Source organism: Podarcis filfolensis (genome assembly GCF_964270895.1).
Source record: "Podarcis filfolensis genome assembly, chromosome: 4".
Classification (NCBI taxonomy): domain Eukaryota; kingdom Metazoa; phylum Chordata; class Lepidosauria; order Squamata; family Lacertidae; genus Podarcis; species Podarcis filfolensis.
Window position 1 is genome coordinate 66854677 of NC_139607.1, and position 71123 is coordinate 66925799.

A 71123-nucleotide genomic window follows, 5' to 3' on the forward strand; every position below is an offset into this window, starting at 1 on the left:
GGTATATTCATTTTAAAAATTTCTTTTTAAAATGGTTTGATACAACAGGCAAAGTAAACATTTAAGAGAAGGGTAATTTTTCTTTTTTACAAAATGTTTCCTACAGCCTATTTTGACTGATTTTCTACACTTTAGAAAATAATACATCAACTTCAAAAAGGAAATCATTCCTGAGGAAGCCAAATTTTGAATACCCAATATATGGTGATATACAGAAAATAAACAATTTCAAACTAAAGAGGTGTCCAAGATTGTTGTCCATATCCAAAAAAACAAAACAAAACAGCAGAGCAGATAAAGTATCACAGCTACAATATCCACATAAACTGGAGAGGGAAAGCACTGCAAAACCCAGTTGTCTTTTAAAGCAACTTGATTATATAGTGCATAATAATTTTATTTTTTTTAAGATACTCAGTGTGATGCCACTGAAGCAGGTTTTTGAACAGCGCTAATACTCTTCCATTCAAATTTAGCAATGTAACTAGAAATAAATAAAAAAGCCAATACACACAAGTCTAGGACTACCTGAATATGAATACTATTGAAAACTGAAAGTGTCATGGCCACTAGTCATGATGGCTATATACCACGTCCAGAATCAAAGGCAACATGCTTCTGAATTACCAGCTGTTGAAAAACAACTTCTTGTGGACTCTTGCTATGTTTCTTGGTCATTATCTTCATTTTGACAGAAATCCACTGAATTAAATGCCATTTATGAGAACTTCCACTTTTAATATTCCAATGATAGGAAAAAAATATTTACTAATCTAGTAATGGTATCAAGCAGATTCCAGCTAAATCACAGTTAAATTCCAAAATTTGTTAATGACTCCCATTTAATGTAAACTACTAAACACTTACGGGTGTCAGGGTACAGTGGTGCCCCGCAAGACGAATGCCTCGCAAGACGGAAAACCCGCTAGACAAAAGGGTTTTCCGTTTTGGAGGTGCTTCGCAAAACGAATTTCCTATGGGCTTGCTTCGCAAGACGAAAATGTCTTGCGAGTTCCTGCGGGGTTTTTTTCCTTTTTCCCAAGCCGCTAAGCCGCTTATCAGCTGATCCGCTAAGCCGCTTATCAGCTGATCCGCTAAGCCGCTAACAGCGCTAATCCGCTAATGGGCTTGCTTTGCAAGACGAAAAAACCGCAAGACGAAGAGACTCGCGGAACGGATTCTTTTCGTCTTGCGAGGCACCACTGTACACAGAAACAAAACAAAAAATGTTATATTGGATCTCAAGTGGTAAAAAGCAGAGAACCCAGATATGGCATTTGTGTAATGTGCTATGAGAGTTATTTCCATGCAAAGTAATATTTTATAATTTATACATAACAGAAATCTGCTATTATAATCTGGATTATATTGGGATTGAATTTTGCTGTTTTAGTATATTCTAGAGCAGCTTTGACAGTGGTTAGAATACAAACTAAGCCTTCTGCAAAACGGTTCCTTCAAAGACCTCTGATCCAGAGTTCCCACTGGCAGAAGGAAAAGTGGGCAATTGCTGCCAAGTTCAAGGTGTTGGTATTGACATACAAGTCCCTATACAGCTCAGGACCAGGTTACTTGAGAAACTGCCTTATCTTACATACAGCCAGTAGATCAGAGTTCCTCCTACAAGTTCCAAGGATTTCAGAAGCCTGCTCCACATTAACTCAGAGCAGAGCTCTTATTGTGGCTGCCTCTTCTGTGAAATAGCATTCCTGTTGAGATATGACAGGTGGCCGCTATCTGCACTTACCAGAAATTGCTGAAGCCATTTTTGTTCCAGCAGGCTCTCCCAGCTGGTGCTTTGCTATGAGGGTCCACTTGTTAGGGTTTTAGTATTGTCTTAACTGTAATTTCTGTTTTTGTGTTTAAATTATTCTGTGTAAACCACTGAGATGGTGGTTTAGAAGGCAATTAATAAGTGTAGATTAAGTAATACCTATGGCTCAACAAAAATCTGGATCCAAGTCAATAACCTCAAATGCATGCAAAGGTTAAACACATACTTTGGTGTCCAATACACTAAATGATAGTTTTAGTGTACAAGCATGTTTGTGTGAGATCATAATTCCATCCTTTCCCCCCCGTTTGGCTAGATTTGATTATGGAACTTTTGTTTTTAACACTGAAATACGCTTGTTTTATGGATGAGAAGAGGTAACAACGTGAACCTGATCAACAAGTTGAAATGCCTAAAATTGTGATGATAACTCACACACCATCATTCAATGCTTTGAAACATACACTCCACCCAAATAAATGTCTCCAAAATATCTGTGGTTAGCAAAGTCTCTTGACATGTGACCTTTCATGAAATGAAAATTTGCATATTGATTTATTCAAGAAAATATTTGTTTGGATCTTATTTTGAATCTGAATGCTCTGTCTTTACATATACTATGTTATGAATGAGGTTGGTTAAAGCTTCACCTCTCAAGGCACAGTGCGAATTGTCCTTACAGGCATTCAGTTAGCTAAAGAAACAGTGAGTCCTAAAATTTTTACCACAAATTTTGTAATGAAATACATTTCAATAATCTTTCAGAAAAAAGCAACTGTTTCATAAAGATAATTATATATTCCTATACTGATTACAATATGGGTATGTTCGTTTAATTCCCTGCTCTTTCACCAAGAATGAAGTTATTTTGCCAAGTGCTTTTATTCCTAGGATTGACAATCTACTTTGAATCTTGTGGGACTCTAGAAAAGTTGGAAATGTATCTTTTTAAAAAACAACCACCAAGTAGCTCACTTTATAGAGGAAATTGGTCTTTCAAGATATCAACTGTACCAACATAATAACTATACTTTGAATAAAAAAATCATTTTATATTCCAGGTCAAGTTCAGCTGCCTTCAATAGCATATGCATTTACTTTTAAGCCTCAAACTGCATGTATCCAACACTGTACTTAAAAATTTTTCACTTCGCCTGCATTTTTTATAGAGGTCATCTATGGGTCAGGTATTGAAAAAAAAAGGAAAGTTGGTGCATTTGAAAGAAGTTTAATTGCTTGTGTTTTGAAATATTAGATTGAGACATGCTTCCATGTTTTGTATGCCTTAACATTTTTACCAGGATATGGCCATGTTCTGATCTTCTGTTACATTCACAAGTTCTCTTTCCAAAGTACAGTACAATATAAGCCAAATGCCAATGCTAAGAATAATCAACCTCTACAAACAGATGAACTTTTAATTGACTGGGTTTTATGCATACGGACATTTAATAGAATGACTCAAAATAGTTGTTATAATATAGACAGGCTTCCTTTGACTGTGCACATCTGAAAGAGGCATGTACCACTTGTGTTTCTCCCTAGTTCCCACTCAGTATGTTACTGCACTTTGAACTTACTTACACTGGAACTTCATGTAGGACCTTGTGGCTTCTAGATTACTGGTACTTTGGGGGCTTTAACACAGTTTTTCTGGACTCAAATTCTGCAGTTCCTACAGTCACTTAGATCTGACCCAAGTGAGCAAGATCATGATTTTCTTTAGTAACTTCAGACTTCTTATAATTAAGGCCAACAAGGGAAAGACAACTGATGCAGAATATTGTAGTGCTCCACCACATCACTCTTCACTGAGAAATCTTCTCACAACATTTGATCAGGCACCTGTGAACAAATATTACATTATTATGTTTACAGTATACACAATGAGGTATTCTCTATTCTTGTTTTATACTGGAATTCAGCTACTTAACAAGTACGGAATACTGTCTTTAAAAAAGCACTCAAACTAACTTGCTTGCCTATATTCTAAATCTGACAGCTTATATTCAATTGTTTCTTGCATCTATCTACCCTAACATTTTGGATTCATTTCTCCTTAAATGTACCACACTCATTTTCAATATTTGTCTGGCACATGCTTGTTTCCACTGTATCTTGTCTAATGCGTTTACAACTATACATGGACCTGGTATTTCAAAACTTACTTTCATCATCTGAATCGAATCCAAAGAGTGTCCGACATTTCTTTTGTGCAAGGTGAAGCTCAAGTGCTTCTGAGTTACAGTAGGTGGTCAGGCATTTGCTGCATCTTAACCTTTCCGATTTGCTACTAGTTTTATCTTGTTCTGAATGGGTATCTACTTTCTCAGTCAAAGTTTTTCTACGTTTTGGCATGCTAATGTATCGCTCATCCAGGTAACTTGGTGGCAATGGTCTAACAAAAGGCTTTGTTAAAATTAAGCCATATGAAGTATTTTCTGTTATCAGATTTGGTTTGGAAGGCAACTGAGCAACACTGTTTGGTGGTGTATCAGGAGAGTTCTGTAAAACAGGCAGAACGGATCCATTTTCTGTCCTTGTTTTGTCAATCACACTTTCTGAATCAGTATCTAGGGATGCTGAAGAAGTCTGTTCCAGTTCACCATACCCATTGACTAGTTGGTCAGTAACATTACAGTTCTCTGAATTTGGCTCTACCGCAGGTATCTTTTGGTCTATCAAGTTCACCACTGTAGCAGTACCTTCACATGCATTTTCATTCCCATTCGGAATTACACTATTAATTTTCTTCTCACTCTGAATGTAAGTCTTTGGTTCTGTAGAATCTTTCCTCGCTTTCCATGTTGGAACTGGCAAGTCTATTACAGTCTCCTTTTTACTATTACTACTTTCTTTTTCCTGGATGCTACACTGGGATTCCAAAGTAGTATCTGAAAAAATGTTCTCATCAGCTTCTTCCAAAGGACCAGTTTTGTTGGAATAATGCTGAGCTTCATGCTCATACAGCAACGAAAGATCTTCAAAAAGTTTACCGCACTGTGCAAAGTTACACTGAGCTTTAAACTCACTGTGGCTTTTTATATGCTCCGCAAGTTCTGTGGATAGCTTAAATCTCTGATTGCAGTTAAAGTGTAAACAAAAATAAACATTTGGATAAACATGCTGCTTTAGATGATCAATAAAATGTTGAGAATCAAAAAACTTTCTCTGACAGAAGCGACATTTTCCTTTATTAGACTTCATTATGTGTTCTTGCACCTTCAAATCAGAGGGGTGAGCTTTCCGGGCATGTTTATTCAGAAATCTTATCTTTTTAAAGACTCTAATACAGCCATTAGCAGGACACTTGAAGTTACCTGCTTGGTCCATAATGTCAAAGTCATTCTGAGGGCATAACACCCCATTTACTTTATGAAGTACAGGCAACTCTTTATTTAGGTTGCTATCACTTTCTGGAAATCCTCCCATGGTTTCTGGTTCAGGAGTATTATTTGAACAGCTATCACAACTACCATTTTCAATAATGGTACCCTGGCAACTATCATGATTTTCAGTTATATCAAATAGGAGTTCAGAATTCTGCATCTCTTGATTTGTATCCGGTATGATGACAACCTCTACTTTGCTGTCTTTGCAGCTTTCCGACTTCCCATTTTCAGTTGTGACACCTGTATCGGCACAATTTATTTCATTTACATTAGGGGTTTCCTGATCATGACATGTAACAGCAAGGTGACGCCTTGTCATTTTCTTGATGTGATTCTTTAAGTGATTGAGCATTATTCCTTTTTGCCTGAATTTCCTGCGACACATTACACAGGAAAAACTGCCTTTTTTCTGATGAGCTTGTGCATGCCTCACAATGTGACCACCAAGAAATTCCCTGTTACATAACACACAACGGTGCCTTGGTACATTGTGATCGACTTTAGATGAACTGAGAGTTATATGGTTTTTCTTGGAATTATCATGTGCTCCAGAAGGGCTATCATGCTCTAGTTCTGTATTGTTTACATCCGCTATACAGGCTTGATCACCACGCAATCCTCGACGTGTCTTTGAAACATGTGCGGAAGAATGCCCTGGCGTAGTTTTATTCAAATCAACTGATGCTTTCTCCTTTAGCAGTGCTAAACAGTTCTGCTTGATCATCAAGAAATTCCAGAACTCAGGATCAAAGAACAAGCCCTTTTTCAAAATTGGAAGCAGCTCAAATCGCACACGATTCTGAACAGAACTGGTTTGATCGTTGTACTCTTCATCCGCACATTTATACAGATGTTCAACTGTGCTATATGATTCCAAGGTGCGCTCAAGGAAAAAGACAGAAAGAGCACATATTCTGACAATCTCCAAGTCATTTGGCAAAAAGTGAGCAATGGTTTTATATATCAGACACTTCATTTTTGGATCATCACGGAGATCCAACTGGAGAGCACTTCCACATATCTCAACACAAATCTGCAGGCCTTCTTTGCCAACCTATGGAGAAGAAATGAGACAATATAACTTACCAATGTTTTCAAAACCCAGAACACAAAGACAATCCAATTTACTGGGATCCTTCTACATCTCATAATATTCTACAGCTATTTACAGATTATAATATACTGAATGGAGCAGGCATGAACATCCCTGCCAAATATGTTGTTTTTAAAAAAGCTTCTGTTTAGCCCCAAAATATTATTTTTGCCATGTTACGTTCTTAACCAACAGTTATTGTTTTCTATTACACCATGACTATTATACCAAGCCTTCAATTGGAGTAGTCTTACATCAGGGGAAGGGCCAATGAAGTTGTCTTCCTTGATATGAGCTAGACTGATGGCCTTAGGCTACAGCAGCCTCCCATATACTCACACAACTGTTACAGATTTATAAAGGAGACCTCTGAAAGCACCAAGTTGCACCTCTGTATGTTAGAAGGAAGTAATACTTCTGGTTGTACTTTCATGGTGATGTAAAAGTGAGGAAAAGACATATTTCCCTTATGGTGCAACACACAATCTTCAGATGCACATATAATGTATGCATCTTATTGAAGTATGCCTACATTATAGTGCAATGAAATGAGTAATAAAGTTATTGAATTAATACTTGATGGCATAAGTAACAATGGCAATATAGACAAGTAACACTGGAAGATTATTATTTTTTAAATGCATTTTTCTCAAATAATTTTACAGAATGCAAAAAACTAACAAGCTAGATGCAATAAAAACAATCTTCAAAGTTTCTGTTTAAACACCACTTGATCTTATGTCCCTATACAGACAAAGAACTACAAGTTTAAATAGTGGCACTGTGTACATTTCTGCTGCAAACTAAACCATGATTTCACTGTATGTTTTGGATCTTAACCAGGATTAAAATAGCGGTTAGCATTAATTATGATTAAGAGTTATGTCTGCAATGCTCCTATCTCAGATGCAGCATCTATAAACAATTTCCTGACATTTAAACTAAAAGTTCTATTATGCAACTGTACTCTGTGTACAATAATTATTCATAGCCGTGGTGGAATCTAGTATTTTTTTAAAAAAAGAAGTTTGCAAGAAACAATAACTTACTTCATCCCTAATAACTTTCATGAAAGGGAATATAACTCTTATATTTGTAGCTATCCTTAGGAGGTGGTAGCATTGCTCTACAAATACTTGTTTTGATGGATTAGATTTAAGCTGCAGTTTACTCCAAATAAAGATCAGCTCCCTATAAAACAGAAAGTGGTTTGTTAGCAAGAAGCTCAAACAGCAATTCTGTAAGTGAAATATTTATAAAAGAGTAATTATGCTACTAAGAACACAGTAATTTACATATAACTCAGGATTATAAACACAGACGCGTGCAGAGAGAGAGAGAGAGAGAGAGAGAGAGAGAGAGAGAGAATATGCAGTATATCCCATGCTGTACGGGTATCTTCAACAGCAATTCAGAAAAGTGAAATCTTGACTTTGTATTAGTTACAACTATAAGTTATACTTCTACTAGTCTTTAGTAGCAATATGAATCTACAACCTGCAGATATTATGTTACCATAACAGAATATTACGAGAGATAAAGTATTTACCATATGCAATACATCTCTCCCTTTTTGAGCTGTGGAATAAGGAATGATTCACAAAGGTACAAGGCTAAGGCAGTCTTCCCTTCCTTTGCAATGTTGCAGATGATTTCAGTGCCATTCTTGCAATCAGTCCTCAGCAAGTGCTATACAATCAAAATGAGATCCATTTGAGTAAGTCTAGTAACATTAATGCTCACCATTTAACAGTAATTGGAATCCTCAAACTGCTGCTACTAGAGCGATTGCTGTCAAATATGAATGCCAATTTTATTTTGGGTTAGGATTGGGAATGTTGCCTAGATTTTTATTTTAGAATGGAAGTATATTAAGGCAGTTTCTATGCAACATATATTTGACCCTTGTAAGCAGCTAGTTTGGCAATTTGATTTCAGTAAAATGCATCCCAAAAACGCTCAGTAACAACGTTAAAAGGGATAAAAAAAATAACTTCATAATATTAACACATACAGAAACTTGTGATGGAAGTTTAGCAGTAAACTATAACTTGCTGTAAATTGATATATTTTTATTCAACCCTATGTAAAACTATAGATTGTAACAGAGTAAAAATTGCTACCTTATTAGTTTTGTAGCAGAGTGACTGAGAAAGATAGTATCAAGTATTATTTTAATTCCAGAAAAAATGACTAATGTATGCATGCCATCTGTGTATAAGATGACTATTTAGAGAATTGGAGACCATGTTTTAGATTCATCACTGCCTGAGGCATACATTTTTTCTGCATCAACACTGTTTCTGAACAAGGTCTAAACCACTGAGTCTCTTGGGATTGCCAATCGGAAGGTTGGCGGTTTGAATCCGCGCGAGGGGTGAACTCCTGTTGTTCTGTTCCAGCTTCTGCCAACCTAGCAGTTCAAAAACATAGCAGTACGTGTAGATAAATAGGTACTACTGTGATGGGAAGGTAAATGGCATTTCCATGCACTCTGGCACTCGTCATGGTGTCCCATTGCACCAGAAGCAGTTTAGTCATGCTGGCCACATAGCACGGAAAGATGTCTGCAGACAAACGCCGGCTTCCTCAGCCCGAAGTGAGATGAGGGCTGTACCCCATAGTTGCATTTGACTGGACTTAACCATCCAGAGGTCCTTTCCCTTTTACCTTACATACAGCATTTCAATAACTCGCAAGCAAAAGAAGGCACTAGCTTTCAGCAGCATGGTTGTCAGTGTTGCAGGAAATTTAGTGCCACTGCTATGGGATTCCATTGAGAAGACTAACAATTAATACTGTTCCAGCCTAACATGTTTTAAAACCGTTTTATGTTTTAAATAACATTAATTAACACTATAAACCGTTTTCTCTCACTCCCCCCCGCCCCCGCCATGAGAAAACATGGATCTCATCAGGAACTGCTTGCAATTTGGTCCCATCAATTTTGCCTCTCAATTTACTTCTATATGGCCCCCATCACACTAACTATGAACATCCAGTTCTGGAGTAGGGGTAGTGCAATGCTAGCATTAGGATGGAAACAGCTTCTATTGCTCTTCAGAAATTATATTCTGTACAAAGTTTGGTATTTAGTGCAGGAATTTGATTTTAAAACATCCTTGTTTTACCATTTGTCTACTTTGCTGTAATATCAATTATCAAATATGAATTATCATCAAAACATTAAGCTATATTGTTAAGCACAAAAATGTGTTGAACAGTACCTCTTGAAAAAGCTGGTCTTCCAGTGGTGACATATAAAGACACATGAAAAATGCTTGATGGAAGTAAAGGTCTTTACTAATATCTGGATGATTCATGCAAGATTTGATTAGAGCCATTGCCTCCGGGATGCGTTCACAGGCAATAAGGTATCTGGCACGCAATTCAAAGAACAGTGGGTTTTCAGAGCTTAAATATTTGTTAACTGGTAAAAACAAATGAAAAAAACAGTTAGATTACAAAAATCTTAAATTGCAACATAGGTTAAACAAAAAGTTCTATTTTATAAAGATGTAAGGTAAGAGCTTCTGTTAAAGTTAACAAATTATGCTAGGTCAACCTCCCAACAAATTGCTTTGGATATTTATGAATTGCATATGTTGTTGTGTAAATCTGGTTATATTATACTGTATTTTTACCTGTACTAAGTATGTTGGAGGCCTTTTTTTCTGTAAAAAACTAACAAATTTAATTTAAAAAAATTTGGTAAAATATCTAGATTAATAATAGAATGAGGTCAGTTAGGTGTCAGCTACTTTAGAAATCAGTATAAAAATTCTTACATTAACAGGAAATAGCATATCACCTCCACTGCCACATGCCTCTTTCATATTAACTCAGCCCCAGTGACTGCTTAATGACAACTGTAAGCCTTTTACTGCAATATTCTTCATTACAATTGCATTTCAAACTCCTATACAAGCAAATGTTTCACAATTGAGTGAGGGGAAGATTTGTATAGACAACTGGGGGAAATGCATGGAGTTGTTCTTTGAACTCTTTGCTCATCAGGAGCAATACACAGAAATTGAAAGCTCCACATGTATAAGCGGCCAATAGGGCAAGACTAGTGTGCTCATATTAAGAATAACACAGGCCATTTATTCCACCCGTGTCTTTTAATTTCCATGGCAATTCATTTTATTCTGTTAATGTGATTTTATGGGGTGTTCTTTTTTCTTTCTTTTCCATAACTGTCAGCTGCCCTGGGAATAATGATACAGCAGGAAGGAAGAGAAATTCTGTTTTGGGGGAAAAATTAATGAAATTATAAATGTAAATTCTACCCCGCTATCCCTAGTATAAATTGAGTGACAGACAACCTGCAAATGAAGTTACATAAAATTATAAGCAGATATCATGATTTAGGACATTTCTTTGTGGTACTACTTTGGTCTATTTATGGAAAAAAGTTTAGTACCCAACTCCTGAGAAACTGGCTTTGCTTTAAGGACAGCTTGTAATATAGGATCTTCCCAAGGCCCTCCATCTCTGATAATTCGAGTCACCAACTCCAAGTTAACGCTTCCGTATCTGCTCAAGAGGTTCTGACATTCCTAAAATGGATACAAATATTTCTTTAATACGTCAAGTGGACTGAGCTTTGTTTGTCTTTTCATAAATAAATTGCATAATTTAATATAATTCCATATACACACAGGGTAAAATACATTCAAAGCATTAATTCTCGTTTAGCTTATGTCACGAGTTAAGGGCAACCTTTTCCGTTGTTTACATTTGTATTTTCAAAATTTAAAATATTTTTTTTAAAAATGAAGATAACTGAGAGATATCTTGACTAGGTGGGAGGGAAGTCAGAGTGCTGGCCAGTAATGCGTTCCGGTTACCCTTCTCAATGCACCTTGACTAGCTCTCTCAAGCTTTCCTTCCCCAACACCTCCAGCAGCACACAAATATATCACAGAGACTTCTGCAACATTCTCTCATTGCGTCACAGGGTGAAGGCTGAGATGGCAGTGGCAATGCTGGGAGGCAAGCCCAAAGTGCTCAGTGTTCTTGGTGAGTGAAAAGGCTACAAGAAAGACATCAGAGAATGGTATTGGCCTGGCAAAAAGCTGTGTGACTCTCAGGCTTATTTCCAATTGACAGCTCCCAGTAAGCACCTTGTCATTTAGCACTAAAAAGTTGTTTTCTACTTTCCCAGTGTGCCTGTGAGGACAAGACACTGTAAATGTGGGATCCAAAGTCACACGCTGAAAAAAGTTGGCCATCCTTGTCCTAGGAAAGTTTAGCATAAAAAGCTAATCTTACTGATCTTATCATAAAATATTTACCAGTGATCTCATTTCTCAATTTTAAGGTTTTTTAAAGCAGGAGGCTACTTTTTTGCTTACTGAGTCTCTGTCACATACTCTGAAAACTGTAATAATAGCCTGTCCTCAAAGGTATGAACAATAAATTACCTGGATTGAGCCCAGCATATCTTTTAAAGGATCTTCATAGAATTCATCCTTTCCAAAGAACAACAGCAATTCAAAAAAACTCCTAAAAATCAAAGCAATTAGGAATCAAAAACGAGGCAAAAAATGAAGACATATTTATTTCACAAGTTTTAAGCGCAGAATTTTAAACTAAGCACCAATGTGACACTAGCCCCTGTGGGCTTTATATCAAAGAAGCACCCTGAATTGCATCAGAACACATGAGGAAGCCACTGAAGATACTAGAGCACTAGCATATGTTCTCACTTATGTATCACAAAGATGAAACTTGTGTGACTGAGATAGGAAGGGACTGGGAACCTGTGGCTGTCCAGAAGCTCCTGAATTCCAACTCCTGCCAGCAAGCATGTTCAATGGTTGCAGATAACAATAATTTTAGTTCAGCAGCATCTGGACAGCCACAGAATCCCCATTTCTGCTATGAAGTCAGCATTAATTCTGACTATCCCTTCCCTCGTATTGCATATGGCTTGCCAGTCCGTATTAATTCAGTCCTATCAGTAATCAACTTCATAATGGCTACGAAGTGGGCAATCCTCAAGACTGCAGAACCTAAGAGGAGAGAGAGCCAGTCAACTCCAGCTTCCTTGATAATCTAACCTAATGATCCCAAATGCATGTGGTATTATGAGAAGCAACCCTTATAGGAATCTGCAAGGGAAGTTCCAAACATGTTTCACTATCCATTCTGGCCTTCCTGCCAAAAATACAAGTAACTTCTTTTACAAGCCTCTGCTAAGGCATTCGTGACACCAACAATACCTCAAACAAAAGTGCAGATTATTTTAGTCCACAGGCAAAGTTTAAAGGCATAAATGAACACATCTGGAAGCCAAAATTCTTCCTCAAAACCAGTTACAGGCAAACTCGGCCCTCCAGATGTTCTGGGACTATAACTCCCACCATCCCTAGCTAACAGGACCAGTGGTCAAGGATGATGGGAATTCTAATCCCAAAACATCTGGAGGGCCGAGTTTGCCTATGCCTGCTCAAAACCTTCAAGCTGGAGATTTCTGTGTAAATGCCAGGGTTATCTCTATCCCTATGCCACTTCAAAGTTGGGAGGAAGGCTGGCAGCTTGCTACATTCTTCAGAGAGCGGTGTCATACTTGCCGTGGTGAACAAAAGTACTGAAGCATCATTGTAAAAATACGGAAATCTAGTTAAGGTATAGAACACTTAAAGAAACTACATCAATATTGACCAACTACAGATTTGAGCTTTTTAATGTGCAGTGCCTAAGGAAGAGACTGGTAATTCCAGCCAGCAACTAGCCAGGTGTCTCCTAGTCTTCATCAGCCAAGGAAAACCTCTCCCACACCCAGTACATACTCTGCACTGGCAGCTGATACTGGCTGATATGTATAAAAAAGAGACAAGATTGAGCTTTCAGTATTTCAAAACAGAGACTGTACGGGAACTTGTGACTCACAAGTCAAACTGAACACAACTATTATTTACAGAGGTGGCAGACGTGAGGCAGACAGGGGATTAAAAATAAAAGGTATTTCAATCTGATCACATTATTTTGATTATCATTTTAAAAAAATGCTCAAAGCAGGTTTATCAAGTGCTTGAGCTGGTTTCCAATTTAAAATAAGCAAACATCCTAATATGGCATATCAACAATTAAGTTTCTTTTAAAAATAGTAATAATACCATCCCATCTAAAACTAGCTTTTCTATGAAATGTTCAGCTCTGTTTCATGTCTTAAATTCACAAGGGAAAAGCCACACACACACCCCAATCTATCATAGAGCTAGATTAATTAACATGTGGAAAATGAGAACTATCACGCAATAATATATATAGGCCAATCCCAGCCTTACATGTGAACACACAGGAGGATATTGTTAGTTACAAACTGAAACTTGTGAAATGGTTATGACAGCAACCAATGATTTTCGCATGGGGGGGGGGATGAGATATTAATCTTCTTCACAACACTTCTCAGAAAATACACAGAGTTGTCATTGACTATGCGTTTCTCAAGTGATGAATTATCCAGAAAATTAAGACAGAAAAAGGAGAAACTAATATTTTGCTTTGACATGTTCTGCTGAAGTTGTTCTGTTTCTATTTTCCCAGGCATTTTTATTAACCAGTTGTACAGGTTTGCTGAGGCCTCAAACTACTCTTTATGGTTTCATTATATATTTTAGTTTATGATATAGTTTAGCACTTTTACTTGTTTACAACATTGGAATCTTACAGGATGAAGAGTGAAATAATAATACTTACAAGGCTAAGCTACTCAGCACATACTGCACGTGCTCACAATCAGTTGGGAATGATACACAAGCAGATGTGAAACAACAGAGCGCTGTCTGAAGCACCTGAAGCTGTGGCAGAGGAACCTGCCATCTTCCAGCATAGTCTTCCACTACCTATTGGCAGGGGGAAAGGGAAAAAAGAGTACAAATTAAATATAGTCAAAATTAGAACAAAGAGGAATCCTAACAAGTTGCAAAGCCATGGGGATCTCTTTTGTAATATAGTGGTACCTCGGGTTACATACGCTTCAGGTTACAGACTCCACTAACCCCAAAATAGTACCTCGGGTTAAGAACTTTGCTTCAGGATGAGAACAGAAATTGCGCGGCGCAGCAGCAGCAGCGGCAGCAGCGGGAGGCCCCATTAGCTAAAGTGGTGCTTCAGGTTAAGAACAGTTTCAGGTTAAGAGCAGACCTCCAGAACGAATTAATTAAGTAACCAGAGGTACCACTGTATTTGGCAAATGGGCAGTCCACTGTCAGGGTCAATAAAATTTATACCAAAAATTACAAGAATTTGAGACAGGACAGGAATTCTGATAAACAAGAACTAGATCTGGATGAAACTGAGGACTGCTAACACAGGCACAATATAAACAAGTGTGCCTACATACACAGAAAAACTACTGGGGCTAGGGGCCCAACAACTATTTGTCCTGACTTTTTTTACTTTTGGAATGTTTCATTACCCATCTCAGTGATGGGTGGGAATTCTTTCACCAAATAGCATTACTGTATTTATTTTTTAAATATGTATTTGATATAAACACACCACCTCATTACATCCATCCGCTCCATAACATTCCGAAAGAGCTAACAAGCAAGATATAGCAAAGAAATAGAAAATAAAGGGTAGTCTGAAGAGAAAACAAAGCAAAAGAAGGAACGAAGAGTGAGAGGTAGACCACCACCAATCTAATGGATTTGCGTGGGCTTCAATGCTGATCAAATATAATATTAACAAATTATCTTTTGAAAAACTGCACTTAGAAATCTCATTTTACCTGTCGGCACCAATAAGGCCAAGTCTTAGGAAGGAATTTGGGGCTCTTTGTTTTGAGCAAGCTGGTGTGTGCTCTTGCCAGGGAGAGGGAACAAAGGTGCTTGCAGGCATTTAGTAACAAGCAGTTCTTCCACACATCCTCCAACAAGACTGATGGACTAATAAAGACAGGAGGGATGGTTGGAGGGGGGATGAGAATGAATACTTGAAGGGAGGGCAGTGGGGTGGCCTGCTAGAGATCATCAACATGAAGTGACCATCATTGCATAAGGCAACTCCTCCCATTCAGTTTTTACTGCTTTGAATATTTTGCTACCAAGTCTTGTGATGAGGAGGGTATTCAGCATCAAGTATGTATTGCAGAAGCTGCACAACTTGTTCAAATAATATTTAAAGCAGTATTTAAATGACTATGTTGAGTGTGCCTTGCATTTGTAAAAACAATGGAATATGCAACATATTAACTACAGAGGGGACAGAATTGCATGTAGATTATGAGGTTGAATCAGCTGTGTTCATTCATTTATTTTAATAAAAACATTAAATATGCTTGGCAGCATAGAAAAGTTCAGCAGACATTTAAAGATTAAAGTCTGCTGAAACTTTACTGGCATTGCTTTCCATAGGACAGAGCCAATAACATTAAAGGCTTGTTTTCTTGTCACTGTCAAATGAGCCTTGCCAATCCCGGGGACAACCAATGAAGCTTCACACAGTGAAGAGGTTGATTTATATCCCATTTCCATTTCTTCCCATAGGCTTTTTTGCTGGATAGGATTAAATTGATCCAAATCCGTTAGTAAAAATTAAGCATATATGTTTTTAACATAAATAGATGTCAGGCATGAGATGCATTTTCTCCAGAAACAACAATACTGCAGTAATTTATAATTCTTTTTAACATAGCCATACTAGCTGCAGCAGCTGTAATCCTAGTACGTTTCCGAGCACAATTCAAAGTGGTGGTGCTGACCTTTAAAGCCCTAAATGGCATCGGGCCCAGTATACCTGAAGGAGCGTCTCCACCCCCATCATTCAGCCCAGACACTGAGGTCCAACACCGAGGGCCTTCTGGCGGTTCCCTCACTGCAAGAATCGAAGTTACAGGGAACCAGGCAGAGGGCCTTCTCAGTAGTGGCGCCCATCCTGTGGAACGCCCTCCCATCAGATGTCAAAGAAATTAACAACTAGTCATACCTCATGTTGCGTCCGCTTCAGGTTACATGTTTTTGTGTTGCGTCCTGCGGCAACCAGGAAGTACCAGAATGGGTTACTTCCAGGTTTTGCCGCTCGCACATGCAAAGAAGCACTAAATAGCGCTGTGCGCGGGTGCAGACGTGGCACTTTGGCTTGCGTCAGTTCCGTGTTATGGATGGGACTCTGGAACGGATCCCATCCGTAACACGAGGTTCCACTGTATCTGAGGTTTAGAAGACATCTGAAGGCAGCCCTGTTTAGGGAAGTTTTGAATGACTGATGTTTTAATGTACTTTTAATCTTTTGTTGGAAGCCGCCCGGAGTGGCTGAGGAAACCCAGCCAGATGGGTGGGGTATAAATAATAGATCATCATCATCATCAATGGGAATGGTTGAAATGACACTTGTTACCCCCACCAATATCACTTAGGAATTAGGATAGAAGAGAGATGATTTCATGATAACAGGTAGCAAACTACCAGGTACAGTGGTACGTCTGGTTACAAACTTAATCCATTCCGGAGGTCCGTTTGAAACCCGAAACCATTCTTAACATGAGGCACACTTTCACTAATGGCACCTCCTGCTGCTGCTGCGCCGCCAGCGTGCAACTTCCGCTTGCATCCTAGGGCAAAGTTCACAACCAGGGGCATCTACTTCCAGGTTAGCGGAGCTCGTAACCCGAAGCATTCGTAAGGAGGGTGGTACGTAACACGAGGTTCCACTGTATAAGTCAGCTGGCATCAGATACATATATACATAATTTTATTTGTATGCTGCCTTTCCATAGTTAAAACCATGCTCACAACGGCTTACAACATAAAAAAACATAAAAAGTACACAATCAGATTAAACCATTTCCATATAAATCATAATATGATCTAAAATAAGGTACAAAAAATATATTAAAAACTGCAACAACCCCACCCCCAACAAAACCCCTAAACCAGGCATGGCCAAACTTGGCCCTCCAGATGTTTTGGGACAAGAACTCCCATCATCCCTAGCTAACAGGACCAGTGGTCAGGGATGATAGGGACTGTAATCCCAAAACATCTGGAGGGCCAAGTTTGGCCATGCTGCCCTAAACAACACCCCAACCCAAGAGTCTGCTTAGTAGCCTCAACCTTTGCAGCTGGAGTCAGTCAGGGCCCTGCCCTCCCAGGCTAGGTGGGGAAAGGCCTGCAAGGCAGAGAGAAGGTCTTCTAGGACTCGCAGCCAAGAAGGTCTAGATGTTAAAGAACTAGCTGTTTTACTTGTAGCACATTATCTAAAGATCAGCACCCCAAACCACCTTACACTTCAACTGCACATCTTGAAGTAGTCATTTGGTCACAGTGGTTTACCTGCCTGTAAAGAGCTGAAGGCTACCCTGTGACATTTCTAGCATAGTATACTACTTTTAAAAAGCTTAATGTTTTCTCTTTTATATTTCCTCACTCAGTCTAGAATAGGCTAGATTTACTCTGAGATAAATTTGCAATTCAAAGTTACTCTATTCCATATACACATAATTATATGCTATGGAGAAAATGTAAAAATACAAGGTACTATAAGCAAGAGCAAAGATATTAAAGTTATGCTCTTACAGATTATCAGCCAGTTAAACAATGTATGAAGAAGTAGGAGAAATGTTTACAGCCAAGATGGGGAACGTGCAGGCTTCCAGATGTGGCTGGAATCCAAATCCTACAACCCCGAGCTGGAATGGCCAATAGGGATGGTAGGATCTGTAGTCCAGCAACATCTGCAGAACTACTTGTTTTATGATTTACAAGTTTAACAATCATGAATGCACCTTTCACTGTGAAAGCAAAGAACACATTGTAGCACTATTTAAAAGTCAAGGAACACAGGAAGAAGCCAGTAGCCTGGTCCCATGATAGCTGCAGAGCAGGGGAAGCCCCTTTCTCTAAGATCAGCATGGGAACACAAGATACTAACTAGCTTTTTATCAGTTATGCTAGTGAAAGACTTCTTTTTCTCCTCAGACAGCATGGAAACCAAATAAGACTGGCTGAGGCGGAACAAAATTACATGCACACCTTCCTGGTGAGTTATTAAACACAAAGCTGTTTAAAATGCCCTTTTAACTCTTGGTCTTCAGAAGTTATGTAAAAGACTCAGCATCCACTGAGAAATGAGACAAACAGTGCAATTCTACCAAATCCCACTGTGTTCAGTAGGACTTGCTTGTTGATAAGTATGCAAAGGATTGCAGCCAGAATCCTGTATATGAAAACAGGATAGTATTGCTAAGATGCTGCAAAAATATAGTCAGCTCTAGCCAAAGGGAGTAGTTGATGAAAATAAGAAATCTTGTAAGTAGCTGCTAAGTTCACTATTCTTATAAAGGCCTACCTCAAATTCCAGAACTCAGAGCTTGCAAGGTAAATGAGCACCTGCCATAAAGTACTTACCATCAAGGAAATAATTTAGTAGAATAATATTAATCAGATTATGTTCATGTAAACTGAAATGCCCAAAGACTAAAAACCAGCTCCAAACTTGAATCCCGACATGTGTTATGCATATCCTCTACCTACAAACGTTACTAACTGAACAGGTGTGTTACTCAACATCAAATTGCAAAATCAATGTCAAAGTTAGGAACACCAGTTGCTTACGCATAAGCTAGTCATGACAACTAAATCCTCCAGTCCCATATGATAAGGAATAGGAATTGTAGCCATGAAAAGGCACAGCTTCCTTTAGCTCTGTTTCACTATTGCTTTCTTGTAATAACACTGTCTCCTGCTTCCAGTTTAAGGCATCAATCTTCTTAAGGTGCTTTTTTTCCAAAAAATAACAAAAAAAAAACCTTGACTGCAAGGTACTGCTTGTCAATACACATATATGACAGTCAGACTCACACAAGTTAATAGCCACACACTTTTCCATATCAAGCACACAGCAATGTATGTGTTATCGGAATTTATTAAAATTGTCATTTTATACCAACTGCTTTACCCTGAGCATCCAATTGTGGAAATTTATAGTAATAATTCAGTAACTTTGTATATCATTTTAAAACAACTCTACACCAGTCAGGAACATATTCACAGGGTTGTACACAATGAGTGCACAAATGAGTTTGCAACACTGCCTGGCCGAAGCAGGTAGCAAGGCCTTCCATACCTAAGCCTCTTCACACCAGAGGCAGAGAAAAACACAGCTTACAAGACAAGACAGATCCTGTATGAGAAAAGAGCCAAGGAAACAGTGACAGTGGAAAGGCACAACACTGCCTAGTTTAAACAGAAAATGGAGGATATGAAGCCAATAAAAAATAGAAAGGCAGGTTAAGTAGATTTCCATTCCAGCCCTAAACACACTGATTTGGAAGTCTAAATGTTTATCAATGAAGACTGTTTAAAACTGCAAGTTTTACCATGCCAACCAGATTTTTCACCAACTAACACAGCACTGTAAGTGTGGAATAGATGAACTCTCAGTGCATAGAATCTACGTGTTTGAGAGAATGGGGAATGAGAGAGAAACAAAGACTGGGCCATTCACAGGCCTATTAAATCTAGTTTTTAAAAATCAAAAGCTATGAAGAAAGGATTACAGAAAGGATTCTTTAAAGGGTATCAGCACACAAGATGTAGCTAGCTAGATATTTGCAAGTTAGTTTCTATCAGCAGTCTTCCTCCAAAGCATAGCATTTTATACACTGGCATTTTTTTCTGTCTGCATGCTATTAGGGAAAGGGAGAGAGAAGCACCTAGCATATAGTAACAGTTGTGAGCTTCTGCCTGTTCTTGTCACTACACCACAATCAAAAGTGCCTAACACAGGTTACAAAGCTATGGTGTTTACAATAATCTACTAGTCAAGCATTTGATATACTATTTATATAAAATGCATGGCCAGCGTGAAATAAAAGCTATCTTCTGATTACCTTTGCATTAACAACCCAATATGAACATGTCTAGTCAGAATTAAAACTCAATGAGTTCACTTACTTCCAGGTAAGCGGGTAACAGGAGTCCATCCCAAATAATTTAAATACAAAATAAGAATAGCAAAAATTGTTTTTTATTTGGCCACCAAGTCAATACATTGCCATCCAGTCAATTTTGAATCGCTGTTGCCTTATATACAAGCAACCTACAAAAATGCAAACAATGTAGCAATGACATTTAGCTGTCATTTATCATCTTTAGGCTCTTGAAACTGCTTTAAAAATGTTCCAAACCTGGTAAATAGTTGAACAGCAAGTGTTTCAAATTAAGCAAATAATTCATTAGAACGATTGACTCCAGGAGGAAAAAAACCCCTGATTGATTCCAAAGAACATACACACCTGCAAGTAAGTTTCGCTAAATAGAGTGAACTTCACCTCAAGCACACATTGCACAGGACTGTTAGTGTCATAAGATACCTTGTAGAAATAGCAGCCGAGCGATGTTTCAAATAATACGAACCAAGCAGTTGATTAATAAAACAAGACCACTCAACCAACCATGGTCCTCCTCTTCCTCAGGGAACAAAAGCCTTCAGGGACAGCTACCCCTCCTAACAAACAGCACCAGCAACGCAAACTAGTTTGCCACCAGCCATTTTCCTCGGAGCGCATTTTCCTTTCTCCCGTGGCAAGGAAGCCTTATTATTATTAGTATTATTATTATTATTATTATTATTATTATTATTAAAAGATAGGAAGGACAGACCAGGAAAGACTTTCTCCGGAGGAGAACAAACCTATCTGTCTCCTCCTGCTCCTTTTTGCCTCACCACTTGCAAACAACTCGCACCCCCTCCGCCAAGCTTTGACCTCACGGGGACCCCCGCGCGCCACCCGGGCAACTAACTAACTGCCCGACGGTCGGGCGGAGAGAGAAGCTCCCTCCTTCCCTCCCAGCACCCCCACCGCGACAGCGCCAGGAAGGGGGGTGGAATGAAAAGGTCAGGCCGAGCTCCACTGTTGACACCCCACACAAATCACTGTTCCCTCTCACAATAAAAGAAGGGAGGGCCAACCACGAGCTCGTGAACCTCGCTATTCCCCAGGGGAGAAACTGACCTGAGGGGAGACTAGAGGAATGGGAGAGAAAATGAAGGAGCTTCCCAAGCGCCCGGTCGTCGCCCGTGAGGGGTGGGGGGAGCGAACAGGGGCCCAGAGAACGGCGCCTCGCTTTGGCCGAGAAAGGGGCCCTCAGCGTCGCCCCCTCCGGCGGTTGGTCCGCCCCCGCGAAGCGCCTCCAAGAGAGCCACCCGCAGGGGACCCGTCGGGAGCAGCTTTTCCTCCCCGGCCGCCCCTGTCCTTCTGTCCGCCTCCCCAGCCCACCCCCACCCCGCAAGGTGTCAGCCTCCAGGGGGCGGGGCCAGCGCCTCACCTGGCAGAAGCGGTAGCAATAATACTGGCTGCTCAAGGCCGGGGACAAGCCGGTGGGAAGCCGCGGCCCGGCAATGGCCTCGAGTTCCTCGCCGAGCCTCTCTGACTCCTGATCGCTCTCGTCTTCCGCCATGCTGCTCCGGCCGCCCTGCGCGTACCGAGCTCCTCCAGCTCCCCTCCCCTGTGCTCCCGATCCGCCGGATGGCCCGCCCCCTGTCGCGGCGTTCCTCAATTCCGGCACCACCCCCCACAGGCCGTCCTTACTGGCGAGCTCGCTTGTCAATCAGCCGCCACGGGCCCCCGCAACCTCCGACCCTCCGGCCGTTTAATTTCGGCACAGCTCCGGCTCTCCGGCTCCTGATTGGGAAACGCGCCTCCCTATCCGCGGCTGAACTTTCAGACCCACATGTTGATTGGCGGGAGGCCCTATCGATCAACCCCCTCTCCCTTCCTAAGCTCCTCCTATGCCCTCGGCGATTGGGCCCGCATTTCATCCTTCAAAGTAAACAATCTCCGCCTCCTCCCTTGTGAGTGGGCTGCGGCCTCCCCCCTCGACTTCCGCCTTCTCTCCTCAGCGACTGGCGCGAGCCCCTGCCACTCTCCTCGTCGCGGGGCGCACAGAACGCCTTTCGCTCCTCCCTCCTCTCGCATGGGCTTTCTCGCTTTTTCCGACGCCGTGATTGGCGGCGGTGTTGCTAGGGGGGGTAAGTTCCGCCCCCTTGGGCTGAGCCGTAGAGAGGAAGCAACTCTGTCCAACCGCCCTCACCGCCCCCCTCCCTGCCTCCTCCTCCGGTCTGTCTATCTGTCTGGTAGGCGGCTCCGCCAAGTCTGCTCCGCGCTGTCGCGGGACCTGGAAGGTGAGCGCGGAGCAGCAGGTCGAAGCTGAGCCCCGGACCCCCCCGGGGACAGAACAGGCGGCTGTCAAGAGCTGTAAGAAGGAGGTTGGGCGGCGGCGGGGGGGGGGGGAGGGAAATGGTCCCCCCTCCCCACCTGGGTGGGGAGACATAGCATTGGGTTGCATGGAGAAAGGGGTGGCTAAGATGGGGGGTGTTGGGAAATGGCGGGTCAGGGGGCGCAGGAAATTCTGTCGAGGGAGAAAGAACCCCTGAGATTTGGAAGCGCGAGTAGACTACTAAAGGGGGGGGGGCTAGGAAGGAGGTGTGTTGGGGGGCACACGTTGGGGCTCTTCGTTAAAACGAAGCCATTGTGGAGCATAAATGTTGTATTTGATGAAGAAAAATCTGCACAGGGAAATGTGGGAACCTCTAAAGAGCCACTGAGAAAGAGTTTGGCACTGTAGTAGCGTAAAATTCACCGAAGAACAAAAAAACATGTTCCTGGTGAGGTATCATAATGGAGCGTTTATTGGTGGGTCCAGTTCTGGAAACGTTTGCATGAGGTCCTTGCCCACTGACTGGTTTGATGATTCAGGTGTTAGTGTCCTATGTGTATAGTACTAATGCATGGAGTAAGCCCTGTTGAGCGTAGTTGAATTACTTCAAAGTAAACAGTAACATGCCTAAATTTGAACTGTAAAGCTGTAATCCGATATACACTTCTCTGGGAGTTAAGGTGTAGGGAACTTAGTGGGGCTTCTGCACTATGTATACTATATTTTGCCTCCTGAGAGCTCAGGGTAGTATTTGTTCTTGCACAGTCTCTGTGAGATATGTTAGTCTGGATTGTAGTTTTTTCCCCAGGGCAGCTTTCAGTTTTATTGATGTCCACTTAGTTTTGGCTTATCTTGGAGACTTCAGTACTATTATGGTTCCAGGCTTTGCCAATTGTTAAGGCATTGTCTGGCCTAGATTCTGTGCATTTTGTTTTAATCTAGTTCTCATAACAATATTGATAATAGGAAAATGTGTGAATTGTATTTTACCTGAAAAGCTGATTCTTTCACTAACCCTTTCATAGTATTTACCAGCTGGTGTGAAGAGGACCATAATCTTTTAAATTTCAAAATTATGGCTATAATTACAGACGAACACCCAAATGAATCTGATGACAGCTCACATTTTTACCCAAGATTATGCCATGAAATAATATCTCCAGCCCCTCATGCTTTAGAAATAGAAATCTCACATATGGATTCTCATGAATCCATACTATTTTTACAGCTGGATCTGTAAAACCCACCATTTATTATAGTTCACTCCTATACTGACAGGCTGTACAATTAAAGGAACCCTCTCCCACACATGCACACATGAAAATCTAGCATTTTATGACAAAGCTGTGGCACAAAAATGCAGGTCCAGGGCATGGTTGCATGTCTGAGACAAGATTGCTCTTTGGTTTAAATTCAGACTCTCTCAAACCTACACTGTCCCATCCATCATCAAGGCATAACTGAGAGTACGGCATAAGAAATAGTTCACCTAATGCTCTACACTACAGCAGCATCATTCTGGAAAATGCAGTTTAAGACATAGATCCAAGTGATTTCTACTAGAATCACAAAAATACACTGCCTCATCGTAGCTCACAGATTACGATGTTAAAAAAAAGCATAAATTCAACATATTGTGGCATTCCCATGGTGCAAAACAAAAAACCAACAATAATAACAAGGAATGGATAAGAGATTCTCAGTTTTTATAGGTACTTATCCTATAGCTGCTGCCCAGTTGCAACTCGCATCAGTATCTACCATCAAAAAACAAACACCTTTATACCCAGCTTTGTGGTATCATTATAGCACAAACACCTTGATCACACATGGTTCAGCCACAGAATGTGTGGACTAAATTCATACAGCAAACAACAGTTTGCCCTTGCTGTTAAGTAACCACAAGCTCCCTCAAATATCCAGGAGTTGGGACAGGGCTTTCAAATCAGAAAATATGGCTTCCAGGCACACATGAGGAGGAACTGTTCCACAAATGTGCACTTGCTAAATCTGGGAATGGATGCCTCAGATAAGAATAATGAGGACATTCTATGACATTTGCTTTAACCCAGGAACCAGTGACTAGACTGTAGTCCCTCATTAGATAAAGTTCTCCTACCATTTGCAGCTTTTTCTTTTTTCAGTTCACCATTCTTATTACATCTGGACTATTATGTCTGCACAAAATTGCACCCACCAGATTAATTCATATAGAGTAATTTCCCAGTTTTGTACTCACACAGATTAAAATTCTCACTCCACTCATAAGCAGACATTGAAAGAGGTGAAATAATTCTTTGTAGCCACTGTAATTATGACAACATGATGTAGATGCATTGTTAATCTGTGTTAAGTGACCTTGAGTGACCACATTTAGGGCATACACAGGCAACTGATGAAGTGATCTACTGAGTACTTCTTCTGAGCTCTTCTGGCAAATGAGCAAGAGAGATTGAAAAAGCTCATGTGCGGCAGAGGATAGGGCATGATGTTAGGATAATTCCTTCTGACTTGGGACAGGTCGCCACTGCTCTTCATAAATTTCTTTTAACCAATCGCAAAACCATGCATGTGTTGTCAGCATCAGTTGGAAATTGTCCATCTCTTGTGATTTTAAGTTTAGCCATAAAGGTAAGCAGCAGTGCTTCTCTTCTTACATGGTGAAGCTGTGGGCATCACTCTCCCCGCCCCCATGTTGTTCAATTCACATATGAAGTTGCTGTTCTATATTGATGGGTGTACACATGTGCTTCTTCTGGGGGAGAGAGAATCTGTGTCCATTGGGATTCATGCAACTAGGTATTGGTGTGGAGCAGCCACTTCATAAGGGAAGTATCTGTCAGTGATAGCTAAGGGGCACCATACTGAATGAACTAGGGCTCAGAGTTAGAGCAATGTGCTGAAAGTCTGAGTGTATACCAGATAATACCCTACAAGTGGCAAGGCAAGGGCCCGAGATTATGGATATTGGGGAAAGCACTCCTTTAGGTACTTGAGTCCCAACCCACATCTGCCTTGGTATGCTAGTACTAACACCTTGGATTGGTGGTACATGGTGCCATTGAACTGCCCCATTGACCAACCTGGCAGCCAAATTCTGCACTAGCTTCAGCCTCCAGCATCCTATATTACAGCAGTGCATTACAGTAGTCCAGACATGAGGGCCCCAAAGCATAGGCAACTGAGACCAGGCTATCGTGGGCCAGGGATGACTTGAGCTTGCAAACTGGCCTAAGCTGGTCTTAAACACTCTTAGCCACAGACAGATTCCAGTGACAGATCCGAATCCAGGAGTACTGTATTTCCAGACTACAAATCTACAAATTTCTTCAAGGGGAATGCGAACCTGCCCAGAGCCAGGTTTCCAGACACAGGAACTGCTCACCTACAGCACCTCTCAGTTTTGTGACTCCCACCTACCCCATCACTGCTTTCAGATACGTTCAGCACCTTCGCAGTCTTCCCTGATTCAGATGAAATGGAGAGATGGAACTGCATGTCACCAACATAATGTGCTTTCGAACTGCTAGGTTGGCAGGAGGTTCCCTGTTTGTGGAATGCCCTCTCTAGTGAGGTGCATCTGTCTCCATTACTTTTAACTTTTAGAAGGAATTTGAAAACATTCCTCATTACCCAGGCATTTAGTGACTAAAGAGTACTGGATGAAATACTGTTTTTAATTGAAATTTGCTTTTAGATGTTTTCAGTTGTAATAGTTTTTGGAATGTTTTGACAGTGTTGTTTTTGAATTGTGGATGTGTTTGCCACCCAGGGCTCCTTCTGGAGAAAAGCTGGGATAGAAATTCAATAATTAATTAATTAATCAGTAATTTGGCAATAGGATGGTGAGAGACAGCTTTATGAAATTGTTTAGGATGTGAGAAGGAGTGAATTAGGTATCTACAAATGTAAGCTTGTTTGGGGCAGGAGCAGATCCTAGAGTATATCTTAAATTTTTAGTCGCCTTGTGAATCTCATGATGTCCTTATATACATAAGATAATCCTAGATTTGAGAACCTGAGATAGGGAAGCCTCCCCCTCCCCATTAGCTGAATGCAAGTGACTGTAAAAAGTGCATTTGGAATTTGTTAAAATAGATCGTCTGCATAAGTTTTGGAAAGATCTATTAGTAAGTGGTTTCTTTCAAAAACAGAGTAAGTAAGTAGTGCTGTTGAGCAGAGGTTGGAACAGACATCCCACTTCAGCTTGAATCCACTTTTATTTTTCTATGAAAAATCATTATCAAAACAACAACTGAATATTCCAATTTGCTACTTCTGTGTAGCAAGTGGAATTTCCCCAGCTACCACTGCCGGACTTGACAATGGCCTTTTCTTATAATAGGGAACTTGATAGAATTCAACCACTAGGTGTCACCCTTTACCATTCAATGAGGGATACAGCTTCTTTGCCTGATAAACTTGTGATTTGTCAGTTCATTTTGCTTGTTAGTTTGTTACCAATGAGCAATATCAGTTCATCCCATCTGCTCAAAATAATATATTGCTTCCTCAGTTCAAGGAAATAAGTGATTTTAAAAAATAAATATAAAAAATTGTGACAATTCCACCCCCCTTTTCTGGCTCATTCAACATTTAATCTTATTAAACATTTTCTGGTTGTGGGGATGGGACGAGGGATAGCAAGAGAACCAAGATTAGGAGACTACTCTAAGGTAGCTTACCTTACTTTTCCATAGATAACGGGAGGACAATTTTTACTTTCAGATCAATCCTTCTTTACTCAGTAAAGTAAGACCTATTGCATCCATTGGAGCTTATTTCCAGGTAAGTGTATGTAGGATTGCAGCTGAGTAACTAGGATTTCCTTCTGCATATACCTGCAAATTGTACTGACTGTGATAACGTAAATCCAAAATGCAAGTTGTATAATTGATCATAATTGGGAATTTTGCAATATTCATTTAGTACCGTATTTTTTGCCCTATTGGACGCACCGGCCCATAGGATGCACCTAGTTTTCAGGGGGGGAAATCAAGGGAAAAAATATGACCCCCCCCCGCAGCTCTGGGAGCAGCAGACAGGCTGCACGCAGCCTGTGCGCTACTCCAAGACCTTCTCCCTGCTTTTGCGGGAGGTAGCGGAATTCCCCCACCTCCCGCAAAAGCCCACAGGAGCCGTGCGCGACTCCTACGGGCTTTTCGACCAGGAGGGAGAAGGGACTGAAACAGCCAGTCAGTCCCTTCTCCCTCCTTGGGGAAAAGCCCCCAAGAGCGGCGCGCTCTTCAAAGGGTGCGTGGCTCCTGCGGGCTTCTCTACGAGGTGGGGGAATTCCCCCACCTCCTAGAAAAGCCAGCAGAAGCCGCGGAGCCCCTTTAAAGAGCGCACGGCTTTTGCGGGAGGTGGGGGAATTCCCCCATCTCCCGCAAAAGCCCACAGGAGGGAGAAGGGATGGACTCGGCCAGTCAGTCCCTTCTCCCTCCTCGGGGAAAAGCCCCCAAGAGCGGCGCACTCTTCAAAGGTTGCGTGGCTCCTACGGGCTTTTGTACGAGGTGGGGGAATTCCCCCACCTCCTAGAAAAGCCAGCAGAAGCCGCGGAGCCCCTTTAAAGAGCGCACGGCTTTTGCCTTCTTTTGCGGGAGGTGGGGGAATTCCCCCATCTCCCACAAAAGCCCACAGGAGGGTTGGAGAGTAGCGGGAAGGCGTTGCACGCCTTCCCGCTGCCCCCCAATCTCTGGGGCTGGCAATGGGGGAAGCGCTGCTTTCCCCACCGCCAGCCTCAAACCCGGGTTGGAGAGTAGCGGGAAGGCGTCGCTCGCCTTCCCGCTGCCCCCCAATCTCTGGGGCTGGCGATGGGGGAAGCGCTGCTTTCCCCACCGCCAGCCTCCAACCCGGGTTGGAGAGTAGCGGGAAGGCGTCGCTCGCCTTCCCGCTGACCCCCAATCTCTGGGGCAGGCGATGGGGGAAGCGCTGCTTTCCCCACCGCCAGCCTCCAACCCGGGTTGGAGAGTAGCGGGAAGGCGTCGCTCGCCTTCCCGCTGCCCCCCAATCTCTGGGGCTGGCCATGGGGGAAGCGCTTCTTTCCCCACCACCAGCCTCAAAGCCGGGTCGGAGAGTAGCGGGAAGGCGTCGCACGCCTTCCCGCTGCACCCCATCCTCTGGGGCTGGCGATGGAGGAGGCGCTGCTTTCCCCCACCGCCAGCCTCAAAGAGCAGACTCTCCTGGCTTCAGCGGAAGCAACGCAAAGCCTCCGGAGCGCAGGCTTCGGAGGCTTCACGTTGCTATCGCTGAAGCCAAGGAGCCTGCATTCGCCCCATAAGACGCACACACATTTTCCCTTCATTTTTGGAGGGGGAAAAGTGCGTCTTATAGGGCGAAAAATACGGTAATTGTTCATACTGGAGAAATGTGTTTCTGCTTAGCAGCAGTACTGCTTTTCTGAAATCATAGCAAAAATCAGGTTGGGTTTTCAGAGCACTGTAGGAATGTCCCTAAATACTGAAAATGTCTGCCTACTTTATGGTGCTGTGAGTTGAATTCTAATCCACCTGAAATGGGCTGGATGTTATGCTTTGATTCTGCCCACTATCACCATGCTTTAAGGCATTTCTGCATTTCCTTCCCTTAAGACTCAAAACCAAAATAAAAATAAAAATGGGGAGAGATAGTGAATGCAAGAATAAACCACAAAGAAAAGCGCCAAAAATATTCCATTGTTGTCTGAGGTGTTTTGGAAACAAGAAGTTCAATCATCAGGGCAATCTACAAATATATAAAAACATATCTAAGTAATATTTTGAAACTAAATCTATTTAGTTTTATCTGAATAAATCTTTTCCCACTCAGTTTTGCACTGGAACAAGCAGTGAGGCTTTATACTTCACTGTAAATATTACCTTAATATATCTCACAAACATTTACCTGTATAAAATCAAGCATTATTTGTATCATGTACAAACCATATATCATAAAAATAATAAGATCTGGTTGAAGCACACATGTTTGCCATGAAGGTGGTTATTGTTGGTATTCCACATTTCAGCTGGGAAGATTCTTAGGATGGTATATCCAAATATACAAATCAATGCAACAACCATAAGGCCAGCAATGTTAAAAAAAAAAAAAAGTTTGAACTGCGACCATAAGTGTTAGAGATATCTAAAAGTGTCATGCTGGTGGAAGTAAAATGCTATGCAAGCCATTTCATTCAAATGTTTTAAAGTACTGTGACGTGCCCTTTTCTTTCTCAACTGCAGATGGAAGCAGGAGTTGGATTTAAGCTTCTTCAGTTAGTTTAGGTTCCCAGTTATAATTCTGTGAAAGTTAGCCTCTCCGTAACAAACCTGAGCCGTGTGTGGAACTGGAGCACCTGATAGAGCAGTGATAACACCATGGAAGTACGTTTTTCACTGGGAATTGCAGCTGATGTTCATAACTTTAGCTACAAATAATGGAAGTATGCATCATATTCATGGACAAGATAGCTGCAAATTACTGTACATTGCAGTAATGTTTGTTCCAAAAAATTATAATTTATATGCTTTTAATTTATATGCTACATCTCCCAAGCCTATTTAAAAAAATCATGAAAACTCTATTTTAACAAGAACCTTGGGCCAGTCATCAGTGCCAGGGGCCAACATGTGACTTACACATGTCTGTCTCTAACATAAACATAGGGCAGTATCCGGCTAAATAGGCCCTTTAGTGCAAGACGTCTGGCTGTGCAATGTAATTTCTCTGCCCTCTCCTCTTCCTGTTCACCCTATAATTCTGCTCCGGAGGGTTGGAAAACCTGAAACAGATTTAGGAGGAGCACAGGGAGAGGAGACTGGGAAGTTCTGTTGTGTAGCTAAAAGTCAGTGCGCTAGTGGAACTATTTAGATGCATACAGCCCATTTTCTTTAAAACAACTTTCCCATAATAATTTTGCTGTTGTTCACAAATGTCACAGCATGGTATAATCATCTTGTACAGAGTACATTTTTGCCTGCAGTCAACTAGTAGAGAAATCGGCATTTGTATCTCTTGGTGTAGGAACGTTTTGGTGACTGAACATTCTGGTATTCAGCTATACCCAAGTAAACAAATCCCGCTGTTTACTGGAGACTGCACAGAGTGAACATAAATGTAATACTCTATCTTGGTTTTTTTGTTTTAAGATCAGTTTACTGAAGACTGCAATGGAACGATTTGACGTGAAGCCACCTCCCTCCCGGAGCCGTTCTAAAACCGCTTTGTATGTGACTCCTCAGGATCGCGTTACTGAATTTGGCAGCGAACTGTATGAAGACGGGGGGAAACTGTACTGCACGTTCTGCAATGTGGTCCTGAATCATGTTCGCAAGTCGGCCATCAATGACCATCTCAAATCCAAAACGCACACCAAACGCAAGGGGGAGTTTGAGGAGCAAACTGTCAGGAAGAAACCGCGAACTCTGACTGCCTCTTTGCAGTGCAACAGCGCAGCCCCGCCAGAGAAGCCCGGTGTCGTCCAGGACTTTGTAAAAATGTTTCTGGAAGCTAGCATTCCCCTCGAGAAGGCTGATCACCCAGCTGTGCGAGCTTTCCTCTCTCGCCACGTGAAGAATGGGAACTCCATACCCAAGGCAGACCAGCTAAGAAAAACCTACTTGCCTGATGGGTATTCACACCAGCTTCTCAAGTCTGAAGACCACTGAGTGGAGGAGGCCACTTGGTTCTAAGTGTGGAGTATTAACAGTTGCATAGCAGTGACGTGGTTTATTTTTATATTCATGCACATGCAATGTTACGTAACGGTTTTTGTATTGTAAAATGACAATCTATTGCAAAACGCAACGGCGTGCAACAAATTGTTGGTGGCTCTAGTATTACAAGAGTTTGGATCTAAAATGTTGTTGAGCTCCTTGAGTGGGGGGAAATGGCAGAAAGGTGCCATGTTGCTGAGTTTGTACAGTCCAGTGCTAAATCATTATTGTAGAAAAATTCCTTTGCTCGCTTTTCATCCTCCTGCATTACCTGATAATTGCAAATGATCAAATTAGGCATGGTCAAACTCAATAGTCTAATTTCTGGCTTTAACATGTATTCATATATGCCCAATATGCGTGCCCCGTATTTTCAGCATAAATTTATCTCCAGCATAGCTATACTTAGGGATGCCAAAGCAATCCTGCAGGCTTGATTTCCAATGCTACTGTTTCCGTTTTTCTGGTTTGCGCTATTATCCTGAACCCACTTTCTGTCTCATTCTATGTGATTTACATTCTGTTGGATGGAGAAGTTTTAACTGGTGGCTGGATGTGCAAACTTGCATAGCTATTGAGGGTTGAAAGGATGTAGATGCACATCCCATTGAAAGCCAAGGGTAGCATCTACTGTTGGATGCTCATTCTGCTGAGCATCCCTTTCGTACACAGTCCTGAAAGCAAGAGTATATGACATACTCCACAGAATTAAAGGAGCAATTTTCCCACATCCCTAATTATACTACAGGTCAGAGGAAAGCTGCAGGACTGTAAGAGTAGTTACACAGTCAGAGCTGCCTGTAGATGGCAATGTTTTGCAAATAATGGATATAAGGAGAAGTTGTCTAATGTGCATTTCCATTGCTCCCTGTTTAATTTCAAAGCTGGCTCAAATAGGTGGTTGGGTTTGTTTTTTTAATCTACGTGAATATCTCATGTTTTTGAACTTTGCACAGTTTAGGTCTATGTAAGACGAATTCCTAGAGTTACTGATACCTTTTGCTTCACTGTCTGTTGTCTTTTTCTTTATGAAATGTTTTCCAAGGAGCAAAGCATTATTAGGAATTTGTAATTCATGACTAAAATATTTCTTCATGCATTAGCTAACAGCAATTCCTGATCCTACCACAGTTAAGCACTTTTGGTTCCCATTGATTAGAATGGGAGAGTTTACCATAACTGTCTTTTCTATTGATTGAGTTTTTAAATGCATAACTTTTAAAAGCATCATGCCCCAGACATTTTAGTTTTTCTTGGTGGAATTGCAAAGGAAGCAAAGTAACTTCTTATTTCTGGCCGGGTTTTTTTGTTTTTTATTTTTTATTTAATTAATTAACATCCAAAGCCCAAATCAAATAGAAAAGAATGGGAAACTTCACCATAGACATCTGGTTGGAGTCAGATGATGGGTCCATTTCTTTCCCCACACTTTCCCCTCTTTTCTTGGACTAAAACAGATAAGAGAGCAGAATAAGCAGTTTAAGGAACATGCAGATTCACTGGAAGGTCACACAGGCAATATTGCATTAAAAAGTTACATAGGGTTTGAGGAAGCGGGTGATCACCAAGGTAGACCCATTGAAATCAATGGACCTAAGTTACTCTAGTAGGTATATACTCTTTATGTTGGAGATTATTCAAAATCTGCAATGCCACGTTGAGCTTGGCATTGGTGAATGTAGCCCAGGATCTGGACTGCTGGCTTACGAAAAACAGTATATTTCATATTTAATCCTTTTTTTTTGCTCTCATATTTGTATGAAATTGCATAGGTGGCATCTATTATAGGTTTCCGTATATTTGGGGAGGAGCTTCTGTGTGTCCCCCACCCCACCTGCCTTTTCCCTTTTCTGTTTTTTTCCTGCCACTGCAGTTGTTGCCAAAGTACTCTGATTTTTTGTTTAAAGAATCCAATAGAACCCCATATATTGCTCCTAATGTTACATCTGCAGCATGGAGGAAAATATTGGGGTTTTCTTTCTTGGGCTGAACCTAATCAGCCCTAAGCTTAATTAACTCGTAGCTGAACAAAGGATCACAGCCTTAATATTCAGTTCCAGAATGAAAAACAGTTACTGGCACACAGAATGTGTGTTCCAGTATAGACTTCCTGCACAATAGTTCTCAAGTGCAGAGATGCAGTACTCCAGTGCAGCATTAAAAAGAAATGTGTTACTCTATTGGACTGGGTGACACTGGTGCATCAGTTTCATAGGCAGGCCATTGTCACGTTTTAAGATTAGATCAGCTTTCTTACCTATGAAGAAAGCTCATAATAATGAATTGGGAGTAGAAAAATGCCCTGTTTGGGTCCATAGCAGATATTCTGTTGAAAATTTATCTCATTTAATTTCAGATACCTTATATTTTTAAAAAAATAAACATTAAACAGTAATCTACCTTTGTCAGAGAGGAATGCTGGAGCAAGTGAGTAGTTCCCTACAAAAAAACCACCTGTTTTTATTTTATTTTATTTTGCTTATCTACTAATTCTAGTGAATTAGAATGCTGTGCCATCAATATATGTGTACTTTCCTGTCATCTTCATCTACAAGCTTCCTTTATATGATGTCAGAAAGGGAGTAGCTGCCCATTGCGCATGGCAGTGGGAAATGCATGTGCTGTACTCCTGGGATATTTGTATTGCTTTGGTTCTTCTGTTTGTAGGGCAGCCTCATCACTCACAAGGAAATGCCAGCAAAGAGTGGGGGAGGCGGTATGTGTGCATTTGCACACTTTCTTTTCACCCTTTAAATTAATGTGCAGAGTGGTGATCCTTGAATTGCCTTGTGCTTCTGAAACTTACACATCTCACCACAAAATACATTAACTACCCCTGTCCTAACTTGGTTCCCTCAAGATGTTGTTGGGTTCCAACTCCCACCAACCCTTAATGGTTTAAGGTTCAGAGATTATGGGAGTTGTAGTCCACCAACATTTGGTTGGCTACCGTTCAGTTAAACAGTTCTTGTTTGGCCCATTATGTTTGAAGTGAAAAGGCCGTGCGTAAGTGTGCTATGTAGAAGAATGGAAGCTGCACCATGATGCCATTAACCCAAACGACTGGTACAAATCATGGAAAAAAGTAACCATTAGATTCCTTTTCTTTAGGATATTAAATCACTATTTTGACCGTACCAATGAAAAGAATTGTTGAAAGCCAGACTTCTGTAAGCACAAAATGGATAGTTTACCTTTGCACACGTTATTTTCGTGTCATTTGTGCATGTAAAAATTAGAACTGAAATAAGTAACTAGTAGCAACCTAGCCAAAGGAATATAACTTAATGTTTTACAGATTGGTCTGAGTAGTTGCCTAAACATGATTTGGCTTTTGAATAGCTATTGAAAGCCACAGTCCTGTACATGCGTACTTCAACATAAGTCATGTTGAATTCATGGGTCTTGCTTCCAAGTACAGGATTTGGCTGCTCATATGTTCTCAATTGACATAGAGCAGAAACTTCAAATACATCAATTTTTGTTGATCTAGACTCCATTGAACACAAGACTTCTCCTTTTGTGAGACAGAAATGTTTCTAAGCTTTCTTAATGCTAAAATGAGTATCTGGTTGAGAAAGAGCATACATTTACTGAAGCATCCTTCACAATCAGATGTTAACGTTGTACAAACCATCAGATTGGGTTGGGGATGAAGGACACCGCTAATAATGGGTTGGATCCAAGCCGAAAGCTCAATCCTATGCATGTCTACTCAGAAGTGAGTTCCATTGGGCTTACTCTCATGTAAGTGTGCATTAGAGAACAACCTAAATTAGTTGCATTTAGTTCCTGTTGAGGTTAATGGAACTTAAGTCATGATTAACTTTTCACACTTAACTCAGAGGAGCAATATATTGAGTAGAAATGCATTGGACTGCCCTGTAAGTTTGCATACAAACCAAGGTGTTACTGTTCTTCATATAGTTGTCAAGACATACCTAATTGTCTTTTGAAAACTGGCTCCCACCAAATTTCCAAACCTGCATTTTTATGAAGTTAAAAGTTCAGGTTTTTATATTGATTGTTATAATGGATTGAGAAAACTTTTGAACTAACCTGTCCAGTTTACAAGAGATGGCAAAAATAGTTTCTGCCAACTAGGATGTTCTTATGCTACTCAAAAATCCCTAATTCCCTAAGGGTTTTTTTAAATAAATAAGAAAATAGTCTATTACAACAATGCAAGGATAGATAGTGACGTAGTTAAACTGATTTTGTGTCTCCATTATAACTTTTTTTTCTTGAGTGAAATAAGGAACAAAATAACAGTGTGCTAACCATTACCATTTATTTATAGATATATATTGTATGGATAATCTTGCTATCCCTTTTTACTGTTCCATCTTTGAATTTGCTGCTAGGATATTTTTTGTTTGCTTATGCATGTTGAATATTCATTGTCTTTATGTTTTTAAAGTTCTGTGTTAACTTTACAAAATAAAGAGTTTTAAAACAATGGCAGCAAGGTCATATTTGAACAGCAAAAGATACATAGCAGAACTGCCAGATAGAGAGGTGGCACTGACTACTTTTAGTTTCCCCCTTTCTGTTATTTCTTTTGGCAAAATAGAGCAATCCAGACCGCCATGCTACATGGGGTTTGGGTGCAGCTGAGATGTCCCTCTTCCCAGCCCTGCCTAGCTCTGCTAGCCTCTACTGACAGGGGGCCCCCAACCTGCCCACCCAAGCAACAGGCAGATGTTACCACTAACAGCCCACTTGCAGAAAGCCTTGACGTGTTTTGGGGAAGCAGGCCTGGCCTGGCCCAGCATCCACTAGATTCTCCTGAGATCTTGCCACCCTCATGTCATGACATTGGAGAGAATCTAATCCTCTTTGCTGCACCAGTCTGGCTGCTAGCAGAGCAAAGCGGTGTTTTTGCTTGCCACTCCACATTCCACCCAGGTTGGTGTGAGCACTGGGAGTGTCAAGTTGGCACTCTGTGATGCCCTGCTTAGAGTTTAGGATTGCACCTAAAAATGTGTCAGTGTGTTATATTGTAGCATAATCATTATCTAAAATAAAGGCTTTGCTTCCCTATTGAAAAGAGTCATTTCAGTCAGTGATAAGGAGCCTGTGGGACTTCAAATGTGGGACTCCAGTTTGCACCCTCCTTGATCGTTGGCCGTATTGGCTAGGACTGATGCAAGTTAAGAAACCAACAATGTCTGAAGGGCTCCACGTTGGGGAAAGCCTGTTTTATCCAAATACCCAGAAGAAGAAAACACCTGGATAAAAAGCGGGGCACGGGTTTCTCATTCCTGGCGGTTCCACAATAATTTCTTTCTTGTACAGCACAATGGAATAATGTAAAGATGTAGCTGTTTTGTCAACGTTATGACAGCAGCGCTAGCCTGTGAAATAATTTTATCCTTTTGACAACACAAAAATTCTGGAATGTCACCTTTATCTGAAAGCAAGTGGATCTGTCTGGAGACAAACACAATTAGAAATAAGAGCAGCAGATAAAATCACAACAGTCTCAATAGCAGCAAGAAGGACCAAAACCAGTCCAAGGTAATTAAGCTCTCATAAAAGCCTGCTGAAATAGGAGAGTTTTCAAATGGCACCAAAGATTCATCAGAGCTGGTGCCAATTGTATGCCAAGGGGGAGGGCATTTCATAGTTGGGATACCTTTGCAGAATAAGCCCACGGGTTATCAGATGTCTCTTGCATGTGAGACAATGATAAGCTAACTGAGCAAACTTCTAAAATAACAAATAGAAAAGATTTTTCAACCTGATTAAAGGACCCCTCTTGCCCACAAAACTTCCTATATATTTAAGAAATCGGGAGCAGGCTGTGGACATAGAAATTTCCTCCTACAGCTGTCCCAGATTTCTGCAGCCTTTTCCTTATAGTCTCAAGCATTGCTGAAGGACATCATCTGCATTAGCCCTAAATATTAATTTGGCTTGGCAAAATTAGAGGAAACCTCACTGGCATTAACAGTAGTGAGAGAAATGATCTCTTAACTCCCTCTGTGTTAACAAAAATGCAAAAGTATATATCTATCATTAATATCCATAAGCGATCTGTGTTAAGAAATTTTGTTCAGTCATCTTGTTATGTGTACAAGTGGCATGGGCAACAAAATGTTGCAACATATTCTTATTTCCTAACACAGGTATTCCTGCTCAGGGTGCCAGCCAGGCCCTCCTTCATCAAGCCATTCTGCAACTGCTTGCCACCATTCCATGGCTACTGAGCATGTGCAGTCCTCATAGGATTGACGTGAAGGTTCTTGGAGGGAGGGTTGCCCCAGTGGTGTGAGTATTTTTATTTGTTGCCCCTCTGCAAAATTCAGGGTTCCTACTGATCATGCTGATACTTCTCTTCAGGGCTTTTTCTTCAGCCGGAACTCAGTTCTGGCACCTCTCAGGTGGGCACCATGGCCATTATAAGAGAACAAGGGAGGCATCTGTGGGGAGTTCCAGCACCTCTTTTTCTAGAAAAATAGCACTGCTCTCCCATTTTGGTTACAACTTTGTTGGCACTCAGCACATGAGTTCGCTCTTAGAAGGAGTGACATGAATTTCCAAAAGAAAGAAGACATCCAAATGAGGTGCTGCAACAATTCTTTATTTTTTTATTTTTTCAAAAAAACCTTTACTTTTTCAAATGCTTTTTTAAAAAGTGAAGCTACTCTTTCAAAAAATGTTCTGTGTATTTCATTTTGTTTCCATCCACCAGTTCCTCTTTCAAGGTGAAACAAAAAAACATTTCATTCTGTCTGGTTTTGGAGGCAAGAGGCTTTGGAAACCAGCAGCGGCTGCAGGAAGTTCTACGGTGAGCAAATTTGATTTGTTGTGAGCGTGGCAGAGCTCTTTCACATCCCCTCACGCCTCCACTCTGGCTCACTTTCTTGAGGTAACTGAAGTGTTTCTACATGAGCCTCCACAAGCCGAATTAAGAAGCTGCTGAAACTGCACCAGAAAAACAGTTTCATCCCGACGGATCAGCTTTCTTTTCCATGATGACTATGAAGTGAAGCTACATTCCAGGCCATGTACGCAGGTAGCTTTGCAATGCGCTCCCTCTTTCTGATGCTGACACTGGAGAATACATGGGCATATGGTAAGATATGACCGTATCTATCTGAATGCCAGTGAAACGTGTGTGAAACCTTTATTTCTAAATGTTTTCAGGTGGCTAGACACAACTGTTAAGTTCAGGATACAGCTCAAATTGGGTTAAATAGTACAATAACGGGCCTTATTCTCAGCCTTAGAATATTTCACACCAGGCTTCAGCCCCAACAGAGAAGCCACTATTAATCTATATTTGAATACTATATATCTATATTGGGGCTGAAGTTTCTCTTCTTCACTGAATAATATAGTGCAAAGGGCAAATTAATATGGCTGATTGTTGATGAGATTGGAGGCCTAACAATGCTGGAAGGTTGCAGGTACCCACACTATAAAACTACTCAAGAATAAGTTTAGGTTAGAGAGAAAGCTTCTAACTATTAATCAGAGCGTAATATTCTGAAATTTTCTCTCTGCAGTTGTCTGATAAAGTGGCTGATAAATGCATCAATATTTTATTGCTTTTAATCGGTCTGGAACTCAAGGTAAAGAAGCAAAACGACTAATGTTTTACAGGAAATGCTTTGACTGTGGCAGCCATTGTACCATGCAGAGGAGAGACAAATGTTTGGAAACATCTCGTAGATACCTTCACCTTACCGCCATATGTTTTTATGGCCACTGTGAGCAGACAAATGGGAGCTTGTCTTTCCTGGAACATTACTTATTTATTTTAAACATTTTATAGAGCACTTTATCTTCAATGAATAATAAAACGTTAGAACATGCGAAATGGCTCTCTACCACCAAAGGTTGTTCTGTGGTGTAGGTGGGTATAGTGTTGGACTATGATCAGGGAGACCCAGGTTCAAATCCTCCCACTGGTGTCGCCCGCTGGGTGTCAGTGATCATGGGTGAGCCAGTCACTATCTTACAGCCTAACCCTACATGAAAGCGTTGTTGCGAAGGGAAAATGGAGACAGGGAAAATTATGCATGCTGCCTTGAGCAACTTGGAGGAAATGTAGGACACAAATACAGCAAATAAATAAAGTAATGCCAGGTTGATTAACACTTTTATTTGTATTCAGCAGTGCATATTCAAGTATGAAACTACACGTTAAACCAGCAAATGTGTGTTTCTCAAAGTACCAAAGAGAAGTGTGCCCTAGTTCTTCAGTTCCCAAGATTTAAAAGAAATGTTTTTGCATCATTCTCTCTCTGTCTGTGTGTGTGTGTGTGTGCACATGCTTGCGTGCCTTTCAAATTTGCAAGTGGTCTCATACCATTTCATCCACAACTGAAGGATTTGGACTGCTGGATGTCGAAGAGTCTTTGTGAATTTTAGGAAACCAGTGGCACTCACCTTCGGGCAGCAATCGACCTCGTCACGAATTTTGTGTTTTGGAGGTTAAGTCTGTTGATGGCTACCAGCCATGATGGCTGTGCTCTGCCTTCAAGGTCAGAGACAGAAATTCCACCATTTGCTGGAAACCATAGGAGGGGAGAGTGCTTGGGTCTTGATTGTAGATTCTTCTATTCAGATATGGGGAGGGGAACAAGACTTACTTGAGGATATTGTTGTGGCTTTTAAAACGCCTCAACTTCGTAAATCAGATCAAGTTATTGAACCGCACTGTGTCATTCCATTTATGCCTACTTGACCCAGGCAACCAAACAGCAATCTCTTCTACCACTTTTTGTGGCAAACTGGCTGCAGCCTGCTACTTCCTCTTTCCTCCTAAAACCACAGATTTACATAAGCCCCACACAAGTCCTTGTTCTCAAATTTCAGTCACACACCTAGTTCCATTTCCACCTTCTGTAGCTGAAGTTGCCTTGTGGTCACTGGTCAGAAGGGGGTAGGTGAATCAGTTTCCTCATTTTTCCAATCTGAAATTTAGCTCACTGCATTAGTTCATGATGTGGTGTGTTTTTTTTAAGTCCCCATATAAATCCATCAGCATTTTAGTGCAAATTTCTCATAATATGCCCAATTTTGCCTAATGTACACATTTTTGCAAAGTAAATTTCTCCAAATAGAACACGTTTCCATGTGTTATTTTCACTGATGTATACATTCTTATGCACACTTTGCCCTGGTACAGTGGTACCTCGGGTTAAGTACTTAATTCATTCCGGAGGTCCATACTTAACCTGAAACTGTTCTTAACCTGAAGCACCACTTCAGCTAATGGGGCCTCCTGCTGCCGCTGTGCCACTGGAGCACGATTTCTGTTCTCATCCTGAAGCAAAGTTCTTAACCTGAAGCACTATTTCTGGGTTAGCGGAGTCTGTAACCTGAAGCGTATGTAACCCGAGGTACCACTGTATATGCAATTTTGCTCACATTATTTGACTGGAGAACTGTGCTGCAAAATTTGGAGAAATTTGAATTTAGGATGTTGGCTGTGTTTCAGTTTGCACGCTGTGCAAATTAGGTAGGTTCACCTTTAAATGCAAATGGAATCAAATCCCCTCCCCCATGCCTACTGCCCCATTGACCACAGTAGGCATTGAAGAAGGGCTACCATTGGTAAGGGAGCTGAAGCTGCTGGGTTTGAAGGGTGCAGCAAGTGTCCTGGTAAGCTGTGAATTCCTGGGGTTGATGGAAGTTAGCTGCACCAGCCCAAAAGCTTTCAACATGATTTTGAAATGTATACGATAGATGAGAGATGTTAGATAGATAGATAGATAGATAGATAGATAGATAGATATAGATAGAACCCCACCCATCTGCCAGGGTTTCCCCACCCACTCTGGGTGGCTCCCAACAGAATATTAAAAACACTATAAAACATCAAACATAAAAAACTTCCCTAAAGAGGGCTGCCTTCAGATGTCTTCTAATAGTCAGATAGTTGTTTATTTCCTTGACATCTGATGGGAGGGCTTTCCACAGGGTGGGCGTCACTACCGAGAAGGCCCTCTACTGGTTCCCTGTAACGTCACTTCTCGCGATCAGGGAACCGCCAGAAGGCCCTCAGAGCTGGACCTCAGTGTCCAGGCAGAATGATGAGGCTTAGCAAGAAGTAACTGTTTGGTCATCCAGACTTCTGATAACAGACTTCTGATGCTAAGGTCCAGGTTATCTGAAATACCACATTCCCTCATACAAACCTGTCCAGGCTCTGAACTCTTTGTGGGAGGTCTTTCTCTTGGTCCCACCACCCACTTGGACAGGGCCTTCATTGTGTCTGCTCCCAGACTTTGGAACTCCCTCCTTAAAGAAGTTAGATTGGTTGTGTCATTGCTGTCCTTCTGCTGGCAGGTGAAGACTTGTTCCAACAGGCCTTTGGGAACTGACTGTTTTTTTAGGAAAGGGGTGTTGTTGGGATGTGTAGTTACTGTTTATGTTTTTAACGGATCTTTTTATAGCATTTTGATTCTGTTAGTGTTTAATTACATTTTAAATAATTATCTTTTCTTTGTTTTTAAGCTTGTTCTGTTTTATCTTTGTAAGCCGCCATGAGTTCCAGTCTGGGGAAAAGGGATAGAAATAAATATACTAATAACAATAATAATAATTTATAAATATCTTGGCTGTGATTAAACCAATAACAGATGACTGATGTCAATATTTTATATCATATTAGCTTGCCAATCAGCTCTTCTCATCTAAAGGTATTGCATGGATGGGAAAACCAACAAGACGCCAATGAAATGATACCGCTAAAAATGCAAAAATATCTGAGGTGTGTCAGGCATAATTTCCACCCCACTTTTTTCTTCCAGGGAATGAAAACTGCACTATTTCTGTCCGAAGGGGAACCAACTACACGATAAATGCTGGTGTTTCATTCAGTATAAAGTGCCCAGTAATGGATTGCCAAGAGAATCTTACGATAAATTGGTACAGGAACAGTGAAATTCTGCCTCAAGGACAAAGACACAATATTCTTTGGAAAGGCCATGATTTTGTTTTGCAATTTTTGCCTATTTATAAGAATGACAGTGGACGCTATCAGTGTAGAGCTACTATGGGGGAAAGCATACTCCCAGGTCATGAAATACAAGTCATTGTACAAGGTAAGCATCATAAGCAATTCCGAGAATGAGGGCCTTTTTTCCAATTCATTGTTTGTAGCAACAGGCCTATGGGCAATTCAGTCAGCCTCCTGGTCAGTTGCCTGGTGCTTATAGCCCTGCGGTCATTTGTTTATGTTCTTGCTCTGCTCAAGAAACGCACATCAACACAGTCAAGGTTTCAACTGTACATTGGTTTTATTTCCTCTTCTCTAAGCACCTCTGGCATGCTGCAGGCTAACCCTTTCCTCTTATCTGTGTGCAGCGCTCTTTAGTACAGTATAGAAAGCCAACTGTCAAAAGGCCCATCAAAGTCCCAGCCATGTTGCATGCGCTGCCTCTCTTACAATGCTGGATCTACAAATTTTGCAATAGGCGACAGTGGTCTGCACTGCTGCCCCGCTTCTCCATCTCAGCATGTTTAGCCCAGTGGCAACAGCTGAGAAGGATGAAGAGAGTGATTTGAAATTGGAGATTGAAAGGATCAGCAGCAGGTGAGCTCTCCAAGGCATAAGGGAGGCTTGGAAATCCAGCTGAGCTTCAAAAGGAGATGGGGGCGGGTACTTGAAAATTGAGCCTTTCAACATGGAGCAGGTTTCCTGAGCCTCCGTGAATCCATCTGGTTCAGGTGGAGCCTGAATGGAGGGTATGGGAGGCTTAGAAAGGTCACCCCACACTGATACTTTGAATTTCTCTTCCCCTTTGGAGCAAGGCAAAGTTGGATAGGGGCACACACACGGGGACATACTCATGAGAAAGCCTGCAATTTGCCACCACTCCACAAGGGCATGTGCCCCCTTCTGCACAAACACCCCCAATCCAGCACTGCTCTCTTGGTCATAGAATCATAGAACAGTAGAGCTGGAACGGACAACAAGCTGAACTCTTTTGATGACACTGTGAGCCCGGGGAGGCAGCATAATCTGTACTGAAGTGTGTGACTGCTATTAGAAAAGGGGCTTGTTTCCAACTGAGTTATGCTCGGAGTAAACCCACTGAAATGAATAGACCTAAGTTTGTCATGTGCATTAAACTGTTTCTAATGATGTGTATTAAATTGTTGCAACCTGCCCTGGGACTTAGTTATGAAGGGTGCATCATCATCACCTGAAGGACTGCCTCTCCCCATATGAGGCGATTCAGACCCTGTGATCATCATCTGAGGCCCTTCTTCATGTACCTCCTACATGAGAGGTCCAGAGGGTGGCAACACAAGAACGTGCCTTTTCTGTGGTGGCTCCTCGTTTGTGGAATGCTCTCCCCAAGAAGGCTCACCTGGCGCCTTCATTACATATCTTTAGGCGCCAGGCAAAAACGTTTCTCTATAAAACAGGCCTTTGGCTGGTTAACATTCTATATCCTTTTAAACCTGTTTAGGAGAGGGGGGTTATTGCTTTGCTTTTGTTTTATTATGTATTTTGTGTTTTTCTTTTTATGTTGTGAACCACCCTGTGGTCTTCAGATGAAGGGAAGTATACAAATTTAATAAATAATAGTAGTATACATAAATGCTTTGCTTGTAAGCTGTCTTGAAGGCCGTGCATGGAGAAAAGTATATCCAGTGCTTTTTTTCTTAAAAAATGTTTAGGGGTATGCACCCCCCTGCGTCCCCCCAGAAAAAAGCACTAGGTATATCTCCCAGAATTCTTTTTGGGGGGAAGTCCTGTTTGTTTAAAGTGGTATCATAGTGATTTAAATATATGGTGTGAACGTTGGCTAAGATTTGCTCATTTGTTCCTTGCTTTGCGGTATTTCAGTTTTCCAAATCTTGATGGGGTTCATTGCAGAAAACAGTTAAACCCAAGTGCTGCAGTTACAAAATGTTCATCACACATCAAAGACATCACGGCTCCCTTATTTGCAAACAATGTGTAGAGCGGTAGCCTTATCAGTCATCTGCCAAAAAATAGGCTGTCTAGTAGTGTAAAGAAATGAAACCTGTACAGACTGCCAAACAGCCCATGTTGTAACATCTAAATGACTCAAAATGGTATTTGGACTTTCTGTGTATGTAAATTCAACAAGAGGGTCACATTGCCCAGAACTTACATTTGAGCTTAAGAAACGGCCTGTATAAAATTGAAATGCTGAAATCTTTACAAAATAAAAATCCCACAGGAGGCTGAAATACGAAACAAGCACACCTAAGGCTGTGCAACTCTTACTATAGCGCATGGGTAGGCATACTAAGGCCCGGGGGCCCGGATCCATCCCAATCGCCTTCTAAATCTGGCCCACAGATGGTCCAGGAATCAGTGTGTTTTTACATGAGTAGAATGTGTCCTTTTATTTAAAATGCATCTCTGGGTTATTTGTGGGGCATAGGAGTTCATTTTTTTTTTCTTCCTTCAAAATATAGTCTGGCCCCCCCACAATGTCTGAGGGACAGTGGACCAGCTCCCTGCTGAAAAAGTTTACTGACCCCTGCTATAGCTGATCTCAAATTGACTTACCTTAGTTTCAGTTCTCTAAGGGTTGAGTTAAATGTGACTTTTGACGCACATAGTTGGGATACTGTACTTCTCTCTCTAAAAAAACCACACAAAAACCTAAAAATAGTCATAAGCCCCATCCCAACAACATCTGCATCAAAACTGAAGAAAGGGGAAGTTTATCCAACTTCTCCCCCATGATGTTTCCCTACTGAAAATTATCTCTCTCCCAAACTGTTAATTCACCCCAATGTTGCTAGCTGATGCAAAGAGCTATTTCAGGGAGGCAATGGAAGGATGGCACAGGTAATGCCATTGTGTGGCACATGAGGAGAGGTCAATACTCTCCAACCCTGCCACTTTTCCAGCCAGAATTAACACCTGCTCCCTCACCCCACCCTTATGACTGCTATTAGTTTGTTTTATGCAAGAAAGAAAAAAGAGAATCTCAAGCAAAGAATTCACAGATAAGTTTAATATCAGGTTTACTTTGAGGCTGAGTTTCAAGTCTCTACTTGTACTCTATAAAACTGCTTCCCTCCATGCACCCAAACACTTGGACGGGTGTGTGTGGGGGGGGGTGTTTCACATGATCCTCCTCCCAAGTATTGAAAGTGAATGGGGGCTGAGTGAGCTAGCCCACCCCCTGCTGCTGTTGTGCCCAGTGGAAATGAGCCAGTGTGGTATAGTGGTTAAGAGCAGTGGACTCGTAATCTGGCGAACCGGGTTCGATTCCCCGCTCCTCCACATGCAGCTGCTGGGTGACCTTGGGCTAGTCACACTTCTCTGAAGTCTCTCAGCCCCACTCACCTCACAGAGTGTTTGTTGTGGGGGAGGAAGGGAAAGGAGATTGTTAGCCGATAAAGCGGGATATCAAATCTAAAGTCTTCTTCTACTTCCTGTCATCCATCCTTTTGAAGTGTGTCTCTGAGTAAGAGAGAACCCTGACTAGGTCATGGCTCCCCTCCTCATGGAGTTCTATGCATGTACTGTATATTGGTCTGCTTGTAGAGGCTCTTCTGACATGCTCCAAATGCAGAGATGGTGTGTCGGCGGCTACCCAGCATGCAGTTCCATGACACACCCATCCTTTCAACTGGGGCTCAGGGCAACTAGGGCTCTAATAACAGGTTGAAGGAGCTATTTTGGTAATGAAAACAGTATGGGGGGAAAGCGTGAAATGTTTCCCCCTCCAGGGATCCTCCTCCTTGCTGAGTTCAACAATAGCTACATTGAGACTGCGGAGGAAGATGATGGGCTGTGCCACCCCGGAGTGAATGTTAGTAAGAAGGCAGGCAGGCATGAACTGGAGGAGAGCAAACTCAGATTATTGGGGCAGTGCCTCATTTGCCCTTATTTGACTCATTTCAGCATCTTCTGCCCTCCTCTACAAAAACACTGATGAATTCTGGATCCTCCTGCCTACGCTGTAGTTTGACCCTCATTATAGCCTCTCTGGCTTTCTAGATTGCATTAAGAACATTTAGAGATCATAATGTATTGTCAATGACCCTTGTGAAACCATTCTGGATCAAGCAGATTACTTCTGTTAGGAAGCATGCTATTTTTATTTTTATTGACTTTTGAATGCTCTTTCTCTTTCTGAGAATGCTTACTTTTAAACAGTGTTTAACTTTTACCATATGGGTTATTTCACCCCTGTTAAGTTAACTGATGGTGAATTCTGCTTTGGTAGGGGGCTGAGGGGAGATTTTAACTGCTCAGCTCATTGTATTTGCTTAATGATTAATAATTGCATTGCTATATTGAAATATAACATTATGTTGCTTTGGCATTAGGACAATAGCAAATGTAAATAGTAATTATAGCAACAACAACAATAATAATAACAGATCACAATAAAATAACAGAATCTGAAAATGCTACTGCAGAAGATAATGAAGCAGCTGGAAAGGACATGAAGCTGATTATTTATTTCCTGTCATTCCTGGGACCACTGTGCCTCTTCATTTTGAGCTGCTTGGGCCTGCTGTGCTGCATAAGGAAGCATCAAGGTGAATTCTCTCAAGATCTCTCTAGTTTCCCCCTCTTTTCCCTGAGCTGTCTCACTTCTGCTACTCAAATATCTTTTCATTTCTCATATTACCAGGGCTGAACCTACCCACAGGCAGAGTGAGGCAGTTGAGTTTGAGTGTTACAGAACTGCAGCAAATGGCTACTTCTAAATTTATTATGATCATATTTTATTCTTGGGGCAAGGTGTTTGTGGGGGGTTTCTGCCTTATGGGTCAAAATAAGTTGACCAATCTCGGGAACCACTATGTGCCTTGAGCGGGATGGGGGGGAAGTGGCGCCACCCCCATTTCTGTTCTACCTGAGGATAAAAAAAAAGTGTATTGGGACCGCTTCTGTGACTATCTTCCAAAACTCATAGTCTTGGATAAAAGCTACTTATTTCAAATATTTATTGCCTGACTTTCATTATAACAGCAAAGCAGTTTTGACCTATCCATAAAATTTGGCAAGGATTTCCTTGATCCCCTTTTTATGAGACAGGGCATTTTCACAAGCTGCGTTCTTGTTTTTGTACAATGAATATGATGAACTATCCAAATGTTGTTCCATCAATAGCTGGTGTTTTCCTTTTCCTTTTCAGTGAACAGCAATAAGGGCCCATCAATCTCGCAAAGTGAAATGAATGTGGTAGGTTTCTTCACTGATGAGCCTGGTATTGAATTTCCAAGTATGGTACTTAAATGCCCATAAGCCCCTTTCAGGCATTCCGTCCCTGTGTACAGTAATCACATGAGCTGAGGCCATGGAGAAGTGTGTGCTAGCTTTCCCCTACCTCCCTAATCATCACCCACCTCCCTCCATGAGTTGCAGGGTGACTGTGTCAAGCCTCCTGGACCCATGGAAAATATTGGTTCTAAAATGCACGGAGAGCCCCACAAGTACAGGAGGCTCCCTGATTCACATGGATACCACCATGAGGTGAGAATAATGAGAAGGGGTGAAGCTTGGGTGCTCATCCCTACAATCCCCATGAGTCAAACCATTGGTCCATTGAGCTCAGTGTTGTCTGCATTGAGTGGCAATAGCTCTCCAGGATTTTGGGCAGGATTCTTCCCAAGTCCTACCTGGAGATGTCAAGAATTGAAGCTGGAATCTTCTATGGGCAAAGCAGATGTTCTACCATGGAGCTACAGCTCGAATTCCTGGAGAGGGCTAATGTGTTATGTTCCAACCCCTTCAAGATACATATAAAAACCTTCACCTCACGGACTTTGCCACTTAAAGGAAGCAATTTTCATTCATGAACACAGGAAGAAAGCTCAGCCTTCAACTTAAGTGGTGTTTAGTTGTGTTTTAAATGCTAGCCATCAGTGACATTGCACCTTACTGAACTACATGGACAAATTCTGCCTCCCAAGTTGCTAATAACCTTAACCAGATAGTGTGAAACAACATAGGAAAGAAGGGAGGGAGAAATATGGGCAAATGTTCTTAGTTTTGTGCAAAGCTGGGTTTTTTGCTCCAAAGTTCAGCTTTTTCTAGACTCAGAAGAGGTCCAAATGAGGCATCATGACTTTAGCCTTTGCATGGCTGATCTTTCTTTTGGGAGCACAGACTCCCAATTCGAGTTTTCCTGCCATTGCATTGGGAACGGGACTATGTTTGGGACAAAGGACTAACACTCCTCTTCTACATGCAATCCCAATCTAGCTCACCCTGATCACTACCACACTATTTTTTAAAAAATCAACCATTTGATTTTTTAGCAAGTACTGAAGACATGAATAGTGCCACATCTCATTTGTGTCTAACGTCACATCAAAACAATACATAATCTGATGAGTGTCAACTGCACTTCTTTTAATCCAGGTGCCTTCGATGTTATCCTGGGTATTAAAATTTAAAATGGCTTCTCCAACATGCTACCCTGCTAATGTTGTTGGACTCCAACTCCCATCAGCCCCAGCAGACATGGCCAATGCTCAGGGATGATGGGAGTTGCAGCCCAACAAGGTCTGGAGGGTCAGGGATGGGAGAAACCTGTGATTTTAATGGAGGCTTGAAAAGCGACGTCTTCCCTGATGTTTGAGCTGTCCACGTCTGACATGGTTGTTGTCTTTGCTAGCTAGATATGTGATTAAGATACCGCACTCTTTCATGAATCTATTGTACTCTTGTTTCCCCCACAGCTTAATAGCAATGCAGATGCCCAGTGCAGCAATGTCTCCCATACTATACCTGCACTTCATCAAGCTGCTGAGCCTTATGTGCTGCAATTTCCAGATGATGATCCCATCTACGGCAATCAATGCAATTGCTGGAATGCCACCAGGGCACCACCCAAGCCTACTTGTGATGAATGTGTCTCCAATACCCAGCAACTCTTACCTCAAAAGAAGGAAGCCCTTATTTATGCAACACTGAGCTATGGGGAACCTGTTCAGAGACATGAGCATTCTGCTGAGACGGAATTTACAGAATATGCTGCCATTGGACTGAATCACTAAATGTGGACAACCGCTCATTGTTTAGCATCATATAGCTTCTTCCACTGTGACTCTGCAAGCTTTCTCACCAGCTTCACTCTGATAATTGCTTAGTGCATGGGTATCACACCATCTATTTCCACTAGGAGCATGTGCTCATTCATTGATGCTATTTATTATTTTGGGGTTGTTAAAATGACTCTCATGCTGATGTTATCTATTCTGTTTTCATAAGCTGCTCTGCAAGTCCTAGTTTCCAGAAACCTTGATCTAATCAAACCACATTACAGTTGGTTGCATAAGCAGCCTAGCTGTTTATTACTAAATCCCTTCAGCAAAGAGAGACAAATCCTGTAAGCAAATCCCCATCACTACCTAGCTTTCCATAGAATTGGATGGTGAAATCTTAGGAATACTACAACAAAAAGAAAAGAAAAAATATTCTGAGAAACTGTCAACTTTTGTTTGCACTTCCAGTTTACTAAAAGACTGCAGGAGATAAGGGGCCCATCCAGACTTGCATTTCCCCCGCTGCTTTCCGCCACTAAAACCCAATCTTTACCACTGAATCGAAGTAATAAGGTTTTCTCTGGATTTATGTTTGTTCTGAATTAGGGCTAAAGAGCAGTTTTTCCAGGGGAAAGTGGCAGAACAAAGACAAAACTGCTTGGACTCATGCCAGGAGAAGCTTTCTAGGCATGGGGCAGGCAGAAGTGTGGACATGCCCTCTCAAAGCACTTCAAAATAGTTGCTATTTTCGGGTGGGATTCAACCACATGCCAACAAATTCAGGTCATGCAGTTAAAATGATTTGGAGCTTCTGCATAACAAACTCCCTTCCCCCAAAGACTGGACTTCTTGCAATAAGGGAAGTGACAGGGAAATTCATTGGAAAGTGTCCACATCATCAAACTTCCTTGCAAATGAGAATAAATGCTCATTCAATAGCCAGTGTCATCTAATCTCCCTGCCAACAAGTTGGGACGAATGCCCAATAATCTGGTCATCTGGAAGTGTGCTCAGTGAGTAGAATGAATGTATACGTTTTCTATTGACTGAAAGCCAAATTAGCAGAACTTTAATCATGTATTTCATTGATCTCATCCTCAACTAGGGATATCCCAAGTCAGAATATTAAGCAAAAGAATTTTGAGGCTAAATGAACCAATTACTGTATAGATTATAGTAATTATCTCCACTAGGAATGAACTGGAAAAGAACTAGATGTGTACAATAAATTATGGTTGATAGATAAATGATTGCTGCTCACTGTCGCTGCAGATGCTGAAATGGCTGCCAGCATAGTCCACAATGCAGGATGCAGGTGGCGCTGTGGGTTAAACCACAGAGCCTAGGACTTGCCGATCAGAAGGTCGGCGGTTCGAATCCCTGCGACGGGGTGAGCTCCCGTTGTTCAGTCCCAGCTCCTGCCCACCTAGCAGTTTGAAAGCACGTCAAAGTGCAAGTAGATAAATAGGTACCACTCCAGCGGGAAGGTAAACGGCGTTTCCGTGCGCTGCTCTGGTTCGCCAGAAGCGGCTTAGTCATGCTGGCCACATGACCCGGAAGCTGTCTGCAGACAAACGCCGGCTCCCTCGGCCAATAAAGCGAGATGAGCGCCGCAACCCCAGAGTAGGTCACGACTGGACCTAATGGTCAGGGGTCCCTTTACCTTTACCTTTATAGTCCACAAACTGGCTTAAAAGGTGGTGGGGTGAGGAAATTCATGGAGGTTAGGGCTATCACATGTTCACAGTTCACAGTTCCTTTCATGCTCAGTTTATAAGTATTTGAATACAAGCTGCTGAGGAACAAAAGCAGGATAGCACTCATATATCAAGCTTGTAGACATCTCCAGAGATATCTTATTGGCTACTGTGGCAAACTAGGATTCTAGACTTGGCCTTTGATCTGAACCAGCAGGAACCTTCTTATCTTCTCTTTGTTTATTTAATAATGGCATTTCATTCCTGTTTGATCCAATGTCCGTGTAAGGTGGCCATATGGAGATGGCAGGGCTCCTGCACCTTTAACAGTTTGTGTAGAAAAGGGAATTGCAGTAGGCTTCACTTTCCAGGGGGACACGGGTGGCGCTGTGGGTAAAACCTCAGTGCCTAGGACTTGCCGATCGCATGGTCGGCGGTTCAAATCCCCGCGGCGGGGTGAGCTCCCATCTTTCGGTCCCAGCTCCTGCCCACCTAGCAGTTCGAAAGCACCCCTAAGTGCAAGTAGATAAATAGGTACCGCTTTATAGCGGGAAGGTAAACGGCGTTTCCGTGTGCTGCGCTGGTGCCGGCTCGCCAGAGCAGCTTCGTCACGCTGGCCACGTGACCCGGAAGTGTCTCCGGACAGCGCTGGCCCCCGGCCTCTTAAGTGAGATGGGCGCACAACCCTAGAGTCGGACACGACTGGCCCGTACGGGCAGGGGTAACTTTACCTTTACCTTCACTTTCCAGGAGGAGCCCTCTGTGCTTCTTCATTCAGCCAGCCAATGTCCAACGCAACCTATCTCTATAAAGCCCAAGGAAGGAAGCAACCATCAATAATAAGAAAGCTGAATGAGATAAAATCAAGAAGTGGGATCATAAAACCAGCAGCAAAAGTCAAGCAGGAGAAAATAAAAGGGTGCTTAGCTGGAGCACAAAGGGGGACTCTGGGAAGGACATTCCCCTTGAAAAGATCCAGTACCCAGTTCCCACCTGCCTAATCTCTGGCAGATTACTGAAGCAGAAGGATGCCAGTACCTGAATCTCTGCTTTGACATACTGTGAATAGAGGGATGAAAAAGGAAAACTCAAGAAATCATTTCAGAACTCTATCAGCTAAAAGTGCCCACAGTGTCTCTCAGAAAGTAGAAGAACCCAAGGATTGAAAGTATTGGCTTAATGAACACGTTGCTCCCCTTTTGATATGAAAGACACAATATGTGAGAAAAACAGGAAGCGCTTTAGCATCTCGCAACCAAGCACACTGACTGCAGAGGAAAGAGTGCTGTGTATAGATAAGAGTGGGTTCATGACGTTGATGAAAGGATGTGAAAGTGCATGCAGCTCAGATCAGATATAATTTTGGGTGGAATAAAATGAAAAATGATAAGGCAATGTATGATTGTGATGGTGGCTTCCTCCTGGGGGAAGAATATATATATATATATATATATATATATATATATATATATATGCCATTCATATTCAGTGACGTCTAAAAGGTCAGCCATGCCCCACCAGTTAGTCACTGGCTGCCGGCATTGGAACTTTGAGTCACCTCAAAGGCACAGGGCAATGGATGAGTTGACAGGTAAACATCAGATAGAATGACAAAGTATCAGTGAGTCCCCTTTTTAAAAAAACACAGTGATGATTCTCATGCTTTACCAATCCAAAATTGAAGGTCTGGGGTAGATTAAGAATAATGACTGACTGAAGTTTTGCATTTGATTCAAAAGAAACAATTATCCGAAGCACTTAACAAACTATCATATCTATGCTGAAGAGGACAACAGTTGGTTAGATTTGGTGATTCCGGTCCAACTTTTAAAATGACACTTCCTGGCTGCCAGTAGGTCATAAACTGTTGCCGTCCACCAGAGGGTCGTTGATGACGTTCCTTTCTTTGCAAGGCACCAATTCCTCCCGCACAGGCCAGTCCTTCTTCGTGTAATGCTGAGCACGGTCCCTACTATCCCACATGCACAGAAAACATGGGTGCTTGGTGAAGCCAGACTGTTGTCCCAACAAAAAGTTCACCATCTTCAGGTCAACACAAATAAACCACTTATGCTGATCATAACCAAGCACATACTTCACCACTTCATAGTTCTCCTTCAGTGTAGTTGAGTGAGCCAGGGGTATAGAGGCAAACTGGTTGCCGTTGTGTAGCAGAACACATTTCAGTGATCGCTTTCTGCTGTCAATGAACAGTCTCCAATCTTTGGGTTCATACTGTTGCACTCCAAGCTTGAGCAGAAGCTGCGCAATATCTGCACAGTACACCAAGTCCTTCTCTTCCGAGAAAAAACGGAGGTACTCTTGATGCCTGTTGCAGAAGAAGCTGATGCGAGCACTGTCAGAGAGGAGGTTTTTTTCCTTCAATCTGGATGCCAACAGTTCGGCAGAGTCCTTTGACAAGCTGAGGTCGCGAACTAGATCATTCAACTCTTTTTGGGAAAATGGACATGGAGCATCATCTTCAAGAACCACTTCTTCTTCTTCATGTCCTTCAACACTGGAGGCATCTTCGTCACTAATGTCAGGAAGTTCTCCGAAGATAGACACTGGAATTTCATCACAATGAGCTACAGGACAACGTGCTGATTGAAGATCAGGATACTTGAGGCTGCTCCGGTTCTTTCTGTTGATCCCAGTCACATCAACAGCGCAGAAGTAGCAGTTAGTGACATGGTTTGTCGGCTCCCTCCAAACCATGGGAATTCCAAAGTTCAGACTCCTCTTGCCATTGGTCCACCCACATAGAGTCTCGGTGCATGCCTTGCACACCATGTGTGGCACCCAAGCTTTATCCTGGTCACCAAGTTTAATACCAAAATAAGCATGGTAAGCAAGTTTATGCTTTGCCGCACCAATTTATGGAAGATTTCGAGGTTTTATGACTTCAAACTGATCCCTTTTCGACATAATCACCCAGAACTATTGGACCTGAATACTTCTTTTCATTAAAATAATCATTTCCAATCAAAACAATTATTCAACATGGCATTTTACCCCCACCAACTTCTTCTAAAATGCTCCACACAAGCGTACATGTGAACAAAAACGTCAAAAAATAACATGTGGCCATAGCTCAAAAACTTGACCTGATTGAGCAAAACCAATGTGATTTTTGGATTCAGCACATCAGATTCGTCCTAAATAAACTGAAAAAATGCAGACAACAAATTTGTTGTTGACCAGTGTAATCTGCCACAGGGGCCGGATTAAACCAACCGGCATGCCGGATTAGGCCCCCGAAACAGACTTTGGACATGCCTGCTATAACATTTATAGATAGATGATAGATAGATGCACACACTTTGCTAAGTTGACCTAATCAATCTTTTCTACAGAGATTAACTTTCAGAATCTTCCTGAGTTAAAAAAAAAAAAAGGGGACACACAAACTGTGGTATCATCTGAAACCAAAAGGTGGCTTAAATGAATCTTTGCAAACCACCTGTGAGTGAGCAGGCTTATTTTTATAGACGATTTCACCCCCAAGGAACATATTATTGGTGTTTTGGTGGTGCTTTTGAGGCAGAGAATCCCCAGATAAATACAGTTTTCCACTGCAACATAAGGTGATTAAATTAGGTTCTTTAATGAAAAATCTGGGGGTTTTGGGGCGGGGGAGACTGCCCCAAAAGTTATTTTTTGGGGTGGGACAGTGGCAGGCTACCAGAAGCAGCTCCCCCCATTTCATTTAAAACATTGGTTTTGCTGCGGCAAAAATATAGTGTTCGTGACAGCAGAGTCCACACCACCAGCTTCTCCCCACCCCACAATGCACCCTGGAATTACATTATGTTGTGAAATAGTACTTTCCAATAGAGCATGTTGGGGGGGGTAGCCAACACCAGGAGTGGCTGCCAATTAGGGATGCAAGGAGGCATCGTTTTCCATTCTGTGCATTTGCTGCAGGCAGTGCTCCTTTTGTAGTACTGCAGTTTGTATGCTGCAAAAAACAAACAAACGCAACCCTACTTTATTGGTCTTGCTATCTGTGGTGGTGAAACTGCATAATTTATGTAACATACATACAGGTGGCAAACATTTTGTGCAGGGGTTCCGTTCCTGGGCAGTGTGTGCATAAGACTTACTTCTCTCCCCACTGAAATTCAATTTATTTTATATAAATAATTTTTTATTAGTTTTTACACATATTTTCCAGCATAACATCCTTTTAAACATCATTTCAAAACTTTTGGCTACCACAGCCTGAGTCTTCCTTCAACCTCGACTGATGGTTTTCTAAAGTCTTTCTAATTATGCATTTTGTTACTATAGTTATTGCTATAAACTCAGATTTCCAGTACAACTATTCTTAATTCTCTTCACAATAATTTATAAATTACTCCTTACAAAACTTCTTTTAACCCTACAAGCAATGTCAATTGAATTGTCCCTACTGAAATTCATTTTGTTAGCTTTGGCCCAGTTCTCCAATCCATTTAGGTCCTCTTGAATCCCAATTCTGTCTTCTGCAGCATGAGCTACCCCTCCCAGTTTGGGGTCATCTACAAATTTCAAGTTTTTCACCGTGCCGAATCGTTTGCTTCTTGGAGGTGTTGTTAATACTGGGGACCACTAGATGGCTGTAGATTAGGCAGGAGCACTGATCTGGTTAGAAGAAATCTAGGACAAAATTCTTCTTTTAAAAAAACACACACACCAAAAAAAGACACTGTTCCATTCACCAACCACCCTGTTCCTCTACGTGTGTTGCTGTGTTTAGCATGTCAGTCGTTGCTCCATTTCAGCTGATTGCCTACCCTGCTCTCAGCTTTTGAGATGCCACCAATTGCCCATAATTACTAGATCTGCTTTCTGAAGCACATATCAAGAGTACCAGAAGGCAGAATCCTGCACACATTGCCACTTTATTTTTATTGAATTAATATTTTTTTGTATTATGCTTAATAACTTCCAAGGACTTTAGTGTGACCTACATGATCCTCCCCTTCTCTTAACCACATACCATATTAGCCTGAATATAAGCCTCACCCCCCCCCCCCCAATTCCTACCATGAAAGTTAAAGTGCAGCTTATATTTTCAACCTTACGGTATGCAGCCAGCCAGAAGCGCTGGGCAAACAGCGCCAGGAGCATGGCAAAGCGGCACCTGCCCCTTGCGTAGTCCCCCATCCTCTCCCCCAAGGCCATGAAGGGAGAGAGCGAGGAAGGGGAAAGGCCGCCGGCAACGCAGTGTGGCTCCCCCCCCCCCCCGCCCAGTATGCAGCCAAGAGCAGCGAGGAATGGAGTGGCTTATATTCGGGTATTTTTTCTTTTTTTCTCCCCCCCCTTCAATTTTAAAGGTGTGGCTTATATTTGAGGCAATACAGTAATAACCTTGCAAGGTATGTTAGATGGAGGTTCAGATGCCCCCCTCCATACTCTGAAGCAATGCCTGAGGTGGGACCACATGGGTCTTTCACCGCCTTCAGTACCATTCCTCGCAGGGGCCATGTCACCACACTCGTGTGCAGCCTTACAGAATCATAAAATTGAAAGGGACCCTGGGAGTCATTTAGTTCAACCCTCTGCAATGCAGGAATCTTGCCCACAGCCATCCCTGGATGGTCTCGAACCACTAACCTTCTGGTTAATAGCCAGATGCACTGACCCATTACACTACAGCATTTGAAGGGAGACTCTATGGTTCCAGGTGAGAGGGCATTCCCTGCCGGAGAACTGAAGCACTAGTCACTGTCTTCACTGCTATTCCTCCATTTTAATCCCACTCCAGACCAATGCAGTGGTCCTTGGTTGGACAGGAGAAGTGAGAGGTGGCAGTAGATGTGGTTGTTGGCTTGATAATGTGGCATTTTGTGGACGTTTGCGTGAAGTGCATCAGGGTGGGAACCTTTTCAGCCAATGTTCCTCATCTCCTCTAGCCAATGTTCCAGGGGCCACATCCAATGGCAGGTGAGGCCAGAGGCAAAAGTGCGCTGATCAACAAATATGAATTTTACCCTCATGCAGTGGACAAGTTTCTACTCTCTCACAAATACCTTTTTGTCCTCCATCCAGACAAGGAGGGAACATTACACGAATTCACAAACATATTCCAGCCAGCCGAAAACACTGAAGGAGGGTGCAAAGGAGGGTGAGGGATGTGACTTGAGAAGAATCTAGAAGGTCATTTAGAGAGGCCTGAGGTTCTCCATCTGTGGTCTACATCCAGGCCTGCCTGGTAATCAAATGTGGTTGCTAACAGAGGAACCAAAGAAGGTGGTTGGATTTTGTTACTGCCCTTCCAGTCAGGGAATCCATAATAGCAGAGGTAAGAGCACCCAGTGTCATGGAAGTGGAAAAGTTTTGCCTCAGCTTCAAGTGTCCTCAAATAAAGGTACATACTAAGGAGCACTATTGGGTAAAGGGCCAAACCCACCCAAGAAGGATGGGCATGATGCTGCTAGAGCATAGCTGGAGAACCTGTGGTCCTCCAGATGTTGGTAGTCTCCAAGTCCCATCGACCCCAACCAGGATGGGCCACTGGTCAGGAAAGGTGGGAGCTGTAGTCTAGCAACATCTGGAGGGCCAAAGGTTCCCCAGTCCCATGCTGGAGCTGGACAAAAAAAATGTTTCCCTCTTCTAAACTAGCTATTATGTGTTCACAATTAGATTTGAGGCAATAAGGGTCTGTTTGTTTGTTCAATGGACTTGCTGAATCTACATTTCCCACATTCAGTGCCAACATAATCCAAAAAGCTCTCAATATTTCCATGACAGATGACCAAAAAAAGTTCAACCAAGCAGATAAAAAATAAAAATACAAAGCTAAAATCCCCAGAGATTTTAACTTTATAAGGACCTGCACTTTTAATGCCCAGCCCCACACAATTACTCATCAGCGTTTCCTTTGACACTTATCAAACATTTTCCACATTTCAAAGCAATAATGAACCTAGAAATCCAAGAATGTCCCCCCCCCAGAAAAGCCAATGAGAGCTTGCTTTATATTGAACTTGAATGTGTTGTTAATAAATTTAACAACACCTAATAGATTCTCAGTTTTATTCTTCATACTTCCACACAGGCAAAGCACACACAAATGCATACTTCTTCTTTGGTGATCACTTGTAGCCGAGTAAGATTGTTTTCCAAAACATGGTTTTAGCAGTGACAGTGTAAGTGACTGCGGAGGCCAATTCTGGATCCACACATCCTTCCACAGTGGGGACATAGGTTTCTGGGCAGAAGTTGATCACGGTGAGGGTTTGCCAAGCATGCCTTCCTATTAGCACGTTTCTCCCTTTTGTCCTGAGTTCAAGACTCTTCAAAGCCCATGACACCTTTGGTATTTCTGTGAGTTAGGCTACAATCCTCATCTGAGAGTAATCCCCATTGAACTTAATGGGCATGCCTTCTGAATAGACATGTACAGGATTGTATTGTGGAGTGTGCAAAACAACTGTTTAAAAAGTCAGCCATGAAAAGACAGCTGTAACTTTAAACTGCTGTGCACAAACTGGAGGGCATCCTTCTGAAATCTGATATATTGATTCATTCCATTGCTGGAAGGGGGAGGATTTTTCCCATGACTTCCTAGCCTTCTAAAAATGGAAATGGCAATGCTTGCGAAGATAAATCCAAAAGACTGGAAACACCCGTTTTAGGGTTTTGAAAACAACTCTTCTATTACCGATTTATAGTTTGATCTCCTAATTCCAAATAATAAGCCCATTGTTATTTTTCTCAAATCCATGCCCTATGCAGACTTATTTAGTTGGAGCAAGTCTTATCAACTTTAGTGGTAATTGCTTTTGAATAAACATGTGAAGGAGTGAGCTACATAGCAACTTCTGAAAAGGAGCCAAAACGAGAGCAAATCTCCCATGAACTTTCACAGCTGGAGTCACTGTGAAAAACTTTGGGGAAAACTCTGCATTCTTAGTTGGAAGAAAGCAATCTGGAGGGTGTAAACTTGAAGTACATGTGGGAACAAAAGGTTTATTAAGAATGTTGGTGTTTCATTGTTAAAGTTTGTGCAACCAGTGGATGACCTCACAAAAGAGGCACAACAATTATGTCAAAAGGGTAGCATTTAAGAACAATTTTTAATAGGTGTAAACAGTGATTTTTTCTGGGGAGATGCAGGGGGATGCATACCCCTAAACATTTTGTGAATCTGATGGGAGAAGAAACTGAAAAATCATTTTTTAAAAATTGTTTCTTCTCTAGCACGGTGAATCGTCAGTGCCACTGCTACCCCCGATGTCCATTTACTGTATTTATTTTTCCTGATTTGAGCTATAAAATGGTGATTTTCTTGAGTCAAAATGAGAATACACTTACGCATTTTTAAAGAAAAAAAGCACTGGGTGTAAATAAATAGGGAAGAAGCAATTCTGTGATGCAGTTGTTCTATGTGCTATGACAGAACTGTCTGTGTGCCAGGAGAATGAATGAATGAATGATATAAATCCAAGGCTTACATGAGCCCAAAGGACCATCTACATGGCTTCCTAGTTATCTAGAATCTTTGGATAGCATTCAGGGTAGAGCCAAGTTCGTCTCTTAGCGGTACACTTGTTCTCCTGGCAAAAGGTTTTGTTATTGGAAACTTCTGTTTGGGAATGTGGCTCAGGAAGGACAAGCGGGAAACTGCAATAGTGGGAAACTGCAAGAGTGTAGAATTTTACTGCTCAGGATTCCAAACAACCAACCATGCTCACTTCCTGAACAGTCCATTTTCCTCCACCTCCAACAAGTGTCAGTCAGCTACCATTGTGTGTTTGCTGAGCACACTCAGTGTTCACTGAGCTTCATTTGCATTCTCTCCTGCCACTCCACCCCTTAGTGATTTACCCCTGAATATTTATTTTTAGTGGCCCTAAGCCTGATGATGGGGTGCTGTGGGGGTGCAGAGGGCTCTGTGGGTTACACCACAGAGCCTAGGACTTGCCGTTCAGAAGGTCGGCGGTTTGAATCCCCACAACAGGGTGAGCTCCCGTTGCTCGGTCCCTGCTCCTGCCAACCTAGCAGTTCAAAAGCACGTCAAAGTGCAAGTGGATAAATAGGTACTGCTCTGGCGGGAAGGTAAACAGAGTTTCCGTGCACTGCTCTGGTTCACCAGAAGCGGCTTAGTTATGCTGGTCACATGACCCGGAAGCTGTACGCCGGCTCCCTCAGCCAATAAAGCAAGATGAGTACCGCAACCCCAGAGTCAGTCACAACTGGACCTAATGGTCAGGGGTCCCTTTACCTTTAAGCCTGCTGATACCCACTTGTTGTGAGTAGTTCGTAGTGTTTCAGGTAATGAATTCACCATGGTTGTGATCATCCACCTGTGGAAGGCCAAAACTACTATCCTATAACTAAACCAGCCATAGTTAGCAAAACGGAAAGTTGCTGAAAGATTTAGAAGGGGCCGGGGGCTTCTTTCTGCAAGAAATTACACAAAGCAAGTGGCAGGGAAACGAGGAAAAATAAAGAAGGGGTGGGAGTACAGAAATTGCCTGGATGTTGTAGCCATAAGGACAAGGTTCTCTTACAAACTGGGTATTGCAAACTGAGTAAGTCTCTACTAGGTGTTCCCAGTATATGGTTACACAGCTAGTATTCTGGGATAGTGGTCACTCCCTATTTTTGAAAACACAAAGGCTGGATGTTAACCAGACCTAGCTTGCTACTATTTTGTGACATTTTGGTTGGTCCTTCTAGTAAAGGTATTGTGCAACTGCAGGTGTCGATATTATCCAGTGAGTCACAGCCACATCAGAACGTTGGTAATGTTTTAGTGCATGTGGACAGTTCTTGCAGAACCTCAATGGTGCCAACAGCCTGATGAGCCAACACCTCCCAGAATCCTCTGCGACATGCTGGGCTCCTAGGCCTAGAGCAGGTGGGTGAGTGGCAGGTTGCCCTGTGATTGAAAAGTTCATCACCAGACCTCTGAAACTGCAAGCGTGCAAATCTAGGTGCAAAATATTTATCCGTCTGCGATGAATCATTTGCGCTCCTTGTCAAAGTCACCCATCTAATTTGCAAACAATTATCTTCAGATCTAGGCAAGGAAATGGAAAGTTGATTTCAGCAAAGTTCTCATCTTTCTGCCTTCATCATATTGATTCATTTAGCAGCATAGCTGAAGTACCGTAAGTGGTTGGAAAAAGACTACCAGCTGACTGCTTTAGTAGTTGTGCTGAGTTTTGTCATTCTTAATCTGACTAGCTGAACATCCTAACACTGCAATGGGGCACGTACAGTCTCAAAAAAGTTTTGAAAACAAATGGTGGTAGGGAGGTTGCAGTGCTTTAGCACAGATTTCTCTATTTATCCATATAATATCCCACCTCTCTGCAAAACTTGGAGGTGGCTTACATAATTAGAAATTATGTAAGCAGGAAAAATATACTTATTTGCTTGTTTACCGTTCTCCATCAATGCACTAGAAAAGAAATTGCATTAAAAAGAATCAAATTATTAAAAATTACCAAAGCGGAGAGAATTTTTCAGTGAAATTCTTATGGGTGAAGGGCACTTCCCTTACTTTAGAGGTGTCCAAGTTTTTTCGTGAATGTCTTTGGTTTGATTCTACAAATCCTCTCTCTGGTGGTCCACATTCTTCAACCTTCCCAAGTGCCCCTATAATAACCTCAGGGGGGCTTTCTGGTAACCACAAGAAACTGCAGGAAGCCAGAGAAACTGTCTACTAGTTCTGATAGAGCTTCATTGCTATTTTTTAAATGTCATTTTTTGCTTTTAAAGAAATCAGTGCAGAAAGATTTTTAAAGGTAAAAAGAAGGACTATTAGACTATCATCACATCAAATCTACATCCAATTGTAGCACTATTTTAATCTGAGTTCCCATTTTGACAAAAAAAAAAGCCAAAGACATCGACAATAAGGAGCATATTATCACTTTTATTTGAAATTACTTTATTTGGTTTCTACATAAAATGCAGTAGGTCTTTCCATACATTCAGTGCAATGATTTATTTTAAGAGAGGTAGCCACAGAAGAGGTAACATTGAATGTACAAGAAATTGCCATAAAACACAGTTAGGATAACAAACACCAGGAACTAATTAATGCCCATAAATATTTACTTGGGTTCCTTTTATATGAGCCATTTAATTTGAAATTGACATCCCTTTATTCTCTCAGGTTTTACAAAATCCAGTGACATGATTACCTGCTGCGTTCCGTTTTTTCCTTGTTTCTATTTTTTTTTTTTACCTGATTGGTAGGTTCTAATTATTACTTTCTTAAAATGAAATCAATTTCAGCACTAGCCTGTTCAGTGTGGCTTGGTAAGCACTGTTAAGGTCTTTTGGGCTACTGTCCCTTTAAACAATAACTTCCTCTTCTCCTTAATTCTTTTTTAAGCCTAATTAATTGTTTCCTGTTCAATCCCCATAGTTGCAGAATTATTGAATAGCTCTTATTCATCAAACCTGTGCCCTTCCTCTTCAGTAGATAGCTGGAAAACACTGTCCCTTTGCATTTTCCTTTTAAGCTTATTTTTAAAATCAGCTAACAATAGTGTGTTTAAAGAAGGAAAGCCAAAGTTATATTAACATAAGCAGATCTGTGTTTATTTTGCATTGTGCTTTTTTCTTTTTGAAGCAAATGAATACTTCATGGTGGAAACTGGCCCAAAACCCTGCACATGTGTTTCTTGGTTTTAACAGTTCTAAGCCTTTTACTAGACTAGAATCCTGGTGTTTACCACCTTCTTTTCACATTCTATTTTCATTTAAGAATTAATAAATCATTTTCTTTGGGTTGGATCCAGTGACAAACAAGCAGGACACTGCTCAGACAATGGTGCTTTCCCACCACTGGGAAAAACATGGGATGTAGCAAGAGAGCCTGCAAATAGAGGGGAGAATTGACAGAATCTAGGAGGGTTGTACCGACAGAGATGCCTTCTGCTTGTACAAGAGAACCTCTGGATCCCAGCTGATATTGTATTTGCCACAAATTTGGTCCAGGTTCTCCTTTAAATTGATGCTGCATTCATGACTTTCTAGTTATATAGACACAGTTGCTAGAATGTTTTTTCAGTTCCCTGGAACAAAATTCAGAATGTTGGTTTATTCCCTGAGATTCCTAAAAGAGAACAGATAGATAGATAGAGTAGTTTTAATTATTTTATTTTATTTTATCAATATTATATATATTTGTTGCCATAATACAAGGTAGCTTAACAACTTAATATACAGTGAAGTAAAATCTAAAATTATGAGCCAAATTAGAAAAAGATGTACAATACAAAATTCTTAAAATGCTCATCCAACAAGTCCCGCTCCACTAAAAGATGAGCATCACTGTACCCACCTAAAACCTGGGTAAATAAAAGGTTATTTGCATTTTTAAAAATGACAATGTCAGGCGTGTTTCAACTGTCAGGGAGCCATTTCACAGTTTTTTCCCATTGTGTATGATGATTATAGTCCATTCTCACTTTTCTTCCCAAATCTTCATATATATAGTGTATGAGGAAAGAATGAGCTGACTGCTCCAAGTGTTTCAAAAATTTCACACCAGCTGGGTATGGCAATGGGCTTTACATTGTCATGGCAGAAACAGTACTAAACTTGCATTTTCTATAACAAGCCCTATTTAAATAGGACCCAGGTTGCTGAAGAAAGGGGGAGGGGGAATACAGGAATAGATTGCACATGAGTGTTTGAGGAATACTTATTTCTTGAGAGAAACATTGCTTTTTTTCTCAGAACTACTCCTGCTCCACAACCACAAACCCACATTGCAGGAGGAAGTGTATGGTGTGCAGCCCTCACTTGTGTGACAATCAAAAATGTTTCAGAATAAAAAGCCACTCCATAGCTGCAAGAGAAAATATGGAACTATGAAGGTCAAGGGAAAGGTCAGGGTTCTTGTGCAATATATCCTGTTCGGGGCTTGGCTGCTACTGTTTGGAAGGGATCCAGTCTATATAGGAAACAGGACTTTTGAGAGCTGAAAGGGCAGGTTTGGGTGTTGCTGTTGCTTCGCACTTGTCTGAATGTTAAGATGTTTCAAGAAATCCTTTGACAAGTCAATTTCCTTACAAGAAGAAAGTACTAGATACACAACAGCAGTTTTCTTTATGAAGATATAGCTAGCTACCCCTGCTCTGAGTTTCAGACGTTGAACTTATTATTATCATTACTATTGTTTATTAATGTATGAATCACCTCTGACACACATCATCTTATATGCCTTCAGCAGGAAGCGCTGCTGAGTTCAATAGAGCTTATGTCCAGATAATTAGGCAGATGTTTCAGCCAGGCTGATCCCTAATAAATTGGATATTATGCTTTTGTGTGCGTACTTGTGTGTGTGCATGTGTGTGTGATTGCATGTTTACACACATACACAATGGAGCAACACAACTGCCTTCACTTTTGGACACTCCAGGGGCTGTGGCTGCCATGATGATCTCCTGAAAAAAATTGCCACAGCCTAAAGCCCAACAAGAGAAGAATATGTTCTCACATCAAGAACAACATGCCCTTAATTTGTAGTTTCGTTCCTATTTCCTCAGTGCTGTAAAAACCTTGATAGGCTACCCTATGAAAACATCTCTGAATATTAGATAAGAATTTATAAGTGTCCATTTCTTTTGTTTAACACAGGAAACAAAATCCCTCCTTATGCTACTTGGCTTCAAGTTATGGTAGACACTCCCTATGACTGTCCTTATCTGACGTTTCCAGGAATTCTGACGTTTCCAGGAATAATATGACGTTTCCAGGAATTTCAAGCAGGATATGGTTCCAGACAAGAGACTGGGCAGTGAAGGTATGGCACAACATTGTTGGCTCATAAGAAAGCTGAGGGGAAATTTTGAAAGTAGAGAGCTTGTCGAGATATAGGATTTGGGATAGGTCAGCTGAAAATTTTTACTCCTGCCCTACATTTTTAAAGTTGATGTTTGTATGTTGATGAACATTTAATTTTCCAGTTAGAAATTCATTTTTTAAAAATAAATTCATTTCCAATACATATACATTTTTCATAGAATTTTCATTTAAACCCGGGGGGGGGGGGGGGGGAGAGAGATTTAAAATCCTAATAGAAGAATATGCCTTTTTACAAAAGTCTAATTTTAAATCACCACAGTTAATTTGCCTTAATTTGTAAGGGAAGCGATTCCACCCCTGAAAAGTCTCTTTCAGCTGGTGGCCCAGTTTCTGCTTGTATGTGCATGCTTGTTTGCATGCAGGAAAGAAAGTTCCAGAGAGAGGAAGTGAAAGTTCTAGAAGCCTCTATCTGCAGCTTCATATGGGGTTGTGGCTGACATCAATCCAAAACTCTCACTAAGCTTAACTGCCTCAACGCTAAAATGTTATGGTAGCTCACTTTGTTTAAAAGTTGTGAATGACTTAAGCAGGAATAAAGCTGTTTCAAATGAAGCTGCATGGAGAAAGTTAAACACTGAATGTAATTTCTTTGTTCACAAGCCTTGCCAATTCATGGAGCATATTTTAAACATGAAGGAATTTAGGCTGTAGACCAACTCCATCTCCCATGACTGGGAAGTCATATTATCATCAATGTTGCCTATGATGCATAGTTCAAGTCTATAAACATCTCTGGGCCAAGCTAGATGGGGCATGGGAAGCCCCTGAACCAGATTGGGAATACAGAACTGTGAATGGCATTTAAGCCTTTCCTTCCATGACATTTTCCCAGTCAAAATATTTCTCCCATCCACACAAAATGCTTTTTGCCCTGTGGGGGAAAGCACACGCATACTGATATGGTAGTTTTGGTAATGCTTCAGAACTTTTGCAAAGCCTCTTTATGAGATAACACTTGAGATGTTCACATAATACGTTCATCGTGTGTTCCATCTTGGTCCCCGTGTACACAACAGATGAGCTGCACAACCCTGCTGCTATTCCTGTGTAATGTTCAACGAGTGTACAGTCTGTGTACACAGTGACTGGACGTAGAACAAGTGTATACTTCCATGCAAACACTTGCACATGTGTAGAGATCGTGCGTACAGTGGTACCTCGGGTTACATACGCTTCAGGTTACATACACTTCAGGTTACAGACTCCGCTAACCCAGAAATAGTACTTTGGGTTAAGAACTTTCTTCAGGATGAGAACAGAAATCATGCTCCGGCGGTGCAGTGGCAGCGGGAGACCCCATTAGCTAAAGTGGTGCTTCAGGTTAAGAACAGTTTCAGGTTAAGAACGGACCTCTGGAACGAATTAAGTACTTAACCTGAGGAACCACTGTACAGGTGTTCGGAGTAGTGTGCAAGCAACTCTAGTACAGGGCAAAAGACATAGGATGTAGCAGGAGGGATGGCTGTGACTCTCCCACTGTGGTCCCAGTTCAGTTCCCTCCATGCCTGCTATTTGCACCAATGTGGAACGGGCTCCCATGCACTTCGGTGGGAGCTTCCCCACCCCTGCCAGTACAAGGGGCAAGGGATTCACTCTAAATCCTGTGTGTGGCATTTATTGGGCTCTGTTTCAGACACATATAACATGTTTTAAGTTGGGAAGCAGATTTTGACTTGCTGTCATGGACTTAGATGCTAAGAAAAGTTAACTTAAAAGAAGTTCACAGAGAGAACGTTTCTTATTCCTTCCTTATCCCATCACCTATTTACAACTAGGGATATCACTTTTGGGTTTTGCCACTTTCTCATTTTTCCAATCTTAAATTCAGTTCCCCATGTTCCTGCAGCAATTTGCATGTCATTTTTGAAAAAACAAACACCACAACCTTATTTTCAAGTCAAAATAACAGAAAAACTATTTTGAACAAGAATCAGCCATATCTCATAGCCCACATAAACATACATGTTTGTTTGCACAGTACTCAGAAATCACCTGTTTCAACTGAGTGTAAGTAGTGATTAATAAGAAATTTAATTTTGCTCACATTTAAAGGTAAGCATCACTAATTCACACTTTATGAAACAATATGAAAACTGGAACACAGCCAACCTTTGAAATTAGTAATTTCTAAATTGTGATGGTGTTCTCCGGTCAATAAATTTGTGCAAAAATAACCGCTCTCCCCATGAAATGAAGGGCACCCTTTGCGTGCCCATGCGCAGCACCCCTGATCCTCCGTGACTCCCGGCAGAGCGCTCCTGGTCCACCTCCTCAGGTCACAGACCTTGAGGTTCCCGCCAAACCTCAGTTCAAATGAACCAATCGTGACTGGGGAGGTGGAGACAGGGGAGCGGACCAAGTAGGAGTAGTCTTCACTCCAGTCTGCTCTTCAAGCACAAAAAGGGGCGGAGCCTGCCTGGGAGCTCTCAGAAAACAGAATTCAGGACAAAACAAAATTGACATATCTCTCCATTCTTAAGCACAAGCCCTATCATTCAGCTGATATCCAGCATTTTTATGTGCATCAGCTACCATTCATGTAGTCTGCATAGCAACAACGTATATTTATCTTCTTTTGGTTTAAATAACTTACTTCTGCATTATTTTTGGTGTCGTTTCCAGCAGCACACCGCAATAATAACCACAGTCAGAGAAATTAGGACAAGTACAGTTACGACCACAGCATATGGATAGCCTATATGGAGGAAAGAAAATAATTGCTGACAGTATGGAGAGGAGTCATATAATATAATATAATATCACATAATAATATATAATATAATATAATATAATATAATATAATATAATATAATATAATATAATATTATAATATAATATAAAAATTTATATTATAATATAATATGATATAATAATGTAATATAACATAGAATAAAATCACAATTCTACATTGAAATTGAGGTCCTTAATTTGCTGTAGTGGGTGAGATGACTAGAGGTTGAAATAACTCCTAAGAATATGTTCAAAATGCATTCGCTGAAAACCAGTGAGTGTTTTTCTGTTTATGAAAGAGGTAAGAGTAAAGAATTTCAGAGGGAGACTAAAAGCACATGCCCAAATCCATCTTGAAGGAGGGAAAAAATAAGGAAGAATGCATGCATGTAACAACAGAATAAAATGATAATTATTACTTGATAAGGGGGAAGTGTGAAATATACAGTATTAAAGGATCCAGGGGTGTACAGGTGGGTAGCCCCACTCAACTGCCAAAATTGGCCACCTGGAACCTGTTCCACATCCCTGCCTCTCTAAAGCCTCTCTTTAGTCTGAATTTTGTTTTTTTTCTTTTACATCAGGCATGGCAAACTTGTGACCCTCCAGAGTTTGTTATACTCCAGTTCTCATCACCCCCAGGTATCATGGACAATGATCAGGGATGGTGGAAGACTGTAGGTCAGTAACATATGGAGGGCTGCAGGTTCGCCATCCCTTGTAGAATGGAAGAAAATAAAATAAAAGATTTTTAACATGAAAGTTTTGCTACCTTTTAGGAAGATGACAGGCACCGAGTGCTTTGCTCACTTACCTTTTCTTGGTACCTTGAGATCCATCTCTTTCCCCCTGTGTGTAACCTTGCAGATCATCTCTTGTCCAGAATGGCTATCTGAGGCATTTACAAGGATATTGCTTATGACCGATACTGTTCCATTGGGATTTGTGATCTCGTTTTCCTCCTTCAGGCCTCTTGGCGCAACCCATGTGATGTTGGGACGTGGGAAGCCCGTTGCTGAGCAGGTGGCATTCAAGCGCCCATCAGAGATGCTGTAGTGTAAAAATGTGTTGAGGCGGCCTGTGACATAAATGACAGCACAAAATGCAGGTGGGCAATAAAAGGAAGATGAAAAGATGCTACTGTATCAGTGAGGGACTCAGCAGGGCAAACTGCAAACTGTTGAATTAGAGGCAGACTATATGGTAGGAACGTGGGTGGCACTGTGGGTTAAACCACAGAGCCTAGGACTTGCCGATCAGAAGGTCAGTGGTTCGAATCCCTGCGACGGGGTGAGCTCCCGTTGCTCGGTCCCTGCTCCTGCCAACCTAGCAGTTCGAAAGCACGAAGTGCAAGTAGATAAATAGGTACCGCTCCAGCGGGAAGGTAAACGGTGTTTCCGTGCACTGCTCTGGTTCGCCAGAAGCGGCTTAGTCATGCTGGCCACATGACCCAGAAGCTGTACGCCGGCTCCCTCGGCCAATAAAGCGAGATGAGCGCTGCAACCCCAGGGTCGGTTACGACTGGACCTAATGGTCAGGGGTCCCTTTACCTTTACCTTATATAGTAGGAAAAGGGACACGGGTGGTGCTGTGGGTTAAACCACAGAGCCTAGGACTTGCCGATCAGAAGGTTGGTGGTTCGAATCCCCGCAATGGGGTGAACTCCCGTTGCTCGGTCCCTGCTCCTGCCAACCTAGCAGTTTGAAAGCACGTCAAAGTGCAAGTAGATAAATAGGTACCACTCCGGCGGGAAGGTAAACAGTGTTTCCGTGCACTGCTCTGGTTTCCCAGAAGTGGCTTAGTCATGCTGGCCACATGACCCGGAAGTTGTACACTGGCTCCCTTAGCCAATAAAGCGAGATGAGCGCCGCAACCCCAGAGTCGGCCATGACTGGACCTAATGGTCAGGGGTCCCTTTACTACTACTTTCCTACTATATGGTAGGAAACTTATGTTAACTTTGAGCAATCATCCTTCAACTGTAGTGTGCTATAGTGTGTTATTCAACACACCATACATGTGGAAAAGCCCAATGTCCCACACTGCAATATTCTGGCTGAAAACCAAAACATATGTTGTAACATTATTACACAGTGGGCTGATTTCTAATCAGTTTTACAAAGGGGTTTTCGTTAGTGTGAGTTTCTCTGTGGCATAACAGGCCAGAACCTTGGACTTGTTAATTGTTCAGGAATATGTTGCCATAGCAACAAATTGCTTAGCCCATTGCTAACAAAAGATTTGGGAATGTCATGAATCGGAAGAATTATGAGAGAAGGGGACAGATCCTCCTGCACAGTTAACAAATGTTGTGATCCAGGTCTCTGTATATACAGGGAAACGAAAGGAGAAGCCTGCAGTTTTGAGGCAGATGGAGATCAGACACCAAGCTGAGCTTTTGGTCCCCGGAGCTTCTTAGTATTCTGTTCCACTCCCCATATCAGCATAGAAGAATATAAGAACCTAATGGATCAATGACCTATCAAGTTCAGCATTCTGCTCTCACAGTAGCCAATCAGATGCCCACAGGAAGTCCACAGGCAGGACCTGGGCAACTGGAAATATACTGCCTCCGATCTGCTGTGGATATTGTAATCTTAGACTATCAGGTTTTGCTCTCATAATCTGCAGCTAGCGTGCTCATGGATTGTAGGAGTTGTAGTCCAACATCAACTGAAGGACCACAGGTTCACCACCTGTGGTTTAAGCTGTAGTTCCAATTATACTCAATCGGCAGTTATATTGTTGGATGAAACCAAGTATTAGGAAATGCTGTAGGGCTCTTGTAACACCCTTCCTAAGGAAACCAAACTTGGGCAAGTCCTGCACCCCTGGAACGGGGGTGAGATAATGGTGTGTGTTGTATTGCTTCATTATCAAAGGAGCATATTTGAAGAAATGCCCTGCTCTAGCTATTTTAATATGAAATGACTCACCGTAAACAGAAAGACAAGTTTTTTTGCTAGTGGATCCTAGAAGAAATGTGTTAAATATGCATCGGTAACAACCATTTTCTTGGGTGCTAACATTCCAGAAGCTGATGGCAGTGTCATTGAGTTCAAAAATTGTTAAATTGACTCGACCTTTGTATAGGTCATTAATATTTGGAATTTGTTTGTTGTCATATGCTGCCAAATTTACAGCGTTTTTATTAGACTCTTGCTGCCATGTAACTTGAACAGTTTGAAGAGATTTTGTTAGGGTACATCTCAAAGTAGCGTTGCTGCCCAGCTCCACGTCTCTGTCACTTGTCAATATGGCACCTGCGGCAAGACAAAATAATTAATAATCACCTCTCGTATCTTATGCTTACAAATCCCTTGGTCTAGATCCAAGGAAAATATTTATTTATGCAAAAATTCCTGTTCTGCACTTCTAGCAACCATGAACAGATTAGAACTGGGCTGCTAATTCCAAAATATTTTTCTTTCATTTTTTAAAAAACCTTTCACTGGATAGGTGGAGGGAAAAGGAAGCCTTTCTGAAATTCATGGTAGGAGCAATTTGGGGAAGAGGGTTGCTGCATACCTTACTTAACCTCACAAGGCAGCTCTGTGTGTGTCTGTGCAGTGACCAGAAGATGAAAGGCCACTGGGAGGAGCACAGAGAAAAGAAACACTATGGTTCATTTGTAGCAGCACAACCAGATGCCTTCATCTGCCTGACCTGCAACAAAACATCTCTCTCCTGCATTGGTCTCTACAGCCACAGCAGGTGCTGCAACCTTCCAACAGTTTGACTTCATCCCTCAAAGCGTGCTCCTCCATTGTCTCCTGAGACAGAC

General features: G+C 41.7%; 4 protein-coding genes and 1 long non-coding RNA gene across 19 annotated transcripts in view; 2 read left to right on the forward strand and 3 right to left on the reverse strand.

The window, feature by feature from the left end:
• Window positions 1-2986: 2986 nt before the first annotated feature.
• On the reverse strand, window positions 2987-22114 carry ZNF654 (zinc finger protein 654; the record flags this gene model as incomplete). 5 transcript variants are annotated; one of them, XM_083611502.1, is made up of 9 exons in its annotated part: window positions 21807-22114; window positions 13970-14115; window positions 11689-11770; window positions 10686-10821; window positions 9487-9689; window positions 7809-7948; window positions 7309-7450; window positions 3943-6220; window positions 2987-3619 (listed from the first exon to the last, which is right to left on the reverse strand). In XM_083611502.1, the coding sequence occupies exons 3-9, from the start codon at window positions 11704-11706 to the stop codon at window positions 3612-3614; spliced, it is 2925 nt and encodes a 974-aa protein (XP_083467628.1). In that variant the 5' UTR covers window positions 11707-11770; window positions 13970-14115; window positions 21807-22114. The 5 variants fall into 5 exon arrangements, with proteins under 5 accessions (XP_083467628.1, XP_083467626.1, XP_083467627.1 ...); XM_083611500.1 differs by having other exon boundaries at window positions 21544-22114; XM_083611501.1 differs by lacking the exon at window positions 21807-22114 and adding an exon at window positions 21231-21503.
• A 144-nt stretch (window positions 22115-22258) lies between these two features.
• Window positions 22259-35583, forward strand: CGGBP1 (CGG triplet repeat binding protein 1). Of its 8 annotated transcripts, none has more exons than XM_083611776.1 (4): window positions 22259-22399; window positions 27163-27222; window positions 29652-29792; window positions 30558-35583. In XM_083611776.1, the coding sequence occupies exons 3-4, from the start codon at window positions 29787-29789 to the stop codon at window positions 31074-31076; spliced, it is 525 nt and encodes a 174-aa protein (XP_083467902.1). In that variant the 5' UTR covers window positions 22259-22399; window positions 27163-27222; window positions 29652-29786; the 3' UTR covers window positions 31077-35583. The 8 variants fall into 8 exon arrangements, with proteins under 8 accessions (XP_083467902.1, XP_083467901.1, XP_083467907.1 ...); XM_083611775.1 differs by having other exon boundaries at window positions 22261-22472; XM_083611781.1 differs by lacking the exon at window positions 29652-29792 and having other exon boundaries at window positions 22281-22399.
• A 2325-nt stretch (window positions 35584-37908) lies between these two features.
• BTLA (B and T lymphocyte associated) lies at window positions 37909-49105 on the forward strand. 3 transcript variants are annotated; one of them, XM_083611734.1, is made up of 5 exons: window positions 37909-38205; window positions 41894-42187; window positions 46470-46631; window positions 47234-47280; window positions 48783-49105. In XM_083611734.1, the coding sequence occupies exons 1-5, from the start codon at window positions 38136-38138 to the stop codon at window positions 49098-49100; spliced, it is 891 nt and encodes a 296-aa protein (XP_083467860.1). In that variant the 5' UTR covers window positions 37909-38135; the 3' UTR covers window positions 49101-49105. The 3 variants fall into 3 exon arrangements, with proteins under 3 accessions (XP_083467860.1, XP_083467861.1, XP_083467862.1); XM_083611735.1 differs by having other exon boundaries at window positions 46488-46631; XM_083611736.1 differs by having other exon boundaries at window positions 46509-46631.
• Window positions 49106-50761: 1656 nt separating this feature from the next.
• Window positions 50762-52650, reverse strand: LOC310761634. The gene is made up of 3 exons (XR_014547607.1): window positions 51523-52650; window positions 50893-51143; window positions 50762-50853 (listed from the first exon to the last, which is right to left on the reverse strand). It is a non-coding gene; the product is annotated as an uncharacterized lncRNA (long non-coding RNA).
• A 9002-nt stretch (window positions 52651-61652) lies between these two features.
• The window catches only part of LOC310761584 (OX-2 membrane glycoprotein-like), a 16292-nt gene continuing 6821 nt past the window's right edge, over window positions 61653-71123 (reverse strand). The window contains exons 3-6 of one of the 2 annotated variants that reach the window (XM_083611738.1): window positions 70276-70602; window positions 68154-68417; window positions 67203-67304; window positions 61653-62811 (exon numbers count right to left, since the gene is read on the reverse strand). In XM_083611738.1, the coding sequence (XP_083467864.1) occupies window positions 67210-67304; window positions 68154-68417; window positions 70276-70602 (686 nt within the window). In that variant the 3' untranslated portion in view covers window positions 61653-62811; window positions 67203-67209. Of the gene's footprint in view, window positions 62853-67202; window positions 67305-68153; window positions 68418-70275; window positions 70603-71123 lie in introns of both variants that reach the window. The other variant, XM_083611737.1, reaches the window with a different exon arrangement.

What these genes read in the sequence shown, in the direction of transcription:
- BTLA (XM_083611734.1), top strand. Translation starts at nt 38,136, where the DNA reads ATGTACGCAGGTAGCTTTGCAATGCGCTCCCTCTTTCTGATGCTGACA. An exon ending in GGAGAATACATGGGCATATG is followed by an intron (nt 38,206 to 41,893) that starts GTAAGATATGAC and finishes TTTTTCTTCCAG; the next exon opens with GGAATGAAAACTGCACTATT. An exon ending in CTGCATAAGGAAGCATCAAG is followed by an intron (nt 46,632 to 47,233) that starts GTGAATTCTCTC and finishes TTTCCTTTTCAG; the next exon opens with TGAACAGCAATAAGGGCCCA.